Below are 72,089 nucleotides of genomic sequence, written 5' to 3'. Positions count from 1 at the left end.
ACTGAAGCCTTGAACCCACAAGTCGTAATTTATGTGGCAAACAGAGAAGTTCCTTGAAACACTGTGTCATCCAGCAACCTTACAAGTGGTGGAAGAGATTAAGTAGGCTGCTGTAGAAAGGCCAGGAGCCACTGGCACGACCCCTCATGATCACCAAAATACATGCCATCATAGAACACTATTATGACCAATAGAAGCTGCAGATGATTCGCTGTACTTGTCATACACACTGTACCATCAGTTTACAGTGATGCAGAAATAAGCCTATTGGATACCCTTGGAACATCTTTGCACCTTTCCACAAAAAATCCCTAACCGATTAATATAGAGAATAAAAAAGCATAGGGGCTTAAATATATCCCTGCCAAACTCCTTGGCCCAGACTAAAGTGCTCCGTGCATTACCCTAATGGACCATATCTAACTGAGGCCTTCAAAGTTTTGATCTATCCACTGTATCAAATGCTGTGCTGAGGTCCATGAAAGCCAAAAGAACTGAATCTTTCTTAGACACCGTGTGTTTAGAGATTAAGGTTTTACTTAATCGTCCCTGCCCTGGCCTAAGCTATATTGAATGTCTGATAAAATCTTTCCACTCTCCACCCAATCGGTATGGCGCTTCAACACTATCTGTCCAATGATCTTTACCTCAGCTTTCAATAAAGAAATAGGCCAATAGCAGGCAGGACCTGCTAGATTACCCTTCTTGAAAATTGGCACTATAACCACCTTTTGCCAGGACTGAGGTATAACCCCTCTTACAGCCTGTTGGAAAACGGGGCAGAATCTGTGAGTCTGCACAAATAACATGTCACATTTGTACTTCACTGGGAACCAAACACCCTGTTGTAGCGCTTGATTCTCGGGCGGGCAGATGGCCAGAACCACCTTCTAACACTGCTACATTGCATTGCAGTGCTATAACAGGAGCCCAGAGCTCAATACAACTCTTGAAAGCTCCCCAGGTACCGTATCCGTGCCTGGTGCTTAGTCAGAAGACAAAGCCTCAATACCCTATGAATTCCTGAATATCAAAATGAAGAACATCTCTCGAAGGTTCTCCGGAGTCACACAAGCAGATAATATATGATAATTCCTAAAGGTTGATTCACTTTCATGAACATACCATGAGGCATTCCTCTCATTACTATTACACTTGGACTACTGCTTGAAGCTTGAGCATCAAACTCATGGCCCTTGACATCCACCTTTCAAGTTGGTGAGAGAACTGAGACCATTTTTTCTATCAAACTTAATTTCTCCAGTAATGGAGTGTGGTGCAGTGCAATAAGCCTACAACAATTCACTAATAACTTGAGAACAATCTCTTATTGAACTGACAGTACTCTGAACACATTCAGCCAAAATGTGTTGAATCTTTCCTTTGAAATGAGGGTAACAAAGTGAAGTAAGAAAATGTTTGATTCAATGCTTGTCAAGAAAATCTTTCATCTCCACAGAAGTGGACTGAGCTACATTATTAGTCAAAATTACATTTCACCTGGCACACCTTACTTAGCAAATATTTTCTTAAAGGCATTTAAGACACTGCTAGTTGTGGGTTCAGATCCCCCCCTTCACACCTACCTAGCAATAAATATTAGCTATCAAGGCAATAGAAATCTTTTAGATGAAGGGGAACTTATGGAAAGGTTGGGTCGCTAGAGGGCGGACGGCAAGATGGCTGCGCTGTAGAGCAGCTCCGACGGCCGATCCTGTAATCTTTGTAAGATTCTGTCTATCCTGACAAAATCCACTGCTGGCAGAATCGGGGAGAGGCGGTGAACAAAGGACACAGGGTATTGGAGCGAAAATATAAGCCTGGGCTGACCTCTGAGGCGAGTAAACAGCAGGGACCACGCAAGCCTGAGATGACAACATGACGGCCCGATAGACCCGCTGAGTGCCAGCTCGCGGAGAGTAAACCGCTGTGACTTCTATGACCTGCGGCTGAAGACTGGGCCCAGTGCCGCTGCTGACGCGATCCCATTTCCCCAGGACACCTGATTACTGTCCCTCACCCGGGAAAATAATCATTAACTCCACACAGTACTTAGACACTGCTCAGAAGATCCCTTAAATCATAGGGGTATGAATACGATGGACAACTGTGGACGGTCTAAATAAACGCAGGACAGGATAACCAAAAAATATGCAGAGATGCCGCCATTGCAGCGGCCGTGGCTTGAGCTACCAACCCATGGGAAGGCTGAAACAAGCATTGGCATAGACAATAGGTCTCGCCTTTGGGACCTTTATAAGTCTTTAGTAATGCAGTACATTATCCCTAATGGTATTTCCACACATTCTTAACCGTGCTTTCCTTCTGTGGCACAGGGAGGGGGTGTTTGTGTGTGTGTGAGCGTGCATGCGGTAGTAGTAGTACTGCATGCAGACCAGCACAACAACAAAGGCAGCCAAGGTAATCCGCGTGATCCCGGTAAACAGGATTTAAAGTGGACCGAGCCGGGTGCTGAGGCAAGGCGCATCCGGGTCTTCTGGTTAGAGAGGGAGTGTCAGAGAGAAGGCAGACTGCTCCTCCACGCCACATGGAGGGGCACCCCAAGACCAGACAGACTGATCACCTACCTCTGTCACAACCAGCTCAGTTTATGTGCAAGCTCATCATTGTAAGACGTGTCTCCAGCAACATAAAGTGTGAAGCTAGAGGCGGAAAGACGATGGAAAGCAGCGAAGATGAAAGAAAGACGAGAAGAATACAAAGGAGTAAAAGAAAGAAGAGGAGGTGAACAATTAAACTGAAATAGGAAGCTATTTAAAGAAAAACAAAAGAAGTAATGGAGGCAGTGAATAGAGCTAGAAAGACACATCTAAATAAACGAATACGTATTGTACCATTTGGACCCTTATTCAATGTACCCTGTATTATAAACAAAAGCAACCTTTGCTGAAGCCGGTACTCTGGCAGACGGAATAGGTCATGAAAACACTTGTGTTTCTCTATATCAGGAGCAACTAGCGGTTCACACTGAAGTAGCATCGTTAACAAATCATGCACAAAAAACCTTGCCTGTAGGAAAAAAAAATAAATGTGAAGGCATGGAAGCAGAGAACTGTTGTCCCAGGTTTTTTTAATCGATTACTTTGAACATATGGTGGACTGTATATATGCTTTATGCTTAAACTGCTTCATAAATACATACACAGGAGAAGACGGAGATCAACAAGTCACAAACTTGTTTAGGAGGAGACGGTTGACATGGGAGGGCGAGGGTGAGACAGGCAGGGGAGAGAGAGTAGATTAATGCCAACAAGCGCGCGCGGCCACGCTAATTGGAAACAAATGGCCCCTGCGTGCTGCTGCTTGTTGCCGCAAGGTGGATGCTGCCACAAGCACGAGTGTTCGAAAAGTGCAGACCACTTCCAAAAGGTCATCTCCTAGAGCAGCGCATGCGCAATGTGCTAGGCTCAACCTAAAAATTGAACTAATGGTGGAGTAAGATCACAAAAAGACACGATACCAGAGGGTCGCGCATGCGACCACACTGAGACATACACACAACTGATAAAAAGAAGCATTTGCAATGCAATAGGTCTCGTATTTGGGAGAGTTTGAGCTATTGTAAATGACAATGCCTTTGATTCGTGTATTTTGAAAACCTGCAAGCGGTGCGTAAACACACACACTTCGTACTTCTAGTACTTGCTTGCAAGAAGCAAGGCTGGCAGTAAAAGAGGCACAGTTACTGCCAGCCTTGCTTCTCATAAGCAACTACAACTACAATAAGTACAAAGTGCATATTTACGCACTGGTTCAAAACACATTAATAAAAGGCATTGCCATTTACAATGCCAATAGTTTAAACTCTTGCAAATGTTTGTTGGTTTTATTGCTGTGTGAATGTTGCTCTATATATTTTTGCTGCTCGTTGTGTAACTGTTTTTGAATGGGTTGGGTGGAATTTTTTTTTAAAACTCTTACTAGTCTAATCAGAGCTAATAAATTACTGTTGCATTCAAATGACAAGTCTGTAATTAAGGCGGTTTGTGAGTTTTGCAATGGGTTGCAGGAACTCTATATATGATGAAGAGGTGAAAGTAGTGCGTAAAGCAAGAAGATAAGATCAAAGACATTCTGTGTAAATTAATTATGTACGGAGTACGAATCAGTAGTAGTGGTCCCTGTTTGGAAAATTACCTCATCATCAATAAATATAGTGTCAAAAAAGACATCAATGTTGTGCAAATCAATTAGTTGTACACTTTTAGTTAAGTTGGGGTGCTTTCTTAGCGCAATTGCACCTACTACCAAAAATGCTATTAACACAGAAACTAACGAGGTGGGGATAGAACTTTAGCCTTCAGGAAATTAGAAACAGGATGGCTGATAAAAGTCAGATCAGTTGATTTAGGATTGAATACAGATAGAGAACTACATGTTTTTCTACAGGATTAAAAATGTGCATTGTGTTTTGTGATTACACTGGCTTCAACTGTCTGAAAACAGCAGAACTATGAGGTAGTGGAATTGTATCGCTACATGTGTACTATGTACTATTTTGGTGTCTTTACTGTGTCACTCTGTGTTCCGAATTGCTGCATATCAGATGTGTTTAGCAGTAAACATACCAAATGATCAGGTATAGTGTAGTATGTATTAACTTTTACCGTGTTCACATATGCTATGCTTTAGATGTATCTTTAAGGTCGATATACGGGCAGAGTGTGTATTTTGCATTATGTACTAGGTATTGTACATCGTGTCTTTATATGCCACGTTTTCTTAGGATTTTCTCTTAATCCTGGTGATGGGTGCACAGTATGTGATTTATTGACCTCTTATTTAGGTTAGAGGCGTTTGATTAATTCACCAGGAGTATTATTTTTAACCAGAACATATTTGCGTCGCTTGCTCTCCTCGAAGATGGAGGCGCCTCTAGCACCTTTGATTACCTTATGAACTGTGTTTAAAATACGGGTGGGTCAAGCCGATTTTACTGAAATTAACATCTCTCGTAGATGGTTATCTATGGGTTCAGATAGGCACTAGCTTTAATGTACTTTTCTCTGGTTACGCTATAACTGACCCGCAAGTATTTGGGTGATGCTGTTGAACGGTTATCCATTATGCTTCTTAGCTAACATAACCCCTTTCCAAGATGGCTACTCCTTTAGCACGTTTTGAGTACCGTACGATCTGCAGGATTGTTTAGCTGATCACATGCGGGGGATCATGTGACCATAACCTGCTGAGTACTAAAAAGAGCATGGCTATCACGCTTAGATACTCAGTACGGGGAGAAGGAACACTCCTTGGGTTCTGGAAACCTTCTCGGCTATGTGGTGAGTGTTCGGTAAGGGATTAGCCTAACCTGGCTTTGTTTGCGATACGTACTGTATTGCGTTTTACGTGATTGACCAAGGACCGAGTTTTTTATTTTGCAGGATGGGAACTTATCAGAGTGTCCGGTATAGTGGAACGTGTACATTTTAAATTCAAGGAAGAAGTAGGAGTACATGTTCAGGGTAAGATGCTCCCCGGTTCCCTTAGTTTCAATAAGCACTTAATAGAACTATCTTTACTCCGGCTGCTCGCTGGTCGGTGTTCATTTTATTTAATATCTCTCTATACATTATAGGTTCCAATTACCAACGACCGCCACAGACGGGTGTATATTTGACGTGGTTTCCAATTAGCACACAAGTTGTTTAGGACGTATTTCCCTAAGAGGTAACACCACTAGGGTTTACCACGTTTGGAATGTATAGAAGCATGATGTACTGCTTGGTCATTCCCTTCAACAGTTAAAGGAGACAGCTTGTTTTTATTTTCGAGGAGAGGTTTACTTATGGTCGCAAATTTTCATTAGTGTTTTTTATAGATACAACCTTGCCTGACGGAGACAAATTAGTTGAAACAACGGTGGAAGTTATACACATCTGTGGACAAACTCACACTATTACAAGTACGTTCTCTGGATATTTTTCAATATATTTGTCTTGACATGGCAGAACCTTGGGGCCATGTATTTCTGGAGCATCATCCGAAGATAGCTTGGATTACTGACACAATATAAATAGTGGTAAAGGGAACATGCTCTAAACCATTTTTTGATTATTCCAAACAGACTTCTGTGGATGCTTGCATTGCACTGAGTCTTTATGGGACAGCGTTGTATGAAACTGTACTCCAGATATTTTAAAGACAACTCTTTCTAACCGGTGGGTTAATAGGCCATAAATAGATTAGGCATGACGTACAACTTGGATGATGGTTTTTCTATATTCACATCTTGTTCCTATTCTTACTGCACTGGGTGACAATCACAGCTATTCTTCTGCTGAATTTTCTTTTTTATTTCATAATGCTGGAAGGCCTTTTTATTGTTCACTACAACTGACCTATGGTCGTCTCTAGTTCTAACTACCTGGTTTTGGATCTTTTCACCATCTGGGCTATTATCTAGATTGGGTTACAACATTTGGGCCACAGTGTGGCTGCTTTAACTCTCACTAAGTATTGTACAAAATTGGCTATGAGAACTTTTTTGTATAAACAACATGTATGATATTTATTGTTCCAGCCTTGAAAAAGTCTGAGTAGACAAAATACATGTTGGCATATTGGCAGATTCCATGCTGGAAGTACCACAAAAAGAATAAATCTTCAATTTGAAGGGTTGGACTCTTTGAGACTCTGTATACTTTATACAAAGATATTCTTGATCTCCTCAGTGATACTGTTCGTCAAATTGAGTCGGAATATGACATTTTTAATGGTTATACTTATCCAATACACTCTGGATTACTAGAATCACTAAGGGGAGTGCTTAGTAGAGCTCTGTGTTTATATTTAAATTAAGTATGTATATGGAGACTTTCTTGTTTTAATGTGTGTATATGTATGTATATATATATATATCTCAAACTACCATTCCTTTGCGCTGTTTCCACACACAGGATAGATATATATATATATATATATATAGTTAGTAAATTTGTAACCAATATTAAACTATTCATAAAATAAACTAAGTAAGAAGAGGAAAAAACAGGTCAGCTGACAGAGTATTATGTCAGTCAATGTACAAGAAGGTTTATGTAGCACACAGTCTTTAGACATTGGAAGATACAGCCAGGAGAGCCACCCACAATTACCTTCATCTAACCCTATCTTACTTCCATAAGATGGCATATTCCACTTATCTCCTTCACAAGCAGACTCGAGTCCTTTAAAATTCAGACAGCCATGTTCTCTATCTGGAGATAATTTAATATATTATGCTTGTACATACAGAGATTATACAAAATTACAAAAAAAAGAATAGAAATTCTTGCATTACTTTAACCAAAAACAATTGACAAAAATCATCATTAGTCCATTATATACCAATTATACATGTCAAATAAACCTTAAAGTAGGCCCCCCTGGAGTGCGGGCTTGGTAAGTGCTTACAATGAATTATTCTATAAAGGGGATCAAGCCTTCAGATGCAACCCCAGGCAGATGGTTAGTCTTTTCTAAAGACATGAGAGCTTAAATTAAAATTCTTCGACTCACACTGCCACGTGATACTTCCAAAAATTGCTCGAGACTGAAGGGAAGAGCACCAGCCAGAGGGCGGAGGCCTTAAAAAGCGATAGCGACTTTTATAATGGGTGTGACATATTTTGCACAAGGTCTGAAAAAGGTTGCCAAAATGCCGGTCCGGGATAAATGATGGCATCAGCCACAATGGATAAGCCCTGGAGAAAGAGCACCAGCCAAGATGGTAGAGTTATTGATAAATAGGTGCCAGCCGTTATGGCCGGCATAAAAAGGGATGCTGGTCATGATGGTAGAGATTGTGACGTGGAATGGCAGTTACAGTGGCCAAGATATGGATTGGATGACCGTCACAATGGCGGAGTCCTGAATAAGGGCACAATCATAGCTTGGCTGCCTGGAAGCAGCAGGACAGTTTCAGAGCATCTCGCAGTTACTGTTGTTGATCTACAGATTCATCACATAGTGTGTGACATGTGAACCCAATCCTGAAACAGGTCAGGGGTAAAGAGTTCCAAAGCTAACCAAACTGCAGGCCATTCATTGCCAGTGGGTACCAGCTCAATAATCCATAGCATGAACAGAAACTGCTGCATATTTCCTGCCAGCAAGGACAGGGTTCTTGGCATTTCCTGCCAGTGTCTGTAAAGGGATACGGAAGCAGGGGTATGCTTCTGCAAAAGCTTAAATGAAATAAGAGCGGAAGAAAATAAAGGTGTCTCTCCAATTAAACAATTTCACAACCACAGAATCAGCAATCCCAGGCTTTTCCCATGAACTTTGCTACTGAACTTCGCAGGAGGGCATGTTCTGCCAGCAAACATCTTTCTTGAGAAAGCAAGAACCTGTCCTGAGGAACCCCAAAATAGACCAGGAGATTGTGCACCGGTGCCCAGAAATGTCAGTTTAGGACATGTCCCGCCTGACATGCACAATCCCTGAAACTCTAAAACCTTATGTTTTTCACCAGTGGTTTTGCATCCTGGGAAATGTAGAGAGGAGGACCTTAACCAGTGAGCCCCACACGAAGAATCCTGGACCAGGGCCTTCCCCACTATTATGCATCATAGGACACTATGCAAAGGAAAGCAAAATCTCCACCTAGTGGGCACCAGTTTCACAATAAAAATCCCTCCTGCAGAAGTCCAAGCTTCAACACTCTTATGGATTGGTCTTTACAACTTACATTACTCATTCTCTTCCATGATGGAAGCCTTTCATTTCCATCCTCACTTCATCAATCCTCTATCCCCCATGACTTGCTTTTTCCTTGCGTCTGCTTCCATCTTGTTTGTAGCTGTAGCAAGTTGTGTCAAGCCAAGGATAGCCCAATTAAGAGGCTGGTGGCGTTTACAGGAAGCAGTTACCACAACATAACGGAGATACGACTTATCAAGGTCTAAATCGAAAAGGTGACTCTGTAAAACACGCGTTGGATACCAATTCCTCGCGCCTCTAAAGCGGTTCAAGACTGCAAACAATTAAAGTGACAGAACAACCTGTACGTATGTACAGAAAATCTGATCATGAAAGTGAAGCAACTATAATCTGAAGCCTAAAGAATATCCGACATCTATTCTTGTAAAGCCTTGAGAAAGCCCAGAGGGGGCGAAACGTATGTCGGCTGCTGCTGTTCACTATTGATTGTGAAATGGAATAAAGTTATCAAGAAGAATCTGATTCAAGAGTCCTTATACCGAAAGAAAGAGGGAATACACTGAATGATAAATCACAAAAAACTTTTTCTGGTTGTTTATGTTTTGGATAACAGTCACGATAAGGTGTGCTCTGGTGTATTAGCTGAATAAATAGCCCAATTAAGAGGTTGGGCTCAACAAAAACATGGAAAATTAAGCATTAAATATGAAGAAATGGGAAATACAAGGAGCTATCAAATAATGAAATATAAAGTTTTCATTGTGAAAAATGGAAAGGATCCTGGCTCAGTCTAGGACAACAAAAAAATCTAAATTTAATTGTTTTCATTGGAATTCTGAATGCTCTGACTTGCCAGTTCAGACCATTGGTCAACGGCAACTCTGCAGACTCATTTTGAATGATGCTTGTGAATACAAATATCTACATTCAATGAAATCCAAATTCTGTAAATCCCAATTGTGCACATTCAGAATTATTTGAGAAAACTGGATGACTCCTAGAACAAATACTGAAATTGCTGGGTGTGAGTTCAACAGAACGTAAACAACATAGCCAGTGCGAAGGATGGGATTCTGCTTAGAAATGAGAGCCTAAATGTGCTGCCAAAGCCTTAACATGATTAAGGCTTTGGCATTTGTGCATTATAAATTGGTGGCAATCAAAATTAACCTTATTTGTTTGCAATATTGTGTTAATAATGGTCCCCATTGGGTGAACAGGTAGGAATCTCCAAAGGTCGCACGCCGTTCCATATGGCCAGTGGATTTCTAGTGTGGTACACTTCAAAAAGCTTTAACTAAGTGAAATGCCTAAAACGATGTAAGTTTAGCAGTTAAAAATGTATCGAAGGGTCATGAGGAAAAGCCACAACCTGTTCTTAAAACCAATCTCTTACCTTGATGGCAACAAGAGAGGGAAATTTTCAAGAATAACTTGAAATATCTGGAAAAATGCCAATTCTTTAGTAGGCGTCAAGTTGTAGACTAACTGGTCAATATTGCATCCAGGTTCTGAGTGCATGTGGCAGTGGAGACAAGAGGGAACAAAGACAAACAAGCCTTTGAAAATCCCACATAAACCTCCACGTCATTCCATATCGTGACAGTCCACTCCGAGGTCACCATGAGTATTTCTATTGTAGACACAGACAAACAGCTTTCAACTCTGCAAAGGCCATACTTGTTGACCCAAACAATTTCTATTAGAACACTGATTACAAGTTAACATAGGGTGCGGGTGCTCTCAGAGTCCAGAGTGGAATGTGTGTTCTTGGAAACCCCATTTATATATATATATATATATATATATATATATATATATATATTTTAAAAAGTTTTAGAATCTTACCTACTCCACACTTCAAGATATGACAAGTCATCAGTCTAACCAGTGGGCAGGTTCCAAATCTACAAAGCTTAGCAGACTAAAAATTTGGCCCTTCAAATACAACCTAGCACACCAACAGCCAGACAATAATTCTGAAAGTTAAGTAGAATGCCAAGCATATGTCCATTATGAATTTATAGGCAATCAGGACGCTTGTTATGAATCAGAATTTCTTATCGGTCATTGACAGCCTGCCAACACAAAGTAATGATTGGCATTCCACTCAAAATCCTGACATTATTTTTCTAGAAACTAAATTCACAAATACAAATCTGAATGCTTCCAAAGTTTGCCTCTTTGCATTTTAGTGGGTAGTGAAATAAGACCTCGATGCTAGACTTTCAGGTGAGGGACTCTCTAGAACTATCAAATATAATAAATGTATCATCTTAGTGCTTGATGCCATAGTTTGGAAGCGTTTTCAGTACCAAAAACCTATGCCTGCCAAGGCAGAGGATAAGGGATACAAAGCCAGTCTCCCCCAGATCACACTGTGTCCCGAGTGAGGAAAATTAGCTTTGCCACAAGCAGCAAATCCAAGGGAGCAAAAGCAGCCCAAACACAAAGGGCACATGTTGGACATAACTTTCAACCAGAGGAGCTGCACCCTCAAGATATGTCATGAACGACAGAAACATTAATTACCAAGTATCACCCCCATGGACACGCAGCACAGTCAGTTTTAACTAACTGAGATAGCACCTTGTTTGTTGAGGTCGTTCAATAAAAAAACCCAACAGGGTCCAGCAGCTCGAATGGGAGTGGGGCAAGAAGGACAAAGATGTTGAGATGGATATCAGTAAAAAGGGTGTATTACAGTTTATGGGGCTACTGCAATAATGAGGCAGCAGAGGGGAACCAGAGTAACCCAAATATGCTTGAGACTCTTGTAAATGACGGACAATCTAGAAACTGTGTGGGTGCGTATGCGTGAGATCACAGAGCAGTAAGCAACAAGAAAAATAGATTTGTCTACCTGCTCTAGTATTGAGGGGTATTGGAGTGTGCCCCACTCTCTGATGTGACGACCAAATGTTGACATGCACACATGAGAACAGCTGCACGCATGTTTACTGTGCAAATACTTAAGAGGTATATATGCAACTTACAGAAAGCACACAAAGTGTTTTGTTAGTGTCTGTATCACCAAACACTGGCGGGTTCTGCCTCTAAATCACACCCGCCAGGACCCGGAATCTACATTCATCTGGGATTATAAGTAGAAGGTGGATAGGCCTAGACAGGGATAATGGGTACAAGGGGGTGCAGACAATTAACAGTTTTGGCAAATTAACCAAACAAAACTCACACAATCAAACATTAACTGGGAGGTATTTTCCACTCGGAAGGTGAAGATGAAATTGCAAGACTGAATGATTCTCATTCAACTCTCCTTGCTCCTCCCAATAGTGTCTGTGATATTCCCCATGCCACTGAAGTATAGTGCATCTGAACCCCACGGTAAAACATTTGATCACTGTCCTCCAGTGTAGAATGCTTGCCATCTTCTGGTGTAAAGCACTGATTTCGCCACTCTCCACCCAGTGTGGAAAACACCCTCCCTCCAAACCAGAGTGGCCCCTTATTTTTCCTTGTCCCGGCACCCATCATGGCTGGCCTTTAGCAAGTCACTGCGCAGAAGCCGGTAGAACAGCACAATGTTCATCAGTGTCATAATGGCCAAGCCTAAGCTGCCCACAGTATAGGTGAGCAGTGGGATGTTGTCGAGGTTGAGGCCCAGCCAACGTGTCATCCAGGCCAGCGTGTTGCTGTGGAAGACCACATACGTGCCCAGATTGATAATGCTATTCAGCCGGTATATGGTGCTTTGTTGCAAGTTTGCCATTTGCAGAATCTGCCGCACGTGCAGGAAGATGGAGTTGATCTCAACCAGCAGAGCCACTAGTGAGAAACCGACATAGTGGTGCAGGAGCAGGGCGATCCCAAAGCAGGTAATCACCTGAGGAGATGAGACAAAAAATAAGACTTCATATACCACAGAGATAGACAAACTTCAGCAGCCCAATTTGTTGGTGTAAGATACAAAAACACTCTGGCCTCCTAGAGACCTAGGAGTCCTCAGCATATGTGAACTTAGTTACATACCTGTTATGTTATAATGTTATAATAGACTTATAGCGCGCACTAATACTCAAGAGTGTCCTGGCGCGAAAGCTGAAGAAGAACTCGGTGGGAAGGCCATTAGAGCGGATCTGAAAATAGAAAAGTTTTCAATTGTTTTTTGAAAAGCCTAAGATCTTGAATGTCTCGAAGCTTCAGAGGCAAAGCGTTCCAGGTGATGGCTGTTTTAACTGAGAGAGACTGGCCACCTAAACGAGCCCTGCGGAAGCGAGGGATCGACAGCAGACGCAGGGAGGCGGACCGCAGCACTCTATTCGGGACATATAAGGCAAACCGCTTTGGAATATATAGAGGGCCAAAGTTATGCAGTGCTCTATATGCCAAAGTCAAAGCTTTAAATGGCACTCTTTGGAAAACAGGCAGCCAGTGCAGATCGCGAAGTTGTTTTTTAACGCTAAGTCTACCTGAGATGTTAAACAGGAGTCTGGCAGCAGCATTCTGTATAGTCTGCAATTTATTGAGTAAGTATCTTGGAATCCCCAGATACAGAGCATTTGCATAATCAAGGCGGGAAAGGATAAGGGCACGAACCACAGTTTCCTTAGCTGGCTGAGGCAGCAATGACAGGAACCTTCTCAGGGACTTAAGAATGCCGAAACACATTCCAACCAGTTTATTGATTTGATGGGTAAACCGTAGGTCTTCTGCAAACCAAACCCCCAGATTTTTCACAGGGACACCCTCCGAGATCGGACGAGGAAAGTCAGGTGGCCACAGAGATTCTCTGAAATTAGATGGAAATTGACCATACAGAAGAACCTCGGACTTATCTTCATTACATTTCAACTGGGCGGAAGCCAGCCACCTAAAAACTGCCGAAAGACAGTTCTGCGCAGCCACAGTTGACAAATCTGAATCTTTCCATGTAAAGAGAAGTTGTGTGTCATCCGCATATGCAATTATTTTAGCACCCAGCTCCTCTGCCCAAAAAATCTGGGGTGTGAAGTAGATGTTAAAAAGTAGAGGGCTCAAGGTAGAGCCCTGCGGGACACCTGTAGACACCTTCCTCACCGTAGAGGAAAAGGGAGGCATCCATACCTGCTGGGATCGATCCTCAAGAAAAGATTTTATCCGATCCCAAGCAGGGCCGACAATACTGATATTTGACAGGCGAGATAGAAGTAGCCGATGGGGAACCGTATTAAAAGCGGCAGAGAGATCGAGTAAAACCAAAGCTGCTTTGCCGCCCGCATCAAGGCACTCCTGAATAGCTTCGGCCACTTCTACCAACGCGGTCTCGGTACTGTAGGATGACCTAAACCCCGACTGCGCAGGGTGAAGAAGGCCAGTTGATTCCACAAAAGTTTACAGTTGCCTGTACCAATAGTTTTTCTGCTTGAATCTCTTTTGTATTCCCATACTGCTTATTATTCTGCCATTTAGGCTCCTTGTTCCCATATTATTGTAATTAAAAATAATTTTAAAGCTCGATCTTAGGTGAAACTAGTTAGTACTCCTTATGATATCAAGTGTAATCTCACAATGCCCCAGTATCTGAACACTAGCTTTATATTCAAATTTATGACAAGAACCACCAAAACCACACTACATTGGGAGAGGAGAGCAAGGCTAAGTCCAGTAAATATTATAATCAATATTGTGCACATTTGATACATGAAGCAAGAGCAAGATTTTGTCCACCATACAGAATGAGAAGTGCAGCATTAAAAAATGTCTCTAAACTTTACAGGTAGGACGTGGAGAGAAAAGCAGATGCAAGAATATGTGTGAGTGGCAGTAAGGCAGTTGTACGAACATTAAGAATAGTAATCCCAAATAGCCATTTTTTTGCTAATCACTATTTGGTAATCTCTATTCTTAATGTATGAAAGTGTTATTTTTAATTAGAGATTCCTAGTGGGCCAAAAATCGACCTACCTTATGAGTATTAATGAAGCAAGTTGCAATTTGCGACCCATTAGAAATGACAGCAATCACATGGATGGTGGCCTGCTGAAGTCAGCAGACCACTATGTCTATAATTGCTTTTAAATAAAGCAATATTTTTTTATGCAACCCATTTTTCTTAAATGAAAGCAAAATTTGTTTAAAAAAAGAAGAGAAAAAATGAAGTGTAACTTATTTTTTTCAGAGTAGGCAGTGGTCCTGAGGAGCCCTGCCAAACTCTAAAACAATTAATGTTTTTGTCAACATTCACAAAGGGGAAGGGTTCCCTTACTGACCCATTACCATTTGTGAACTGGTTACCACCTCTTTTGAGCTGTAGGTAAAATATTAATGTTTTTCCAACTGCATTTCGGTTGCAAAACATTGATACATACAACACAGATTCAGTATTTGGAAGGAAAGCTCTGAATAGGCCCCATCCTAATACCAAATCGCAAACCCAAATTGCAATTCTGTACTATCAGTTTGGTGTTTGCAACTGCAATTTTTTTTCTTAAAGTACAAACAAACAAATTCTGTAAATCGTGCCATTTGCAACTGCAAAAATGCTTCACACATCTTGCCCTTAATATACAATAAAGCACAGTGTCCACACCATGCTAAAAGATTATAGCCTTTTTCATTTTGTATGCCAGCCACAACGCACAGTATAAAAGTGCATTGTTAATGGGAACAAGAATAGTTTAGCTACTTTTCTGTGATGGCTGAGATTTTTTATTTTGTTTCTAATCCATTATATCTCTCCTTTTAGGTTTACTCTTTGTGGATTTATAATCCATCTATGCACAGCTCGAGCTACTTCCAGTGGCGGCTCCTCCGCTATTGCAGAGGAGCGTCACCTCACTCTTTCACAGCAGTGCGAACTTTAGGAACATAAAATGATAATAAATTAGTTATCATTTTATGATTTGTGTCCGTCTGCGTTGCGTGAGGGCGGGTGGGCGATGCTGCTCTGCTGTAGGAGCAGGGGAGGAGTGGTTTGCCTACTCCTAAGTGCGCAAAGACTGTTTGGTCGGCCCTCTCGGGTCGCCCAAAACAGTCATGCGCACTTCCCTGTTCTCCATGCAGCTGCATGGAGAACATGCCCACCCCTGCAGCCCCTGGCTGTGCGCTGTGTCACGGCGCTCAGACCAATCACAACGCTGCATTGGTCTGCATTGCAGTGTTGTGATTGGTTACCTGCTTCCCTGGCTACTTGTTTTTCCCTTTTTGTTGCACATTATCTTCTTATCAAGCTTCCCACGCCTCTCTCAAATCTTAAGATGCTGATTTTCTCTAGTTGCTCTCCCCCACTCCATTTTTCCCCATTCAGGGTTCTCGTAACCACCTGCAATCTTTTTAGGTCTCGCTGGCGTTGCAGCGCGAAGCGCTGCCGCCAACGAGACTATTGTTGCCGTGTTTACTCCCAAGGGAGACAGACCTGGGCACGAGCCGATTCTGGTCTGGGCACGAGCCGATTCTGGTCTGTGAACGCGCTTCACAGTGGAACAGCTTGTGCGCGTTAATTCCAGTTGAGTGCTCGTCTCCGGAAGACGTGCTGCGCATTAATTATAGTTGAGTACTCCAGCAGCCTGGGGCGCCTGTCGACATGCTGTGCTAATGATTACTGTGGGGTCTCATGCTGTGATAATTCTCACTTTCTGTGTTGTGATCGGGAGCAGGCGTATTACTGGCGCCACCGCCACGCCTTCATTAGTCATAAAAGCTGCATGGCAAGCGATAATTAGGGCGGCATGTTTTAGGACATTTTTAGCAATTACTTTTTGTTTACTTAGTGCTGTTAGTGATATCTTTCGTGCATCCAATGCTCTATTTAAACGTGCAGCACTGAACATTTTCAAAGAAGGCGAATCAGCGACATTCATTGGAGACACGACCTATTTGAAGACGCTTGTTTTACTGGGGTAAGTTCTGTGAACTGTTTAGTTTGTTTACTTTATTATAGTATAACTGGCAGGGTTGGCTAAATTATGCGAGAAAAGGAAAAATATGCAGGAGATAATGGTATGAGGCAAGTGTGGCAAATGTATAATTATGCGTACACCATATAAAAGCAAGTTGCAAAATGTCCGGTGTTGGGCGGATGGGTTCACTGTGCTGTTGCGTCGCCTGTAGGTGTGGTTATGAGTGCATGTGACTAGCTGGCGACATGTCCTTGTACTGTTACTTGCCTTTGCACTTGTTGTTTTTTTGCATATATATATAGCACAAACTCGACCCGAAGTTTATTGGAGCGCTTTACACGAGCACCGTATTTACATTACACATTCAGGCACGGGGAGATTAAGTGATTTGCCCAGAATCACAGGATGTTGATGCGACCTCGGGGCTCAAACTCTGGTTTCCAGCACCAAAGTCGGCAGTTTAGCCGACGGACCACATCCTCGCCCTTGCTCTGCTGGTTTTCAGGGACGGCTGCTCTGTCTTCACAAGGGTCGGGGGAACTATGACTCCGCTGCCTGACCTGGAACAGATCTGTTAGGTGTTTGTATTTATTTTTTATTTAGCGCAAACTCAATCCGTAGGTATTGGAGCACTTTACATGTATACCACATCCATTATAGAAGGACACATTCATGTTTGGTAGGTACGTGCATGTTAAGTTATTCATAACCGGCGGAGCCAAGGCTGGTCTCTCTACCTCTGTGACTCCGGTTCCGGCTCGCGCCGCGTGTATAGCTGGTTTTCCTAGTTATCTGGCGAATACAAAAGCGGGCTTTGCTGTGTTTCTGTTTAAAGGCTACATATAAGGGGCTCAACTGATCGAATTGTAACCAGTTGTCCAACACAATACCGGCAGAAGGGCTCAGTGAGACGTACACTTGTAAGGGGCAGAGGTTACAATCCCGGCAAGTCTGCCTCAGCCTTCATTCTTCCGAGGTGGATCAATTGAATACCATTGATTGGGTAGTAGTTATATCTGTTAACCGAGCGTAGAAATGGAGCAAATTTAATACAGAGGGCTATTTGAAAAGTATAATTTTTTCCAATGTGCCAGATGAATTTGTCTTTATGTTCTTGGGACTTATAAGAATCTTGTAGTGTGTACATCAGGCGGGTCATGTGTCTTTGGAAAACTAGCACCTTTTTGTGATATTGTAGTTGCATGATAGTTTCACATTATAATAGTGGGGGCTCGGATGTCAAACCTCCTTTCCGGGTGTTGGTCCTTGCCAGCAGTCATCACCTACTGCCAAAGACCTGATTTTTAAAATGTATATCACCTGTCCACCTCCTTCCCCTTCCGGTACCCCCCTCACTAGTGCCCTCTCTCCCTTTCGTTTTCACCCTTCCAGCCTCTCTTCCCCCGTTCTCTCTCGGTCCGCTATTTCTCTCCATGCCCCCATTTCTCTCTCCCTGTGCCCCCTTTCTCTCTCTCCCTGTACCCCCCTTACTCTCCATCACATTTTCCCGTGACCCATAGCTTTGGCTGCAGGTGAGTTGGCACAACTCCTGTGAGAGAAGTGTCTCTAGATTAGGAGGCACGTGCCCCTGCTGGGACCATGGTCAGGCGTTTGTCTGTTACACAGAAAACCACGTCTCCGTTAAACTGCAGTTTGAGAGTATTTTTGGTTATTGTGTTTATTTACTGTACCAAACGAATCATGGTGGAACCGGGAATCTTATGCCAGAGCATCCCAGGAATCCAAAAAGTAAAACTGAAAAAACACATTTTGGAGAAAAATCATGTGATGTTGCATAAATCGCTTCATCTCTTAGTGGTGTTTAATGTAGGTTCATTTACAAACCCCAGCCATCATATAAGGTCTCTGGAATGCCTTAGACCTGGCAGAGTCTCTTGAAACCCATGAGCAACAGTAAAGAGCATGTTCACCGCTGAAGAGAGTGACCACTTCACCATTCATCCCTTTGTGCCTGCAAACAGAGCTGAATACTTCACCTTTCACCACTTTGTATCTGCAAACAGAGCTGACCACTTCACCAGCTAAGCAAAATTTGCACAAGCGTCGCTGACACTCCGTACTACCGATTGTTTTATTGCATATGATGCCCCAATCACTTAAAGTACATTTGTTGTGATTGGTAGTCCCTGTCCCCTGCTATACATTCCATCGTAAATTTTTAGATCCTGTTTTTTGTATTTTTATTTATCCATTCACACTCCTTTACGTTAAAATAGCCATAGCTTTACTGTACAGTTGCTAGAATAGCTTATAATATGGTATAGTGTGTAATTTTTAAATAATCACTCCACTGCAAACAAAAACATTGGTAAAAAACACTGCCATTTACAATGCCAGTAGCTCCAACTGCAACAAATGCGAGACCTATTGCATTGCAAATGCTTGTTTCTTCTGCATCCATGTGAAACTATTCTCTTTGCAAGAGCTCTCTAATTGTCCTCACTGTGACACCTGTATCCTGTCCTTACATAATTTCTTCTAATCTGTCTTTCTCTCATGTAAACTCTCCTTCTGTGGTTCTTGAGCTCCCCCACCACCATCCCATCATGGTTTATTCATGCTATTGAAATCTTCTTGGGGCTGAAAGTATCTGGGAAACACATCAAGCATCTTCAAATATTGCACATCCCTCTTCTTTATAAAAATATAACTGTCTTCTAGCTCTGCTTTTTCACTTCTAAAAGAGATCACATTTGAAACTCATTTTCTAACCCTCCTTATTCTAGTTCCACTCCTCCTGTGTTTGCTAATAACCTAATTTCTAATATTCAATTAGTTACCTGCATTCATTGGGCGAACCCTTTCCTTAGCCTCAGGGGCTTCCCTTCAACCATCATCCTTTTTAATGTGTCTCTAATTACTGGCATTTTCCCGTAATCTTTTAAACACACCAATATCCTTCCACTTTCAAGAATCCCACTTACGACCCCTCAGCTGGGACCTTTCTACCTACCTCCCTTCTTCCCTTGCTTTCACAACTTCTAGAAAATGTTGATTACAACAAACTTTCTTTCCACAGTGATTCCCACTCACTTCGCTTCCCTCTTCAGCCTGGATTCTCCCTGGGGCATTCAGTCTGGATTTTCCCTCGGGGCTTCTACAGAATCTGTCCATCAGTCTGTCAGTCAGTCACTCGTTCCCACTTTTGGCCGCCATTCTACTCTTTTTTCACTTTTACAAGTTTTCCCATACTTCCTGCTGCTTTTGTCACTGTAACCACTCCATTCTTCTCTCTAACTTGGTTTCTCCTGTCATCACTAGCTCTGCCTTTCTTTGCTGTTATTGCACGCATGTAGCCCCCTAGTCTGGCACAACCAGAACTGCCCTGCCTCTTCACTTTGGTGACCACATACTTCTCTGTACTTAACAGCCTGCTGTTCTCAACTTACACCGCTTCACCAACTTCTTTGAGGGCAATTTCATTCCGCCTATTCAAAAACATTGTGTCTACCCAAACTTACAACCACTTTCTCTGTGTGCAGCCCGTGTGTGGTTGTGCGAAGACCTACATGTGCACATGCATAACCACACAAGTCACCACGAATGTGTGAGCATAAGTCATGATGGACTTACTGGGTGAGTTTTTTTTTTTATTTCTGTTCAATGTTGACAGACGCTCATCTTAGAGACATAAATGTAAAAAATCCATACAGTGCACAAAGCTTATAGAAAAAGAAGGAAAACAAGCATTGAAAATGCAACAGGTCTCACCTCTGTTTAAGTTAAAGCAATTTGGTTTGTGAATGGTGTTGTTTTCTAGCTTTGCTTTTATTTATTTGTTTGCAAACATGTGTATATATATATATATATGCATTTATGTCTATGTGCAAAACTTCCATTCATATATATATATATATGTATATATGGCTGAAATAATGCATTTACATATAAATGTTTTCATATATATGTATATGCCTATAATTTACTATATTTGTATGTTTCTAATGCTTTTATATGCATGTATGTTATATATGATTATATCCATATATAAATAGATCTGCATATATATTCTTTGTATTTTTTTTAATGCATGCATATAATTTTATGTATATATGGTGATGTATATATGCATATACATGTGTATGCAGTTATGTTATGTATATTTCAAGGATATGTATATATGCTTATTTATATATATATATTTATAGATTTGTATATATATGCATATATATAAGTATGCCTATATGTGTATTAAAATGTATACATTTTATGTATATGTATATCCATGTGAGTATACGTATATATATATATATATATATATCCCAATATCAACAGCTCCTTCTGGACAGCTGGCCCCTTGGAAAGTGGCGTACACGCCAGCGGAGCGGCTGGCAATTCGTAATTCACAAACTCCCAAGTACGTACGCTCTCAGGCTAACAAACGACAAATCCAAAAGTGATCGTGACCAGGTTTATTCACAACGCGTTTCGACTGCGTCCGCAGCCTTGCTCACGTGAGACCGTGCAAATACAAAACACCGTGCATCTATGCAACGGACATGACATCTGACGCAACAGAGTCGAAACAGGACTGTGTACGTAAAACAGCCGCCATCTTGTAAGTACCAGCTCGTAATGATACTAATGGAGATAACATAGTGAGACACAGGAACATTGTAAGTATGCCTGGAAACAGAGTGCTTCTCTGCAAAAACAAATCAAAATAAAAAGTAAATACCTATATACATTGCCAAGCAAGCTGTTGGTTGCAGTGTTTGAAGGCAAGATTCCAACCCACAAAAGAAAGTAGAAAACATATATACGTAGCACAATGGCTAATGATAAAGGTATTATCTGCCTGAAAACATTGCTGGCGCATGGCGTAATTAGATGTGCTTATAAAGGCATCAACATGACAATAGCGCAGAATAATCATCTAATGTCACTATGTATGGGTAGTACAACTGCAACGCGTAAACTGATGACCATGCTCCCACAATATAGAACTGCCGATCTAATACGTCAATCTCGTGAATTAGAAAGACCTAAATATGTATCTGCAGAATGACTCAACATGATAAGCATGAATTGTCAAAGAGAACATGTTGGAAAGGTATAGGCACTCGAACGACAGAAGATAAACTAAGGAAATTGGAAAAAATAAAGAGGGCAGAAATTTCAAAATGGTGGGATGCCATCTCACTACAAAACTATGTCGATCAAGAGATGGCCCCGAGAGGTTTGAGGATTTTCATCACTCCCTCATACGAGAAACCGAACCCCAAAATGTTGGAAGAATGGTCCCAGAACTCGGCACTCAGCTCCAGACGGATGCTGGAAATATTGATAAAATATGCTTGGATTGACCACGATTTGTTATTAAAAGAAATCAAAGACTTACAAGAAGATCTTTAAAAAACTATGGATATTGAGGCATATAACAAAGCGATAGAGAACATGAAAGAAAGACTATTAAAACATGAGGAGGATATCAAAGGGCGCAAACAAAGAAAACTCAACAGGGATTATGCAGATTATGACAGTGGAAGAATACTAACTTTTAATCGCAAATATGACCACCTCTACAAGGATAAAGAGACCTTAACGACCGAAAAAATCAATACTGTCAAAGAAGAACCATCAGATGTATCCACAGCCAGTGAAACAGAGTCTGATGTATCCAAGGGGGAAACTTCAGGAGAAGAACGAGGTACTCGGGCTATTACTTTTTTAGACAAGTACAGGACAATGCGCCAAACGCGACAAACTACGAGGGACACAGTAACATCGAGATCAAGGGGCCAGAGAGGACGGGGTCGAGGGGACGGAGAAACAGACGCCAATGAACCAGACAACAGTGGCAGAAGAGGCAGAGGAAGGGGCCGCATGGGAAGCAACAAGACGCGCTCCAAACGAACATATTGATGGATATGAACGCGGTTAATAAGACTATCATTAATCTTTCTAAAAGAGCACCTGGTGTTGATGTATAGCCGGTAGTTGACACCGGCAAGGACACGCCCTCTCGATCAGGCGCCCTGCGACAGTCAACGATCTCTCTTGGTTTTCGCAATGAAATTGCACACGCAGAGCCCCCCCATGCGGGTTATTGCCACGGAGCATCACTTCACTGCAAGGGGAGAGAGGAGGCGTATCTGTACAGCCTGAGAAGGGGAAACGTATGGCAAGAATCGGACAAAATTTCTGTTCTTACAAAGCTGTGGCGAAATCATGTGGAATCTCGCCAAAGATTGGAGACACCACTGTGTGTTCTTGGATTTTCTAGATCACTGGATCAAGTTTCCACGAGCGACTACATGAACCAGCATGCAGCCTACTTTGAAACGCTGTGAGAGGAGGTACAAACCTGGTTATAGTAGGAGGAGCCAAGAGACTGGAACATTGAGAGTGGTCTCTTAAGGCTTTAAGAACTTCAGGTGAAACAATCATACCTGTGATTCTGGCACTGATGAAAGCCGAGTCCCGGCTAGAAACGCGTCTGCCCCAGCGCTTCATGAACTTTTTTGCACGCTTCGATTGCTCAAATAAATCGTTTTACCCCGGAGCATGTGTCCTGCCTACTTCTTACTGAGTAAGTGAGCACCTGGTGTTGATATATATATATATATATATATATATATATATATATATATATATATATATATATATATATATATATATACATACATATATTTGTTTTTAAATGTATTATGATATTCACAGATGTAGGTACATACACATATATATAGTGACGTATTTCTTGATATATTTATGCATATATGTGTGCATTTATGGCTGTAATAATTTATTTAAGTATTTATATGTATGGATATATATTTGAATAACTGCTTGAATATATGCATATTTTTATTTATATATATATTTATATAGATATATATATATATGTATACATATAGAAATTAGCATGAATTTTTATAGATATATACCCATACATATGCATATATGTATGTATGCATATATATTTATTGTATATATTAATTTGTTAACATTTTTAGATGCATATATAGGTCTTCCTATATTTTTGTGTATATAAAGATTTTTAGATGTTTTTATTTATATGCATATATACGTATACATATATACCTATTTATGTATACATGTATATGTATGCATTTATATGTTTACATGTATAAGTGAATATATGTATTTATGTGTATATATATATATTTATTTGCACATATATGTGTTATTATTTATATATGCATATATATGTGTTAATATATAATTGTATATATATTTTTATATATATATATGTTATATGTATATATTTTTATGTATTGACATATGCATATCTATATGTATGTATATATATATATATATATGTGCATTTATATTTTGACATTAGACGCTTATATATATTTTTATATTTTTGTATGTATATATACATGTTTCTAAGGGAGGACCTAGCCTGGTAGTTCGAGCTGACCTGTTCCCATGGGGAGCAGGGTCAAGACTGATTTTCTTATATCACTGAGTCTAAACTGGAATTACATGGTGTGCAAAAAAACTGTCAGGCTCTCCGATTCCGTGTCCTCGGGGCTGTGTCGATGTTCTATGGGGGCCCACCTCTGAATCGACTCAAGTCTGGCCATGTAAACATACGTAGACTTTTGGGGCAATTGAGCGGGGGAAGGAAAGGGTGGGGACTGCGGGGAGGGAGACCTGTGTGGGAAACAAGGAAACACAATGAGAATCTGCTATAACCCTTTACTCTCTCGCTCAATTCCCTGACCCTCTCAATCCCCCCCCTTCCTACCTGCAAAGAAAAAGAACGATGTTCCATCACATTTCAGAGGAGAGGAGAGGAAGACGCCTACCAAGCGCGGTTCTGATACCCTGGCCTTTTGTGGCTAACCTTCCTGATTCCGTTCTCTTTACTCTCACCTTGTGTGGATACCAAAAGAGAAACACAACACGTACAACAAAAAAGGAATGTGGGGAAGACACTGAAATCCAACACTATAGCAGAGTCACGTGTGAGGTATGATCATATCTGTTGTTGGGACAAAGAAGAGAATCGTTAGGTATCACGTTCCTTCTCTAGGTTTTGCACCTCATATCCCAATGATGCCTTGTGGTCCCCTGTAATCCAGAACCTCTGACGTAAACACGTAATACAAGTTAAGGAAATGTCACACGAACTAAATGCCCAAATCGTCGTTTCCTTGGTCTCACTATTATTACATAACGTATGTACACAGTCTTGTGATGCCTGCTGAGTTATGGCCGCACTCATACATCCATACAGCGTTTGCTCACCATGTAATTCGCGGGCGCGTATTCACCCCGCATGAAACCGTGCACGGTTTCGCCAACGGGTTCAGAAGCTGCCCAAGCACCACTTATTGCGCGTACGCTCCATTGCACGGTGACGCGATCACCACCAACAGGGGAGTCACTGGAGACCGGGATTAATTTCCCGTGATGTCCTCAAACAGCAGTCGAAAGTCGTGTCCCTAGACACTCTTACCGCAACTGGAACAGAAAGAAGCGTCCTGCTTCCTCTAGGGCGAAGGTCAAATAATTGGCAGCGCGGTCCGGATTGCAGGGTCTTTTATTTCCTGCTTCCGGACCCGCCGCTGCCTCACGCGCTACGTGCCGCGCGTTGCCTGATGGGGGTTGTGGTTCCGGTCTCTCCCGCGTCGAGTTGACTACAGGCAGAGCAGCGAGCGCGATTGCCGGATTCAAGTTCCAGACAGAACATCCCCCTTACTGGGAGCGCAAGCTGCAATCAGGTTTTTTAGGGTGCAAGCGATGAAACCTGGCTACCAACCTGGGAGCATGCGCTGCCTCACTTGGTTCCCATGAGTTCTCTTCAGGGCCGTACCCCTTCCAAGCCACCAAATACCACAACTTCCTACCGACTCTCTTCGCATCCAAAATGCTCTGTACCACATATTCGAGATCCCCCTGTACTAACACAGGTGCCGGGCGTTTCTGTGTCTTACCCTGAACCGGTTTCAAAAGAGACACATGAAACACAGGATGTACGCGCAAATGGGAAGGTAGCGTCAGCCTAACCGCCACAGGGTTTATATGTTTCACCACCTGGTATGGGCCTATGTATTTTGGGTTAAACACGCTGTGCCTTTTGAATCTAATGTGTTTTGTGGATAACCAGACCCAATCACCCCTTATATACGTAGGACCGGGTCTACGCCTTTTGTCAGCCTGTGTCTTGTATCTTTCTTTGGCCTTAATCAGGTTGCCGTGTATTGCCAGAAGCGTTTTGCGCATCCGCTGAAGCCGTGTATGTACCTCAGGGATGCGAGTAGAGGAGCTAGGAAGGATCAATTGGTAGAATCTAGGGTGAAACCCATAGGTGCTATAGAACAGAGTGTATAGCGTGGAGGAATGTCTGGCGCTGTTGTATGCAACTTTGGCCGCCCACAACCAATCCACCCACTCGTCAGTATTGGTTTTGACATAGCACCGAAGGAACTGTTTCAGAGTCTGGTTGAGCCTTTCGGTTTGGCCGTCCGTTTGTGGGTGGAAGCTAGTGGAAAGAGAGGTTGCCATTTGCAACTCTGAGCACCACGTTCTCCAGATTCCTGCTGTAAACTGGGCCCCTCGGTCCGAGACGATATCTTTGGGAAGGCCATGGAGTCGAACTATGTGGACTAACAACAGTTTCGCCAGTTGGCTGGCTGTGGGTGCTTGTCTACACGCTATAAAGTGGCCCATTTAGGTCAAATAGTCTACTACCATGATTATAGCGGAGTTTCCTTGATCCCTCGGTAAACCCACTATAAAGTCCACCGAAATTCGCTCCCAGGGAACTGTAGGTGTGGGCATGATTTGCAGTAATCCTTGTGTCTGTTGGTGATCCGTTTTTGATTGAGCACACTTGTTACACTCCCGTACCCACATCAACACGTCAAGACGGACTGTTGGCCACCAGAACTGACGCAACACCTCCAATGTTTTAGCACCCCCTGGATGTCCAGCACATGGCAGATCATGACACCATGAAAACGCAGCTCGACGTAGTTTGCGGTTAGGGAGCAGCAACTGTTGTCCCTTAATGGGGAGCCCTTGTCTGACTCGCCATTCTGGATGTGATTTGAGCCAGCGTCTCCATGTGAATGTCTGTATTCCAAGTTTGGCCTCTCGTAAAAACCCATTGGTTTGTATGGCACATACTACTTTGGCAGGTTCAATGATGGAGTCCTTGGTTGAATTAACCTCAGGGGGAACGACTTCTTGTCTTGTCAGTGCGTCTGCCTTTTTGAATTATTATTATTACTTTATTTCGGCCATTTTGGCCATAAAAGTCACATACATACATTAAAAAAAATCAAACTGTAAACATAGCAGCAATTTAAGAGAATAGTGCACAAAAAATGAATACCTTTTACAATTCATCTCATTTCAAATTTTTAAAAATATATAAAAATATTAAAAATGTAAGAGATTTGTAAACATATACATATTTCCAACTCAAAGTACCTGTCCTTGTTTCTTACGAGTTATGTAGGCAGAGTATAGAAATTTACTTATGCTAAATACAATGTACTGGGTTGAGTTACTTTTCATGATCCTAAAGGCTATAACGCAGGACCTGGTTCCCAAAAGGTTGCACATTGGTTTTAGCCATTTCTTTCTAGCATTCATGTAGGCGCTACAGACAAAAAACATATGAGCTTCATTCTCAGAACAGACATTGGAACACATAGGGCAACACCCCTTTTTAACATTCGCTTCTCCCATTCTTTTTTGTGCCCATCTTTCGATGTTGTAATTAAGCATAAGTATCCCATATCTGAACTTTAAATAAAGGGTTTTTGCAATAGGAGGCTCTATCTCGTCCAGGAATGGTTCAAAACGAAACTCATCCTTAAATGACAAAAAGAACTGGACTGCGGAGCCTACACTAATTCCATCCACTAAATTTCTGTTCGTGTGGGTCCAAAAAGCTCGCTTAACTATTAGTTTAGAAGAGGTGGGCAATTTGTCGGGAGCCTCCCACATGGAATATAAGCCCAGGAGTGTAAACCATTTTTTAATATGCACTAGCCATTGGATGGAATTAAAAGAATCAAGGGTCATCAGTTCATGTAGACCATTTCTATATTCTATCAATTCCGGGGTGGACCAAAGCCTAACCCAGAATATTAATGGTCTTAAGATAGCTAGGTGGTCTGTTCTCTTAAGGTTCAGGTCAAGTTGGAGAGGTAAAAGAGGTGTACTATTAGGGACCCTTACAGAGGCACGCATGAATTTGTTGTCCAGATTTTGAAAGCTATTCTTGGCCCATGCGCCCCATATCTCTGCTCCATAAAGCACAGCAGATTGTATTTTGAATTTAAAAAGTTCTAAAACCGGGGTTACACTTTTACTCGTGCTAGTATTCATTTTACATAAAATTGGCTTAGCATTTTGGGCATATGTTATCTTGCTTTTCTCGATTTGGGCTTTCCAACTAAGTTTGGAATCAAGCACAACACCCAGATAGGAAAAGTTTTCCACAATATCTAGTTTTTGGCTATTCAGGGTTAAAGACCCTCTATCTGGCATACTGGGATTTAATGACATGCATTTTGTTTTGTCAGCATTGATTTCCAGGCCCTTTATCTGACAATAGCGACTGAAGGAATTAAGGAGTGCCTGGAGGCCCTTTTTTGTTTGAGATATAAGTAATGTATCATCTGCGAAGAGCAACGCAGGCACCCTTTCACCATTGAGCCGCGGCGAATCGTTAACACAGACATTCAGATAAGCAGGAGCATCATTAATAAACAGCGAAAACAAGGTAGGGGCCAGGACACATCCCTGGCGAACCCCGCGTTCAATGGGAATATTACGTGTCAACTCGCCATTAGGGCCCCACCTAATGTTTGCAAAGTTATCAGCATGTAGCTCGACTATTTGGGCTAGGAGGCATCCCGGTAGACCCATTTCTCTTAGAGTTTTCCAAAGTAGACTGCGTGGGACAAGATCGAATGCAGCCCTCAGGTCAACGAAGGCAACATACAGGTGACCTTTTTTAATGTGCACATACTTCCAAATCAAACAACAAAATCGAAAAATTTGGTCAATAGTGCTGGTCCTACTCCTAAAACCAGCTTGAAATTTGGAAATTATGTTCGAGTCTTCCAGCCAGTCGTTGATCCTGAATAGCAAGTGTTTAGCATATAATTTTTGGAGCGTGTCCATCAGACTAATGGGTCTGTAGTTAGAGGGTGTCAATCTATCCCCCTTTTTAAATATTAACACAATCTCCGCTGCCTTTTTGTTCTGGGCTCCCGGCCGGTAGGTAACCACAAAATGGTATTCGGGGAAGAAGAGCATCCACCGGAGCTGACGTGGAGTGAGATGATGTGCCGCCTTCATAAACTGGAGGTTACGATGGTCGGAGTACACCGTGATTTGATGGAGTGCTCCCATTAACAAGTGTCTCCATTCCAGAAAGGCGTCTCTGATAGCTAATAGCTCCTTCTCTGCTATTGTATAGTTCTGTTCCGCTGCGTTGAGTTTCCGAGACATAAAGGCTATGGGATGTAGATAGCCCGTAGATTCATGCCGTTGTGAGAGCACCGCTCCTATCGCTGACTCAAAGGCATCGGCTTCTACTATGAATGGTGGAGCTGGATTGGCATGTGTTAGAACTGGGGCTGTTACAAAAGCGTTCTTTAGAAGGTCGAAGGCCTTTTGGGTGTCCTGAGTCCATAAAAACGGGGTCTTTTTTCTGGTTAACTTAGTTAACGGAGTAAATATTTCTGAGAAGTGCCGGATGAACCGAGGATAGAAATTCGCGAAACCCAGTAGGCTAAGGATTTCCTTGACATTGTGTGGACAAGGCCATTCGAGGATGGCCTTCACCTTCCTTTCCACCATGACTTGACCAGAAGGGGTTTGCATCACCCCAAGGAATTCCACGGTTGTGACGTGGAATTCGCTCTTCGTTATCTTGCAAAACAACCGATGTTTCCTTAAGGCTTGTAAGACCAGGCTTACGTGACCAACGTGTTCTTCTTCTGTGGCTGAGTAAATAAGTATGTCGTCTATATAGACCACGACGAAGAGGTCCAGATATTGTCTCAGGACCTCATTGAGAAAAAACTGAAACGCCGCTGGGGCGTTTCATAACCCAAAGGGCATTACCAGGTCTTCGTAGAGCCCGTATCGTGTTTTGAACGCGGTCTTCCATTCGTCCCCTTCTTTTATTCGGACCAAGTGATAGGCACCCCTCAGGTCCAATTTAGTGTAGATGCCTGCTGCTCGCACTTGTTCCAAAAGCACCGGAATCAGGGGGAGTGAATAGCGATTCTTGATGGTAATTTCGTTCAATGCCCTGTAGTCAATGCAACAGCTTAAGTCCCCGTTGGCCTTGGGTATGAAGAAAAGGGGAGTGGCCGCTGGTGATCTTGATGGTCTTATAAAACCCAGCTCTAGGTATTTATCCAAATACTCACGTAGATATGTTGTTTCTGGTACAGTAAGGGCGTATATCCTCCCACAGGGTACTACCGCTCCAGGGACCAGGTCTATGCGATAATCGTAGTCTCTGTGGGGTGGTAACTTTTCTGCCTAGATATCGCTAAACACATCGGCGTGGGGCTCATAACACAATGGCAGCGCCACGTCTTTCTCGGCTGCGGTGGCTATACGTTGACTAGTGGCTAAGAGTCTCGAGGGCCGGGATAACGTTGGGGTGCAATGTTGTCTGCAATACTCTGAATTGAATCTCAACGTCTTTTGAGTCCACCTTATCGTTGGGTCGTGCTTCTGGAGCCAAGGCAGGCCTAGAATAACTCCGTACTGGGGAGCGTGTATTATGCAGAACGATAATTTCTCACTATGACAGTCATTGTAGAGGAGTTCGTATTCCGGAGTGTGGTGTGTGATGGGACCGGTTTCCAACTCTTGACTGTCCACTGCGTACACCTTCTCCGGAATAGATCTGGGAACCATTTGTACTTTCAGGCGATGCGCCTCTTCTTTGTCCATGAAGCAACCGGTGGCTCCTGAGTCTACCATTGCCTGTATGTACTGGTTTTCGTTGTTTATCTTGATCGCCAGCGTTATGAAAAAGTGTTTTGTTGTTTCGAACTCATAAGCATCCTTCTTTCTCAAGCCCTGCCGTTTCCCTCCTCTTTTTCAGTGGTTAGGGCAGCGGTTTGCCCTACTCTTCCCGTACCATACTTGGATTTTACTGGACATTCCCGGAGGAAATGCCCCTTCTTTCCATAGTAGAGACACAATCCTTGCTTGCGGCGATGGTCTCTTTCGCTGAGTGTCAATGATGCTCTTACAGTTCCGATTTCCATCGGTTCAGGTTGGGTAATCGTCTTTTCCGAAACGGAGCCACAATCACCGTACGCGGCGCCTTTCTCTTTTTTTTGTTTTCTCCTTGGCATTCTATAAGTCGGTGGTCCAACCGTAGTGTAAGGTCGATAAGGGCGGTACACGTGCGAGGCTGAGGGTCGAACTGGGGCTACTACGTTCTTTAGCTCCTTTGAGAGCCCCTGATAGAATATCGCCGATTGTTTTAATTCCGGACAGTCCGTTTCTGCGACAAGTCTCCGGAAGCTATTCAAATAACTAACAAACTCAGAGGACCCGTGGCGAAGTTTCAACAGGTCCCTATATGCTGAGAACGTGTCTGCCCTTCCGTCGAACGTCTTTTCGAAGCTTTCCCGAAACTCGTCCCAATCGTACAGCTTCGGATCATCTCTCCGCACTATGGGGACTGCCCATTGTGCGGACTCTCCTCCCAGGTATAAAATCAAAAACGCCACTCGTGCTTGATTTGTACCGAACATCTTTGGCTTGCAATTGAAGTGAAGGAGGACCTTGGTAAGGAACACTTGCACCTTCTTGATGTCCCTGTAAAACCTCTCCGGAGGTGCTAACTGGATTTGTGCTGGCATCTCTACCACTACTGACGGTGAGTGTGGAGGACCCCCAACGTCAAAGGGGTTTTTCTGAAGCCTATCCACTCGGGTATGAAGGGCTGCTGTCTCCTGACATGACGCGGCCAGTTCCGCTTGAACCAGCGTTAAGGCCGCGACTGCGTCCTCTAAGGTGGCCATGCCTAACTCAACACAACCAAGAGGAGACTAATTCGTGGGCCGATTATTCTGTCACGCTCTCCGGTTCCGTGTCCTCAGGGCTGTGTCGATGCTCTATGGGGGCCCACCTCTGAATCGACCCAAGTCTGACCATGTAAACATACGCAGACTTTTGGGGCAATTGAGCGGGGGAAGGAAAGGGTGGGGACTGCGGGGAGGGAGACCTGTGTGGGAAACAAGGAAACATAATGAGAATCTGCTATAACCCTTTACTCTCTCGCTCAATTCCCTGACCCTCTCAATCCCCCCCTTCCTACCTGCAAAGAAAAAGAACGATGTTCCATCACATTTCAGAGGAGAGGAAGACGCCTACCAAGCGCGGTTCTGATACCCTGGCCTTTTGTGGCTAACCTTCCTGATTCCGTTCTCTTTACTCTCACTCCTGTGTGGGTACCAAAAGAGAAACAACACTTACAACAAAAAAGGAATGTGGGGAAGACACTGAAATCCAACACTATAGCAGAGTTACGTATCAGGTATGATCATATCTGTTGTTGGGACAAAGAAGAGAATCGTTAGGTATCACGTTTCTTCTCTAGGTTTTGCACCTCATATCCCAATGATGCCTTGTGGTCCCCTGTAATCCAGAATCTCTGACGTAAACACGTAATACAAGTTAAGGAAATGTCACACAAACTAAATGCCCATTTCGTCGTTTCCTTGGTCTCACTATTATTACATAACGTATGTACACAGTCTTGTGATGCCTGCTGAGTTATGGCCGCACTCATACATCCATCCAGCGTTTGCTCACCATGTAATTCGCGGGCGCGTATTCACCACGCATGAAACCGTGCACGGTTTCACCAACGGGGTCAGAAGCTGCCCAAGTGCCACTAAGTGCCTGTACGCTCCCCTGCACGGTGACGCGATCACCACCAACAGGGGAGTCACTGGAGACCGGGATTAATTTCCCGTGATGTCCTCAAACAGCGGTCGAAAGTTGTGTCCTTAGACACTCTTACCGCAACTGGAACAGAGGAAAGAAGCGTCCTGCTTCCTCTAGGGCGAAGGTCAAATAATCGGCAGCGTGGTCCGGATTGCAGGGTCTTTAATTTCCTGCTTCCGGACCCGCCGCTGCCTTACGCGCTACGTGCCGCGCGTTGCCTGATGGGGGTTGTGGTTTCGGTCTCTCCCGCGTCACGTTGACTACAGGCAGAGCAGCGAGCATGATTGCCGGATTCAAGTTCCTGACAAAACAATGAATTTAGGCCCAGATCTCTGTACTGGGGTGAATTTTCAACATTGTTTCAGCATTCTGTCCATCAATTGTTCTTTTTGCATTTTCCGTCACAAGGCAGCAATGCAAATGCGGAGAGGGGGCTTTCTAATTTACACTTCCAGCACAGCCCAAAAACAAGTGCGGTTTAAAGGGCCATCAACTTTCTTTTTGTTTCTGAATAATACTGGCTGGGATAAATCTGGAGCATAACACCTAGACTCCAAAGAAATGGTAGGAAACATAGGCGCTCTGCATCTTATCACTTCAAAAGCACTTAAGAGAAACTATTATTTGTTCAACTCCCTATGTAAGAGATGTACTTCCACTGTAAGAATGCAAGCTTTATCTGCCTGTATGAATAATTACACAAATATGGATGTAAATGACACCTACTTTTTTATGTAATTCTTTTATAGTGCTATTTATGCCAGTTTAGGGTGTTAGAGTGCTTAACATCACACACAGAGGCATAATGAATCATACAATTGTGTAAATCAATTTACAAGCAATGTTACACAAGACAATAAGGGTTATAAATTATGTGGTGAAGGAATGTATCACATATCAGCGATATTTGTAGACATTCATTATATGATAAGAGTGAATGGCCGGGATAAAAACAAAGTCAGCGCTTGCAGTGGTTTGTACTATAAGACTTTATTATTTCTCAAAGGATCCCTTCTTTGCCATCTTAAAATAACACATTGAGAAAAAACAATAAGGATCTAAACTCATTAACCCCCAATGGTACATTATGAGTAAACACTTTTATTGGGCAAACCACAGAATACTCCCAGAACTGTGTTAACCACTAGAGTTATCTTACTACTATTATAAGCCCTTCTAAATGTACGGACACCCAAAGATCTCTGTATAAGTTGTCCTAACAATGGAAGATATTTTAAAATGCATCCTTTTTATGATCAATAAAGTATCTAGACCAGATTTACTGTCACATATGTCCTTGCGCTAATTTCTTTGCAGCAGATTTATTTTAAAAAGAAGGCATTTTGACTGTCAGACTGCTTTTCAAGCTCCAACGTTGGACCTCGTTACTTCAGCTCCTTTCCTCCTGTATACCTTTGACCCCCAATTTATGAGTTCCAGCAGTATATTATTTCCAATTCCAGCAAGGCCGATATTCATTAATGCACATGTAATATTAATTATTCTAATGGCAGGGTGGAATTGTCTCATAGCTTCAACTCCAGTGGTATCACAAACTGATAAGGACATGTTGTGATAGGTACTGATTGCACTCTAGGATCTACCCTTGAGCCTTGGCTGGTTTCTATCCTAACAACAGAAGCGGTGGCTCAGTTGTTACATACAAAAACTTGGTATCTTTCACGTTATTTAAATAGTCAGTCAATACGCAATCAAAGGGCCACCTACCGCCACGATGGTGAGAAAATATCATCTCATTTAGGTAAGTACAATCACATACGTGAAAGTATCTGCACCTCAAACCTCCCGACTCAAGCGGGAAGCACACGAAAATGGGCCTTACCTTCCGTCTCCAAGCGACAGAAGATTTCAAACATCCGGCTGCCTTTTCTTTCCTATTTACTCCAAACGACTTCGATACGATAAAGCAAGGAAAAGTAATCAGAAAAATGGTTTTAAACAGATTGACAGGCTAAGGGGAGGCACAAGGAGGGTCTTTGAGGCTTTACTTTCCAGCAAGCCGTCCGATTGGTTAGACAAAAAGACACGCCCAGAAAAAGACGGCCCACCCATCCCCATAGAAATCACCACTACTGCTACACAACGGAAAAGGCCTCCCCGCTGTCCCGGAAGAGACAGTCCCTGTTGCTGCATAAGAAAAGGCCTTCCTGTGCCCCCAGAAAGTATTGTACAACTGCTCGATGGCCGGCTCTGCCCCTTGGTTCAGCTCCCCACTCCCCAAGGGGGAGGGGACAGTGGCTGGACCCGGGGGTCTTAGTGGAGGCCACCCCCAAAGCAGAACCCGAACACGACTGGGTGGAGACAAGAGATTGAAGGCAGGGAAGGAGCTGGACCAGCAGCTAACAGCAATGGTTCAGCTCAGTCATAAATTTAAGTTCAGGAATTCGGCAGGGAGGTGGGTGTGTATTTAATCGTAGGCACCTGGCACAGGGCCCCTTTTCTCCTGGGAATTTCTACAAGAGAAGAGGTGCTCTGCTACAGTGTGAAGTGTGGGGTGAGGGGTTAAGGAAGCAGTGGGCCTTGGGAGGGAAGAAGCGCCATGGACCAGTGGAGAGTGCAGGGGAGAGAGTGCATGGGGCAGCAGGCGGAGTATGGGGAACGAGGGGGGGAAGATTATCGGTCCTCTACCCTCGAGGTAATTGCTGGGTTAGCTACAGCCCGCACGTATAGGGAGAGCATTCGGGGAGCTGCTATACACTCTCCACTAGCACCGCAATCCTGTGCATATCGTTCTTCTGAGATCTACCCCTTTCCTTTCTCTGCTACCTTCCAAAGGAACAATTAGATGAACAGGACTGCGTTCTGAGTGAGCAATGCAAGTTCCATAAACACAGCAAATTGTCAAAGCTACATGGTGATGTTTTGCTTCTCGGAATGGTAGGGGTTGGAGAAGGCACTCAAGTAATTTTGCAAAGATACAGTTTAGATCCCAAACCAAGTGGGTATAGCGTCCCTTCGCCTCCAAGGCATTTCATGGATAATGTAAAGACTTGGTAGTTAATGCTTAGCCTCTGCCCTGCATCTGCGCGAGCTTGCACCACAAGCGCTATGTGGCATACCGAGGCCGGGCGAGTGCAGAAGGGGGAGGCAAGTTCTTCTATACCTCACTGACCGCACTCTCAGCTGACCACCAACAGCAAGAGGTGGAGTTCTTGGAGCAGGAAACCGTTTACCCAGGCTTGCACCAAAGGTCGGTCTGAACCCTAAGGGACTGTTGCGGCCGTGGCGAAGGGTGGGGGCAGGGACGCAGTTGAGAAGGAGCGGTGCTCAGGAGCAACGGGAGGGATGATTGGGGGGCTTGCAGGAGGGGACGTATGCATGAGTTATGTGGTCTTCATGCCCTCAGCCTTTCATCCTTCTGAGGCCGGATGGATTGGTTGCAATTCCAGCAGGCGCTCGGGACACATGGGCGGGGGGGGCGGGCGCTGTCTGGGGAAGAGTGATGGGGTGTATTGCGGTAGACAATGCGGGGAGGGCCGAGTGTTGTTGATGCAGGTGGTGCCTTCAGACGTGACGGGGCATGGAGCATAGAAGGGCGAGTTGGGATAGTTTTGGCAGAGATTATGTGCAGATCCACGGAGCGGATGGGTGCGGCTGCACCCGAGGCTGGGCCCAGGTGCCACCTGGTGGATCTTGCAGAAGCGCATGGAGGACGGCACACCCTCTTGTCAATACAATTTGGTCACCATTCAGAGAGGATGGAGGTTATACCGGGCTCGACCCACTAGCAGGGGGCTAGTTGTGAAGAGTTGGGAGGGCGACAAAGGGTTCAGTGAGCGGGGTGTTAGGTGTGAGTTTGGACAGGTGGGGGATGTGGGGAGGGTCACATGGCATGGGAGGAGGCGCAGGAGGGATGGGTACAGGGGTGACGCTTGTAAGGGGAGATTGTTTCCTGGACTGCGGGAGGTTCACTTTGGAGGTGGCAGATTGATGCGGGGGGATCAGAAGCACGAAGTTGAAGCAGGTAATGGTGGGTGGTGTCGGGTTTCAGGGGGGAGGCGACGGGCCTTGTAGGCAAGGCTGGGTAATCCTAAAATAAATGGATACACGCAGATTAGGGTTAGAGTGAGACGAAAAGTGCGCCAGGGATGAAGGGCACTAATTTAGGTAGGTAAGGAAGAGGCGGCGACAGGTCTAGTTACAGGGTAAAGGAGGAAGGGGGATGGGGGATGAGGTCGTCCAAGAGAAGGGATTTCTCAGATGAGGAGAGCAGGATGGGCGTGCTATGATCCATTGGGCGGTCCGTCAAATCGGGTCTGTGTGGGGGCTGCTCCTCCAGGCACTGCAGGGAGCGCTATCCAAAATGAAGGGGTTGGTGCCATGCGGACAATAGCCAGAGTCCTTTAATGTAAAAATGATATAACACAAGTGTAATATGGTTTGGTTATGAACTAGGCCACAGCGTTGAGGCCTTCAGACTTCAGAATTCAGTATTTGAATGTTTTCTAGAGAAACACCAGTATCACAGCGGCCTCTATTTCTAAACTGGCCATAGCGCTTCGATTGTGGTAGAGGGCGAGTCTGCCACCGCGGAAGCCACCCGCTGAATATGTCTCCATCCCAAGCAAGAGGGACCATTCAGGGTTGACCTGCTGAGCACTTCGTAGTTGAAGCCGGAGTAGCTCCCCTTGCCCGTTCCTTTGCGCTGTACCGCAGACTTGGACACCTTTGGGCACTCCTCGTGCAACAGTAGTCGGCATAGCGCTACAAAATTGGGGCGTGAATGAACGAAATGACAAACAGCTTGTCAAAAAAAAAACATCGGAGTGCGTAACACGAAGGGCAGTACCTAGTTCCATTTAATAGATTCACTAGTACTGCAGTAGGGTAGGGACAGTGGGTGGTGCACTTGAAGGCACACGCGGCCGGCGGAGTGACATAGCCGTGTCTGTCAATGCACCTGCAACAGTTTACATCGCATTCCGCCTTTCATCACCCGAGGCCAATTACAATAATTACTATAATTCCTGTAAATAACAGTGTGGCCTCCGGTAGCTCTTAACTGGCCTACAACCCGAGGCCAGGAAGCTTTGGATGCGATTCTTTCTCCTCCTTCGTCCGGTCGTGGGTGGCTTCTGCTGGACCCATCTCAGACTGGTAGAAATGCTAAGGAGCATTTGTGGAGGGGTAACACGCTGCTGCGAGTGCTATGGTTTGAACAAGGTATGTGTGCTTTGCATTTCCTACACGAGGAATGGAGGGGTGTTGATTTCTTGTTTTTGTTGCTTGGACGAAGGCACATGTGAAATGAAGGTGCCGTGATTAGCGTTAGGAGGAAAGCGCGCCAGGTGGAACGGTGGAAGTGGGGGCAGGGGGCACTACTTTAGGCTACTAAGGAAGAGGCTGCTAGGGGTCTAGTTACAGTGTCAGAAGAAGGCGGGGGTAGGGGACGAGGCCGTCCAAGAGAAGGAATTTTCAGAGAAAGAAGACAAGGTGGGGCTGGCCGTGACCCGTTGGGCGGTCACTTAAATCTTTTCTGTGCAAGGATGGGAGCAGGGACGTCGCCCTTTTGGGTGCGCTTCAGATGGAAAAGGGGTGACTGCAACTGCTCGATGGCCGGCTCTGCAGACTACGCTTTAAGTCGTGTGTCTGTCAGTGCATGCAACGCCTGTGACGAAGAAGCTGTGCGGATAGCTCCTCCTGCTGGATAAATACTAGAGCAGACTCGTCCCTTGAGCGAGTCTGCTACCGCAAGCGGGCTTTTTGTCCGGTTTCACCAAGTGGGTAAATGTTCGGGAGTGGGTCTTAAATTAGACTGATAACATACACGTCAAAGGTCGTAAACTAGCTATAAGCTCCTAGCCCCTAAACAGGACTCAGGGCTCAAGGCCTACAAAAACAAGCATCGATCTCTAGTCTTTGTGGGGCCATGTGTTTCTAATTAGAAACACATGGCCCCATAAAGATAAGAAAGTGCTTTGCGACAGCAGCAAAGCAGGCGACCCAGTGTGGGTGGGCCGGCCTAAAAAGCGAAAGCGAGGCAACCCAAACAGCTAATTTAGAATGGCAGCCCACCGTTTACCATAAACGGTGATGTCAGCTAATGGAAATAAGGGGTGCGGCTTCAAGCCCTTCTCTCAAACTCCTTGTTGACAAATCTCACCTAGCGAGCAGCGCATGTGCTGCAACGCTAGGCGGTACCTAAAAACACTATACTCCGCCAGAGCAAATAGGGAAAAATAAAGCACACGCCACACTGCACACTAAACTTGATACCGGATCGTTGTCCCCCCCCCCCCCCCCCTCCTTCCGGGGTAATAATCACTGCCAAACTTAGCTTTAAGATACAGTGCAGTTAGTAGATCCATCAAAACATAGGGGGAAGAACGAGACAGACACCTGCGGATCCACAAAATAAACAGAACAGGTTAAGTACAGAACGGTACCCCCACCCAAGGAGACCACCAAAAACAGTAACACGCCGAGATACTGCCACTGTGCCTAGTGATAAAGGCCAAAATAGATCACATTTGGCACGTAGGGACCCACAGCAGAGCACAGGAAACTGCCCATGTGACTGAATATTTGTGAAGTTACTACTGACACGCTACGTGTGTGCGAATAAAGTGCGGAGGTACTGCAAGATCTGCACTACCCTCCATGTCTAGACAACAGTCTAACATGGGGAGGCTGCAGCCTACTGGTGCCTCCTGGGCAGAGACCACTGTAACACGCTAAACTGAAGGGGACGAAGCTCCAGGTGAAGTGTGGAAGCCCTCCCACTGAAAACACGACGTTCCTCCAACCTGGAAATACGATCTGTGTCCAGAACAGGCAGGCTTAGTGGTGAAAATATGGGAAAGTCGAAACGAAACGAAGCCAATCGCCCCTCACTTTTGAACCGCGGAAAAATGTTAAATCACAACAGGGCGCCATGTCGGACTCGGAGCTTTAGACCCCCAGCGAAAACCTGACAGCCATTGAAAAAACGCTCCTGGTCATGCAGACTAGCTTACCTGAACTTACGGATGGATCATATGTCCACAAAGCTGGACAAGCATGCAGTGCAGTGAGGCGGAGACCAGAATATCAGACGTGGAAGATGGCCTACAGCAAATGTCGTTGAAGACACCTGACGTGGAAAAAGTTCTGGCCATTATACAAGCCAAAAACGAAGACCTAGAGGGCAGATCCAGGCGAAATAACCTAAGGATAACGGGTTTGCAAGAATCCACAAACACTGGTCGCCTGGAGACCTATGTTGAAGAGCTACTGAAGGAGATCTTCGGTGTGGAACATTTATCGCCAGTACTAATCGTGGAAAGGGCGCACCACTCTTTTGCTACTCTTCCCCCTCCTGGGGCCCTTCTGCAACCTATAATCACCCATCTGTTGAATTACAGAGCCCGGGACGCCATTCTTCGCATCGCGAGAGAAAAAGAAACCATAAGCCACAAAGGAAATAATCTGGCCTTCTACCAAGACTTCACTGTAACGGTCCAAGCAGCCAGGAAAGAATCTCAGGCGGTTAAGAAAGTGCTAATGGCCGAAAGGGTGCCCTACGCCATGCTCTATCCTGTGCGGCTGTGCATCGAAGTGGAAGGAAAAGTAAGAATGTTCACCACATAAAAATCTGCATTGGACTATGCCAAGACCCTCAAGCGACGCTACCAAGACTTAACCCACATAGACACAGACAGACGTGAAGAATCTCCACACAATGCGGCAGGCGAATAAAATTACTGTAAGAAAGACTGACCATTGCCCCAGTGTAACTGTTTACTGCCCTACTGCAGAGAAGAATGAAGAAAACGGACTTGAACTATTCAGATAAGATATAACGTTCTTGTTTAACCCAATGTTATCAACTGTACCTATATAATATGCACTGATAAAAGGTTGGGTAAGCCAATTATAGAGGCTCGGTCACCTCCCTTTACAACTGGGAAGTTATTTGTGTTCCAGCTTTCCCCCAACGGGTGTTCCCCATAGTTATTAATGGTTCCTCTTGTTGCATTTGAGTGCTATGTTAAGAGACATGGGATGGCTTTAGCAAGTTGGGGGTTGCTGAAGTGGGTGGAGGTGGAACTGGGAGGGTGGGGAAGTGGGATTGTTTTTCTGTGGCTTCATACAACTCAGAGATCACTAAAGGTACAATTCATGCGCCTCAAACATCAATGGCAACATACAGACGTCAAAATGTGAATATATGTCACAGTTAGATAATGAAGTAATAAACTGCCTGACGTGGAATGTTCGTAGATTGAATTCACCCCCAAAAATATGACAAGTGGTAGCATACTTAGATTGGCACGATATTCTGATAGCCCTGATACAGGGGACGCACTTGACGAAACACTTCGGGACCAAAAATTGGTGCACAATGGGCTGGCTATAGATTAGCATCCTCCTATTCTTCATACGCCAAAGGAGTGCTTATATTAATAAAACAAAATCGCCCCTATACCCTGATTAAAAGTTGCATAGATACGGACAGCGGATATGCAGTCACACACGGTAAACTAGCTGGTAAATTGATCACTATTGTGACTGTATAAGGCCCCAACACAGATGACCCGGATCTATTTGTGAACATAATAACTATACTGCGAGACTGGCCCGAGGCTGAAATAATATGGGGTGGAGACCTCAACACACACCTGGACCCTAGCAGGGACAAATCAAGCGGGAGGGCTGAGCAATCACCCAAAGCGGCTCAGGTTATTAACGAGGGCATGGCCTTGCTGGGACTCATAGACGCGTGGCGTTTACGAAATGCAGAAAGTTTAGAGGGCACACACATCCACGGCACATGGTAGTTGGTCTAGACTAGATTACTGGTTACTTAGTGAGGGAGCGAATGCCTGGGTTTCCACAATCGAGGCACAGCCCAAAACACTATCAGATCATAGCCCCGTTAGGGTCCAAATACGTATTCCACAAACTATACCTAGACAATTTACGTGGCGCCTTCGCTCAGGTGCACTGCTAGGCCCACTTTGTGTCCACGATAAGAGAGGCAATCTTACAATATTTTGACCAAAACAAGGGCTCTGTTGATAGCGCTGCGACCTTGTGGGAGGCCTTCAAAGTCACAATAAGAGGGAAATGCATCAGCACGACAGCAGAAATATTAAAGGACATCAGGGGTCAGCTATCTAAGGTTGAGGACACCTTGACGCGCCTAGGTAGAACATATGAGCAACACCCATGTACGCAGTCACTGGCAGACATTAAAGAATCTATAATTGAATATAACGAGATTGCGAATGGAGAGATCCGATATCTGTCAAAAAGACACATAGCTCGTGCATATGGGGAGGGAGGCAGACCTGGCCACAATCTGGCAACAAAAGTCAAAGCCCGTATAGAAAAACAAATAATTACCAAGATAATGGACAAGACAGGAAGGGATCATTATACGACAAAAGACATCTTTACACAATTTAGATACACATTTGCAGAACTAAACACATCAAAAGGCGGGGCCGGGAACTCAGGAATAGATGACTATTTATCAGACGTGGCTATTGCTTGGCTATCAGACGGGCAAAGAGAGTACCTCAGTCAACCAATCACCGAGACTGATGTTCGCGAAGCGATCCGATTGCCTTCTAACAAGAAAGCCCCGGGCCTGGACGGCCTCACTAGTGAATTCTACAAAGAATTCGCAGATGAACTAATAACCTATTAGAGATGTATGATGAAGCCTACGAGTCAGGCAAACTACTGCCAACGCTCAGAGAAGAGCTAATATTCGCTCTACTTAAGAAAGATAAACTGCCCACCCGCTGCGACTCCTACCGATCCGCTGTCGCTTATCAACATGGACGTGAAAATACTAGCAAAAATTCTGGCCACAAAACTCCAATCCCTGATGCTGAACTTGGTCCTTCCGGACCAATCCGGTTTAATTCCAGACAGATCAACATCATATAACCTAAGAACGATATTCGCAATGTTTCACATACTAGATCCTGACTTACTATCTGCGGCCGTGATGCTAGACGCGGCCAAAGCTTTTGATTCTATAGAATGGAGGTACTTGTTCCACATACTTCAGAGAATGGGATTCCTCCCATATTTATTAATTGGATGCGACTGTTATATATGGACCCCACGGCACGAACTCGGGTGGAGGGGCACACATTGGACCTCATTCAGATAGGCAGAGGAACAAGACAAAGATGCCCCTTGTCACCACTTCTCTTTACCTTGACTCTGGAACCTCTTGCCTGTATTATAAGGCAGCGATATTGAGCAGCGGCATTAAGATTTGCCCGTCGCCCTGTCAGCATTTCGCTCTATGCGGATGATATGCTACTTTTTATCAAAGAATCGCAGACTTACATAGCTTCGATGCTACGGGAGGACATTCGATTTGGATTATTTTCTGAACTAAGCATTAATTGGACAAAGTCTATCATCGTGCCGTTGACGGAGTTGACCTCTCCGCACACTATAGAATTCCCCCTGGTATGGGCAACGGAACCTGTAAAGTACCTAGTGGTATGGGTCCATCCGGACGCCGTTAAAGTCATTCAAGAGAACTATGGCATGGCATGTACGGCCCTAGAACAGCAGGTGGTCATTGATGCCCCTATCGTTGGCAGACCGTATTGCCCTCATTAAAATTGTGGTCCTACCACTTTTCCTGTACCTGTTTAGCAATATATTCGGTAAAATTATCCAAATTATTTTTTAAAACAATCCAAATCCCTGCTAAAATTACTAGTATGGGGGGAAGCAAACCCGAGCGAGTTGGGAGACCCTCACCCTAGACTACAAGAGAGGGGGCTTTAGTGTACCTGATCTGTACTTATATTACCTTTGTAACCACTCGCAGTACGCACATTATTGGTATAACACTCACAACTTTATCCCACACGTTGCGGTCGAAGACGGTGATGCATACCCAGTCCCCCTACGATCAATGCTGATACACATCAAAAGGGGCACTCCCAAAAATGAAATACATTCAATAGACGTAACAATAGTGGCATGGCAGGCACTAGACCATAAAACTTTAAAACTACCATTATACGCTCCCCTGTTACCACTTGCGCGTCACGCGGACCTGTCAGTAACACGGCAACTGGGAGCCATGCGCACACTAACACGAGTTGGGATCGACAAAATGCAAGATTTATACCTCAATAGATATTTTATCACGGAAGAAGACTTAAGTTATGTTCAGAACAGAACACTGCTATTTATTATTAATTTCCATAGACTATAAAAGGCAAAACAGACACACTACAACACATTCCCCATCGAACGGAGACCAGTGCCGCTGCTGATGTGATCCCGTTTCCCCAGCACACCGGATTGCTGTCCCCCCCAAGGGGAAATAATCATTAACCCCACACAGTACTTAGACACTGCACAGAAGATCCCTCAAATCATAGGGGTATGAATACGATGGACAACTGCAGACGGTCTAAATGAACGCAAGACAGGATAACCGCAGCGCAGTGCCTCAGCCCAAAGAGCACACGAAAGCCAAAAAATACGCAGAGATGCCGCCACTGCAGCGGCCGTGGCTTGAGCTACCAACCCATGGGAAGGCTGAAAAAGCGCTATACTCCGCCAGAGCAAATAGGGCAAAATAAAGCACACTGCACACTAAACTTGATACCGGATTGTTGTCCCCCCCCAGTAATAAACACTGCCAAACTTAGCTCTAAGATACAGTGCAGTAGATCCATCAAAACATAGGGGGGAGAACGAGACAGACACCTGCGGATCCACTAACTAAACAGGACAGCTTAAATACAGCAGGGTACCCCCACCCAAAGAGAACACGCAAAAACAGTAACACGCCAAGATACCGCCACTGTGCCTAGCGATAAAGACCAAATTTGGCACGTAGGGACCCACAGCAGAGCACAGGAAACTGCCCAAGTGACTGAATATTTGCAAAGTTACCACTGACAGGCTGCGCGTGTGCGAATAAAGTGCGGCGGTACTGCAAGTTCACCACTACCATCAACGTCTAGACAACAGTCTGACATGGGGAGGATGCGTCCTACTGGAACCTCCTGGGCAGAGACCACTGCAACACGCTACTCTGAAGGGGATGAGGCTCCAGGTGAAGTGTGGAAGTCCTGCCACTGAAAACACGGTGTGCCTCCAGCCTGGAAATATGATCTGTGGCCAAAACAGACGGGCTTAGTGGTGAAAACATGGGAAAGTCGGAATGAAGCCAATCGCCCCTTGCGTTTGAACCGTGGAAAAATGCTAAATCACAACAGGGCGCCGTGTCAGACTTGTAGCTGGAGACCCCCAGCGAAAACCTGATGCCCATTGAAAAAACGCTCCTGGCCATGCAGACTAGCTTACAGTCGATAGGCGGGAAAATAGACAACCTGAACTTACGGATGGATCATATTTCCACAAATCTGAACAAGCATGCAGTGCGACTGAGCGAGGCGGAGACCCAAATAGCAGACGTGGAAGATGGCCTACAGCAAATTTCGTCGAAGACACTTGACGTGGAAAAAGTTCTGGCCGTTATACAAGCCAAAAACGAAGACCTAGAGGCCAGATCCAGGCAAAATAACCTAAGGATAACGGGTCTGCAAAAATCCACAAACACTGGTCGCCTGGATACCTATGTTGAAGAGCTACTAAAGGAGATCTTTGGTGTGGAACATTTATCACCAGTACTAATCGTGGAAAGGGCGCACCACTCTTTTGCCACTCGTCCCCCTCCCGGGGCCCTTCTGCACCCCATAATAGCCCATCTGTTGAATTACAGAGACCGGGACGCCATTCTTCGCATGGCGAGAGAAAAAGAAACTATAAGCCACAAAGGAAATAATCTGGCCTTCTACCCAGACTTTACTGTAACAGTCCAAGCAGCCAGAAAAGAATATCAGGCGGTCAAGAAAGTGCTAATGGCCAAAAGGGTGCCCTACGCCATGCTCTATCCTGCGCGGCTGCGCATCGAAGTGGAAGGAAAGGAAAGAATGTTCAGCACACCAAAATCTGCAATGGACTATGCCAAGGCCCTCAAGCGACGCCGCCAAGACTTAACCCACAAAGACACAGACAGACGTGAAGAATCTCCACACAATGCGGCAAGCGACTAAAATGACTGTAAGAAAGACTGACCATTGCCCCAGTGTAACTGTTTACTGCCCTACTGCAGAGAAGAATGGAGAAAACTGACTTGAACTATTCAGATATGATATACCTTTCTTGTTTAACCCAATGTTATCAACTGTACCTATATAATATGCACTGATAAAAGGTTGGGTAAGCCAATTATAGAGGATCAGCCACCTCCATTTACAACTGGGGAGTTATTTGTGCTCCAGCGTTCCCCCAACGGGTGTTCCCCGTAGTTATTTATGGTTCCTCTTGTTGCATTTGAGTGCTATGTTAAGAGACATGGGATGGCTTTAGCAAGTTGGGGGTTGCTGAAGTGGGTGGGGGGTGGAACTGGGAGGGCGGGGAAGTGGGATTGTTTTTCTGTGGCTACACACAACTCAGAGATTGCTAAAAGTACTGTTCATGCGCCTCAAACATCAATGGCAACATACAGACTACAAAATGTGAATATATGTCACAGTTAGATAATAAAGTAATAAACTGACGTGGAATGTTCATAGATTGAATTCACCCAAAAAACATAAGACAAGTGGTAGGATGCTTAGATTGGCACGATATTAAGATAGCCCTGATACAGGAGACGCAGTTGACGAAACACTCCGAGACCAATAACTGGTGCATAATGGGCTGGCTATAGATTAGCATCCTCCTATTCTTCATACGCCAGAGGAGTGCTTATATTAATAAAAAATGAATCGCCCCTATACCATGATTAAAAGTCGCATAGATGCGGACCGCTGATATGCAATCACACATGGTAAACTAGCTGGTAAATTGATCACTATTGTGACTGTATATGGCCCCAAACCAGATAACCCGGATCTATTTGCGAACATAATAACTATACTACGAGACTGGTCCGAGGCTCAAATAATATGAGGTGGAGACCTCAACACACACCTGGACCCTAGCAGGGATAAATCAAGCTGGAAGGCTGGGCAATCATCCAAAGCAGCTCGGGTTATTAATGAGGGCATGGCCGAGCTGGGCCTCATAGACGCGTGGCGTTTACGCAATGCAGAAAGCTTAGAGGGCACATCCACGACACATGGTAGTTGGTCTAGACTAGATTACTGGTTACTGAGTGAGGGAGCGAATGCCTGGGTTTCCACAATCGAGGCGCAGCCCAAAAGACTATCAGATCATTGCCCCGTTAGGGTCCAATTACATATTCCACAAACTATACTTAGACAATTTATGAGGCACTTTCGCTCAGATGCGCTGCTAGACCCACTTTATGTCTCCACGATAAGAGAGGCAATTATACAATACTTTGACCAAAACAAGGGCTCTGTTGATAGCGCTGTGGCCTTGTGGGAGGCCTTCAAAGTCACAATAAGAGGGAAATGCATCGGCACAACAGCACAAATATTAAAGGACATCAGGGGCCAGCTATCTAAGGTTGAAGACACCTTGACTCGCCTCTATACAACATATGAGCAACAACCATGTACGCAGTCACTGGCAGACATTAAAGAATCTATAATTGAATATAGCGAGATTGCGAATGGAGAGATCCGATATCTGTCAAAAAGAAACAGCTCGTGCATATGAGGAGGGAGGCAGACCTGGCCACAATCTGGCAACTAAAGTCAAAGCCCGTATAGAAAGACAAACAATCACCAAGATAACGGACGAGACAGGAAGGGATCATTATACGACAAAAGACATCCTTACACAATTTAGATACACATATGCGGATCTAAACACATCAAAAGGCGGGGCCGGCAACTCATAAATAGATTACTATTTATCGGACGTGGCTATTGCTTGGCTATCAGACAGACAAAGAGAGTACCTCAGTCAACCAATCACCGAGACTGACATTCCCGAAGCGTTCCGATTCCTTCCTAAAAAGAAAGCGCTGGGCCTGAACGGCCTCACTAGTGAATTCTACAAAGAATTCACAGATGACCTAATACCCTATTAGAGATGTATGATGAAGCCTACGAGTCAGGCAAACTACCTGTAACGCACAGAGAAGCACTAATAATTGCTCTACTGAAGAAAGATAAACTGCCCACACGCTGCGACTCCTACTGACCCGCTGTCGCTTACCAACATGGACGCGAAAATACTAGCAAAAATTCTGGCCACAAGACTCCAATCCCTGATGCTGAACTTGGTCCTTCCGGACCAATCCGGTTTCATTCCAGACAGATCAACATTATATAACCTAAGAACGATATTCGCAATGTTTCACATACTGGATCCTTACTTAAGCTGAGGCCGTGATGCTAGACGCGGCCAAAGCTTTTGATTTTATAGAATGGAGCTACTTACTCCACATACTTGAGAGAATGGGATTCCCTCCCATATTTATTAATTGGGTGCGACTGTTATATACGGACCCCACGGCACGAACTTGGGTGCAGGGGCACACATCGGACCTCATTCAGATAGGCAGAGGAACAAGACAGGGATGCCCCCTGTCACCACTTCTCTTTGCCCTGACTGTGGAACCTCTTGCCTGCATTATAAGGCAGCGATATTGAGCGGTGGCATTAAGATTTGCCCATCACCCTGTCAGCAGTTCGCTCTATGCGGATGATATGCTACTTTTAATCAGAGAACCGCGGACTTACATGGCTCCGATACTACAGGAGGACATTCAATTTGGATTATTTTCTGGCCTAAGCATTAATTGGACAAAGTCTGTCATCCTGCCGCTGACGGAGATGACCTCCCTGCACACTATAGAATTCCCCCTGGTGGGCAACAGAACCTGTAAAGTACCTAGGGGTATGGGTCCATCGGGACCCTGTTAAAGTCATACAAGAGAACTATAGCACGGCATGCACGACCCTAGAACAGCAGGTGGTCATTGATGCCCCTATCGTTGGTGGACCGTATTGCCCTCATTAAAATTGTGGTCCTAACACGCTTCCTGTACCTGTTCAGCAATAAATCGGTAAAATTAACCAAATTCTTTTTTAAAACAACCCAATCCCTGCTAAAATGACTAGTATGGGGGGTGCAAGCCCGAGTGAGTTGGGAGACTCTCACCCTAGACTACAAGAGAGGGGGCTTTAGTGTACCTGATCTGTATTATATTACCTTTGTAACCACGCGCAGTACACACATTATTGGTATAACACAACTTTATCCAACACGTTGCGGTCGAAGACGGTGATGCATACCCAGTCCCCCTACGATTAATACTGATACACATCAAAAAGGGTACGCCCAAAAATGAAATAAATTCAATAGACACAACAATAGTGGCATGGCAGGCGCTAGACCATATAACTTCAAAACTACCATTATATGCTCCCCTGTTACCAATTGCGCATCACGCGGACCTGTCAGTGACAAGGGAACCGGGAGCCATGCGCACACTAACACTAGTTGGGATCAACAAAATGCAAGATTTATATCTCAATGGATATTTTATCACGGAAGACCTAAGCTATGTGCAGAACAGGAACACCGCTATTTATTTTTAATTTCCATAGACTAAAAAATGGCAATACATACACACTACAACACATTCCCCGTCGAACCACCGGTGTCACTGACTCTTCAGACCCCGCTGGTCAGCCCCACAAGACATAAACTAGTCACTAAACTATATCGCTCACCTATAGGGGAGAAAGACTCATTCCGAAATGAGAGCTTAGACCAGTGGAACACGAGACTGGACCCGCAGATAACGCAGAAAGAGTAGGAACATTGTTGTCACCTCACAAGCGCACTCATGTCAAACGGAAATCTACGAATAATCCATTTCAAATACCTTCACCGGGTATATCACACACTACATAAACTGTTCAAATATGGCCTCCAAGATAATGATGCATGTAAAGGTGTGGGATGGTGGGAGCAAATTTCTGGCACCTGGCCTGGGAATGCAGACGGGTAGCAGACTACTGGATTGAGGTTACACGCAGGCTAACCGCTATGACCAACATTACAATAGAGTGCACACCACATATATGTCTGCTTAGTCTCGCACCACTCTTGAAGGGAGGAAAAAGGAAATTTGTATGAATCGCCTTGTTGCTAGCTAAAAGGAGGGCAGCGATAAACTGGGAAAGCACAGCTGCCCCGTCCCCTGAACATGGGTTGACGAATTTAATATATTGCAGGGAAACCCTTGTACTATATGCCGAAGAGCTACCCTCCAAATCAAAGCCTAAAGAAATTTGGGAACCACTATTACAATACTTAAGATCAACCGCACAAAACACGTCACACGATAATGAAGAACAATAGTGATGTATATGTAAACCAGATGTGTGAATTCTGTATCACTGGAAAAGTGACCTTCGAGGACAACTGTACTCATGCAAAATGTAGCCTCGTATTGTTTTTGTTCTGTTTCTTTACTGTCATACTATTTATTGCAATATACGCTATTATTATATCTGTTACACCAATATGCCTAAGATGTAATACAAAAACTTTCTATAAATAAAATAAAAAACGTATGGAAAGGTCTGAAAAATGAACAGACACTTTCTGCCATGTGTTAGTAGGACACAGATAACAAAAGTTCGGGAATAACAGTGACAAGATGCGTGTCACTATCAGAACATTGCACACAACTTCTAACTATATCTTTAACATCCCCGGCCAGGCCACCACAAGTTGTAACGTATTCTGCGCTTGGTTCCACTCCTGCCTAGATAACCAAAATGTGCTGTTTCTCAAATAGGTTTCCTAAAAGATGGTGGAATCAGTTTGTCACCTCTCAGCAAAAGACCATTTTGTAATGAAAGTTCATCAAATAACCTGCAGAACTCTCTTCCTCCAGGAGATCCAGTTTGGACGTATCGCTCCCAGCGATAGGTCCCCAGTATTGGGAGTGTTCCCCGACCCCAGTTCTCAGTTCACCCTCCCCATGTGCCATGACCTCTTGTTACCTCCCATGTAAAGAGCGGGGTCGCGCATCCACAGCTACACACAACTTTTCAGGCGACACCGATGAGCAAGGGATGGGTGGCTCCACATCTCCAGAGACCCAACGCTACCACGGCACAACGTCTTACCTATTAGGGTACACGCGGTTTTCCAGTTTCTAACCCTAAATGTGCGGGGGATGCACACAGCCAGGAAGCGCTATGCGATATATGCGTATATCAAGCGAGAACAAGCGCAGATCATATCCCTACAAGAGACCCACCTCACTCAGGAGGAATTGCGTAAACTCCAGAAGAAATGGTGTGGTACATTCTGCGCCACGACCTACTCCGCCTTCGCAAGTGGAGCGCTGGTCTGGATTCAGGCTGGGGTGCCCTTTTGCGAAACCGGCAGGAAGGTGGACCCCGAGGGACGCTACGCGCTACTAGAAGGATTACTAGATGGGCAGCCCATCCTCATGGGTAGCATCTATGCCCCCAACGTAGACCAGGCCCCATTTTGAGGGACCCTATCAAGCTCCCTGGTGAGGTTCACATCCTCCCCGTGGATACTAGGAGGAGATTACAATTCCTCCCTAGATCTCGCACTAGATATTTCCTACCCCCCCACTACACACTCCCCAGCCCACGCACACACAGCTGCACTCCGTGCCTGGGCTCTCCACTGGTCCTTAAAGGACGCATGGCGGCATACACACCCAACCACCAAAATATATTTGTTTAAATATATTTGTTTCATTCTATACCCCACAACTTGCGAGTTCGCTTAGACCACTTCATGTGCACACAATCTATGCTCCCACAAATTAGGCACTCTGACTACTTGGGCAGGGTCGTATCGGATCACGACGCGCATGTCGTGTCTATTGCATGGCTCCCGGCCATACCACCGATCCCTACCTTTCGCCTCCCCAAAGATTGCCTTATCGACCCGGTGTTTCAACTCGAGCAGTCAGAAACCATTCAACACTACTTTGCTGAAAATACAGACTCTACACCAGCTAGGTCACTAGAATGGGACGCCTTTAAAGTAGGCGTTCGACACCCTGGCATGGCAATATCTATTTGAGGTGCTCCGGGAGGTGGGTATAGGGCCTCAATTCATAGCATACACCCGGCTATTGTACACCGACCTCACCACGCGGGTTAGAATAGGTCGCTACCTTTCCTCCCCCATTTTGATCATGCGCGGCACACGCCAGGATTGCCCCCTATCCCCCATCATATTTGCCATTGACGTGGAGCCACTGGCAGCACGACTACGAGAGGTGGGTGAGCACTGGGGCATCCCGCTGGGGGGCCACACCCATTGCGTCTCGCTCAGTGTGGATGATCTCATTTATGTCAGAGACATCACAGCAGACCTCACCACCCTCTGGACCGCGCTCACAGATTTTGAGAGGGCTGCAGGGTTGCGGGTGAACTGGGAGAAATCCTCCATCCATCCCCTACACCCGAATACTCCACACAAGGAAATTCGGCTGGGAAATGTCTCACTGGCGTGGACGGGGGATGCCCACGCTTCTTAGGGGTCAGACTCTACCATGAGCCCCGGGACCTCCTGGAAGGCAACCACTACCAAGCCCTCTGAGGACTTAAAAGCCAAATCAGTTTCTGGCGGACCTTACTCTTGGCTCCCATTGAGAGGGTAGCCTTATCCAAAATGATCATGGTGCCCCGGCTTCTTTACTACTGTGCTAATATCCCGGTCATTCCATCGTGGCCTTTTTTCTTAGAACTAAATTCATTACCAATCTCCCTGATATGGGGGACGGGCCGATGCAGGGTGGCCTTATGGGACCTGCAGCTGCCATGTGATAAGAGAGGGATGGGCGCCCCGTCATTTGAAGCCTATTTCTTGGCAGCACAGCTGCAGTGGCTATCATGCTGGACCGCTCATCGCAACCTCGGGGAAACGGACACTCAGGACGGACAGATAACAGTCCCGGAACTGACCCGAATACTCCTGCCGGGGACCAAACCCAACCCTGCTCATCCATTATTGGTCAAAGTAGCCAGATCCTGCACCATGAGGATTCACCGTATGCCTTTGTATTCCCCATTATTGCCGATAGTGGGACTCCCCAAAGGGCATGGGTACTACACCTCGGGAGAGCTTAAGATTTGGACCGAACATCAGCTCGCTGAAGCCCTGTTCACCGACGGCCGACTGATTTCGTTTACAGGTTTGGCCGAAGAAAGCGGGCTCCCAACTGGCCAATTCCTGATGCACCGGCAGCTGGTGGCGGACTGCAGACGGACCTGGGACCTTGGGGACGGAGAACCCAACACCCACCCGGTGTTGCACACACTGCTACATATGGGGACTGGTAGGCACCATATCACATGGATCTACAAATCCATTATGGAACTTTCACACGTACCACTGACACGATTACGGCCCCCCTGGGAGGAGGATTTCGGCTGCGTCCTCCATGATAGAGAGTGGCTGACGGCCCTAAAACATCACAAAAAAGTGTCCTGCAACCAAAGATTCAAAAATGTTCAGTTTAACGTGCTACACCGCGCATATCTCTCGCCGTCGCGGCTTAAACGCTTTTACCCGTCATCACGCGTTGAATGTCCACGCTGCCTCACCCCATTTATACACATGTTTTGGACATGCCCCGTGATACAAACCCTCTGGACGACGGTACACACCACACTACAAGCAGTCACAGATCTCTCAGATTTCCACACATGGGAGGCATGCGCCCTGGGTATATTTAAGCGCAACAAGCGAAAGAAAGTAGAGACCAAATTTGCTTTCCCGGCCGTCCTTCTAGCGAAGCGTAGTGTAGCAATGCACTGGCGTGCACCGGATGGCCCCCCAGTGGCAGCATGGTTGGGGGCGGTAAAGAAATGGGCCGCGGCCGAATAAGATCTCATCCAAGCCCGGGGCATACGGCGGCATCCTATTTCATTAGAATGGGCGATGCTCCTACATGACTTCAAGCGAACACACACGGCTGGCGCAGAACCCCCGCCTGACACCCTGCCTGAACCAGGACCAAGAGCATACTGATCCACCCACAATCCCCTCCCCCCATCACACTGGCTCACCCGCTAGGCCACCATCACGGAACCACACCGTCAGTCATGGTAGAAAACAGTGCCCGTAGATAGCGAAACTACTCGGAGCTGCGCTTCACTTGCCCCGCCTCATGCGACCCCCCAGATCCCTCACTTCCCGAGTTACGAATCCCCAAGTTCAGTTTAGAACCTCGATTGCCATTTAGCGATACCCTCTGCAGGGAACAATGGACTAGTGACTGTCATACGGGTATGTGAGACACGGCAACCTTACCAACGGCCGCTTCCGCGGGGTCCCCGGCATCTCCGACGGAGGTAGTAGAGATGCTACCCCCCATTAATTAATTAATTAATTGATTAATTAATTGATTAAGTGAAATGCTGCTCTTTAACACAGTAATGTTGATATCAATTGTATAGCTACAGCAGATGAGTCTGACTATTGTATGTCATGCATGATTATAAAATCCAATAAAAACGTTTTACAAAAAAAGAAAATCGGATAACCTGCAGAAAGACTGCAGATTAGCCTTTAGCATTTTGTTTTTCAGCCACCCACTAATGACAAATGAAACCAACTCCTTCAATTCATGATCCAACCATAGCTCTTTGCAACTTTGCTCCATGTTGGCACAAACAACATGATATTCAATTTTAGCAATAATGCACTCTAACCTCTTCCTTTAAAGATGTATGTTGTTCTCCATCTGATAGCCTTGACAAGCAAATCCACCTGCAATAAGCACTACTTCAAAATTGTACTCCAACAATTTTGTTGAGAACCTAGCCTACCAACCTTAATTTTACCATTAAACAATAAGTCAACAAAGGGATGATGATCAGTAGATGGAATGTTCTACCCCACAGATGTAACTTGAATATCTCCACATCCCATGTGCTAGCAAGCATTTACATTTCAATCACAGAATATCTTGTTTCCACTTTTTCAAACATCTGAAGGCAAAACTGTCACTTCCTTGAAATCATCCCATTGAGACAAAACTGCCCTTATACAATTCGCACTAGCATCCACAGTCAAAAGCGTTTTTAGATTTTCAAAAAAGGGCTTTAAAGCAAGAGCTGAAACAATGGTTCGCTTAATCATTTTTTAAATTTCCTGGCATATCTGTGACGATATACAATCAGTGTTGTGTTTCAATACCTTCCTAGAACATTCTATAAAAATTGTTTATACATTTTGAATAAAATTCTCACATTCCTTAAAAGGAACTATTTTATTCTCTATCACAAGGATGTGTAGCTTTAACAATCCCATCAACAAGACGGCCTCTTGGTTTGACTACACCAGTAGACAAACATGGCCCAAGTACTCTACTTCATTGACTTAAAATATGCACTTGAGAATCTTATTCAAGACTGCATCACGCGTTTCTAACGTTTCAGCAAATACTAAAATGTCTTGTAACACAACATTTGAATGCTTTGTAACATTTTCGGCATAACTTTCGGAAAAGTAGATGCTGCCAAGGTCAATCCAAATGCCATTCTTCAAAACTGAAACAGACTATCAGGTGTTATGAAAGCAGTTAGATTACATGAACCAATATCCAGTTCTACCAGATGGCAGCCAGTACACAAGTAAAGCGTAGAGAATCACTTTGGCTAACCCACTGACAGTATTAAGTCCTCACTACAGTGAAGTGGAACATTTTCAAGCCAAATCATTTTATCGATATCTCTAAGGTTGATATATAAGCATTACACTCTTGTCTTCTTTTTGGCTAGTACCAATGCAGAAAGCCATAGTGTGGCATTAACTGCTTCAATAATACTGTCTTCCTACATTGTAGTAAGAGTATGTGTAAGTTCCTGCCTTATACTAAGCAGAACACTGCTATGTTTAAGATTAACTGGAACACTTCCCTCTTACAGTTTAATCTCAAAAGAAAAATGTTATCAGACCAGCTTTCTCTATGAAGATGTCTCCAAGTTTTGTCACCCACTGATGATTAGTACAAGAAACAAGCTCTCAAGTCTGAACACAATTTGCCGGGGTGCAAGCCCATCCAGGTCTGATCACCATGCCAACATCTGACTGAGCCCATCACCTCAAAACATTAATCTCTTTCTGAGCTACATAAACCATACCTTTATTATTGCTATCCTTAAATTAAATGTTGGCCCAGAATTAACCTAGTGAATACATTCTACTGCCTTTAAAAGCAGTGGTGAAAACATCAGGCGATTAGACTGTGGGCCAATTTCTCCTTCTATTATGGCATGATGGTAATTCTTGCTCCCGAATCAAGTAACAGAGGTATGTCTGAAACATCAATAGAAATACTAACTCATGGATCTATGTACATGTTTTCAATGTTACCAACATTGCCAGTTTTCATCACCTAAATGGACAAAACAAGTCTGTCAACCTTATCACAACAATAACTTCAGCAGATAGAGCTTGATCCTGAACACATATGGCACTATTACGTTTCTCCGTCTACACACTAGTCCAAAATTACCACCCATGTTACATTTCCAATAATCTTGCCAAACAGCAGGACAATTCTTGAAATTAGACAAACAGTAGATGAACCATATCTACAACACAAAGTTTTAGATCCCCAACGATTCATGCACCTCTGTTTGTATTGGGATTGCAATCTAGTGAAACATTTGTGCTTGTGTGCAACTCAATTTTCTTTGCCTTCAAAATGTATTTCTAATTGTGTACTGCAACCTGAAATTCATCTAACACTTCATCATCAAGTGAAAGATCTGCACAATTATCAGAATCTTTTTAACCCCACCTCCAGACCAAGACAATAATACAATAAGCTTCTTTTATGATTGGGTTTAAATTTAATCCCATCAATGGCACCAAGAAAGGCATTGAAAGATTTGAACCAAATATGCCTGTTCAAGGGAGGTTCACCACATTCTTGGAGGAAGGCAGCAGGAGGTGTCACCATTTGCATCATGTTAATCAATATGAAACTAAATGGAATGAAAGAAGAAAAGAAAGCGAAAGTTACAAGTATTTTAAACATAAATATGCAACATTCCAACCACTGTTTTTTAAAAAATGTTCTAGAATATAGACCAAGAATCTAACGTTTGCATATGCGTGCAAATCTCTGTAGACGACACCTATTTTTTCTAATCCCCCCCAAAATATATAAGTACTTTAAACATATCCACCACAAACACAATCTGCACAAACTGCAAACACATTATAAGAATACAAATCATCCTTTGTTTACATTCCTTGCAGCAGCTGTGGTGCAAAAAATGACCAGTAGATGGAATGGTCACACCACCATGAACGCAGAAATTATGTCACTCAGGCTGATAAACAGAAATACTCCGGAGGAGAGATTTGCAGTTGAGCACCAATGGCCTCCAAATATAGAGTGTGTCATAAATTTGCTCGATGTGAACATCACACTTGAGAATTAGTCACAGAAGGAATCAAAATCTAGTGCAAACAAGCTCACAGGGTATGAGTATACGCGATGCAATGTAGATTGTCTCAATGCTTTTAGACATAAATGGAGTCGGGCATAGTGGAGTGTAAGACTGGCCATGAGTAGGGGTAGGCGGAACTTGCGGAGTTTTGCTAACACTCCACAAAATTCCACAGCGTTCCACACACCCCTACTTTATTTGAACTCCTGTGTGAAGTTGGCTTTGGTCTTGGAAATGTGAATGCTCCCCAGGAGGGGTAAAGGCAATGGGAGGGGGCGCATGCCCTACAGTAGCCAATAAGGTAATTGCGCTTGACTTGGTGCAGTGGTGCAGTGGTGGTGGCGGAAGAGGAGCTATTTTGACACCCAATAAAGTAAGGGAGTCCCCATTGTGTTTGTGTCGTTGGTGAGGGCTTCGTATGGACTGGAGCCCGAGTGGGACAGCAGTATCCCCAGAAGCTGTGCTTCCAGAGTCCTGGCCTACCTAATAGCTGGCAGTTCTCAAAAAGACTCACCTGTAATTTTATGGGCTGTAGCTTTCATAGTTGAAGGCAGTTCTGGGTCATGAGCCCAGGGCTTGAAACGAGCAGTGGAGAGGACAGGTTCACCATCTCCGATCCAGAGGCCTCCAGTATTTAAATGTTGTTACCAGACATTTTTGTATTTGCTGAAATGTTAAAAAAGCATGATGCTGTGATGAATAAGGTTCTCAAGTGCATATTTGCAGTCAACGAAGTAGAGTACTTGGGCCATATTTTGTCTGCTGGTGGAGTCAAACCAAGACCCTGTCTTATTCATGGGATAGTTAAAGCTCCACATCCTTGGAAGCCGAAGATCCTGAGACAAGGATGGGGGTAGGTTAACAGATTGCAATCTCCGTATCACAAATACCTGTATGACGTGAGGCACGTCCTTGGTTTCCTAGGGGACCTTAGCAAACCATTGGAGGGTCCCTATTTTAATACGAAGCACACATGCATTGACGTTGGTGCTCACAAGGAAGTTTGATTTGACATTGGTTACCACACTATCCATCGGGGTGAGGAAACCCAGACACACATTGAGGTTCCGCTCGCCATGGGAAGTTTAGGTATGCCAATATAAAGGTCCTGATTAAATGCAACATGATCATTCTTTTGACACATTTGAGGCATGAAACATGTCGACCACAGACTAAGATCTAGACACAGTAACCCCATCTTATATTACAAAGTATTTTTACATTTTAGAGACGATGACCATTGTCTGAATAGTCTCTCACTCTGTTTTTAACCTCAACATAGGCTCGGAACCCTATTAAATAGATAGCCAAACATGGTCTAAAGTCAATTATAGTTCAAATTTTTTCAGTCTTCTCACCCACTGACTGGAATAACACTCGAACCCTCAGTCACCCATTGGTGATTAAAAGATCTCTGACAAAGCACCCACTCGTGGGACCCTTTGGGTATTTGAGCACCAGTCCAACAAGGAACAAGCCCAGTAATTGAGCATGCCACCTTTTGGTGGCTGAGAACACTTGCTCATTAAAAAAAAAAAAACATTTTATTGCGCTTTTATTTGGCAGTACATCGAGGCCTGAAAGCCTTGCTCATACAAATGTATACAGCATACTTCAGTTCTGAATGATACCAATGTTACATAACTTCAAAAACCAGGCACCGACCGAATACTACTCCCCGAACTCCCTACAATGTAAACGTCCATGGCATTCGTATGACTAGAGATAAAAGCTAGTGTTGTGTCATGACCTATATGAATGTACCTTCATCTCTATAACGGTTTCAGGGGGCTGTACAGAAGGCAATTCAATACCCTTGTAGTCCGCCCACCACTTCCAGATTTTGTTATGCTTCTGGGGGCAGCCTCTTGCCTGAAAGACTGCTATTTCCATCCCCATACATCTGTCAAAAGCCACCTTCCAGCCATCCACCAAGGGTGGGGAGTCTGCTTTACAATGTTGGGCGATATCCTGCTTAGCTAGTGTGAGCCCCAAAAACAGAAGGTGTTTGTATCTATTGCCACCTATCTCCTATGTACTATGCAGGAGGATAACTTGGGTTCAAGGGGGATCTGCCATGACAGCACCTGGGCCAGACAAGAAGTCACCCCACATGTCAAAAAGTCTGCAGCGCAGTAGAGCTCCACACCATGTGGAGGAAGGTCCCTTCCTCCACACCACAGAGGAGACACATGGGAAAGGATATCACCCCCATCTGTTAAAGGCAGTACCTAGTGTAGTAGGTGCAATGCAGATATTTAAAATGGATCAGGCGGTGGCACGATGAGACAGCGGTAGATCCCCCATTAACAGCCTTCCTTCCAATGGGTGGAACGCAGGTAAGTCTGTCATGCCATTTATATACAGGGTTAGAGCATGTCTGAATTGTAGATACTTATAGAATTGGCTACAGTGGAGCTGATAGTCATCCTGCAATTGTTGGAAGGATTTGAGCTCTGTCCCCTTCATACTGTCATCCAGTGTGGACAAGGCAATAAGGTCTCATGCTCGAAACCCACCTAGCGCCGCCTGATAATCTGTCACCATAATTGAATGACCATCCTGGCCGCTGGGGGTAAGTCTTCTATGCCCGCATGACTGTAAAGGAAGTCCAGCACCGATCGACTGCACATTGCCCGTCTCTCCACAGTGTTTGCCGGGTCGGTCTATTGACTGTACCACAATTTGTTGATGTTAAGAAGGTGAGAGGCGGCATAGTAAGAATACACATCTGCTGCCACTATCCCCCCCACAGTAAGTAGATTGAACACAAGTGAGGAGGGCTACTGTAACTGCACCCCCCCCCCCACAAAAAGTGATTAAGTATATCGTTTACTTGCCAGAACCATGATTGTGGAATGCCTTATGGGAAGTTTTGTATCCGATACAATAGTCACAGTAGAGATACCATCTTCAAAATGGTAGACCGTCCTAATAATGAAAAAGGCAAGGGAGACCATGCTCTCACCTCCTGCCAGACTCGCATCAATAAATGATTAATGGTATGTGCCCGGCAGAGGGTCAGGTTTGGGGAAACATAAACGCCTAAATGTGGAAAATCGTCAACAACCTGAGTACGGTGAGCTGCCCATGTCCCTCTGCCTTGATCACCGAAAACAGGAAACATTACCGATTTCGATGAATTCTTCCGCAATCCTGACATCTCCCCGAACACTCGTAGTATCTGCAAGATTCGCGGGGCAGAGATCGCTGGATTCGTGAGGAAAAACAGAAAATCGTCTGCATACAGTGTGATCCTATCAGATATCTTGATGGACCAGTCAAACCTGAACACCAGGGGTCCCACCTCACCCACGCTGCCAGTGGCTCAACAGTGAGCGCAAACAGCATGGGGGATAGTGGGCACCCCTGCTTAGTGCCTCTCAGTATGGGCAATGGGTTGGACAGCTCCTCAGCTATACGCATGGATGCAGAGAAGTCTGTATAGTAGGTGGATATAAGCCCGGAACCTTGGGCCAAAATTGAGAGCCTGCAAGAGTATAAATAAATACTCCCAGCTGATTGAATCAAACACTTTGTTTGAATCAGCTAGTAAAATGGCCGCCGGCCGATCTTGTTCTGGTGCCTTCACCAATGCATTATGCACCTGTCTGATGTTGTGGCTAGTGTATCGCTGCTGCATGAAACCAGCCTGGTCGGGATGGACGGGCTCTGAGATATACGGGAGAAGATGATCGGCTAGTACCTTGCCCAATATTTTGGCTTCTATATTTAATAATGATATTGGTCGATATGAGGAGGGTTCTTCAGGGGGGGACACCCCAGGTTGTGGAATACCACTATTTCCGTGTGTTGCCAGTCGGATGGGAGGATCTGCCTCTCGGAGGCCTCCTGCAATGCCCTTAGTAAGTGTGTTACCAACTGGGGCATATGTGCTTTTAGGAACTTGCCCGGGAACCCTTTAGGTTCTGGGGCATGGCCTGGGCACAGACTCGCCAGCGTTCTAACTAGTTCCTCCTCAATGACAGGCTCGTCAAGCTGTGTTCGTGCCAAATCTAAGACTGATTTTGGAGGCATGTTGCTTATAAACTCTACTATCTGGTCACAAGTTAGCACTTCCTGCCTAGCAAATAGGCCTGGGCAACTTCGCAAGAGTTTGAACGCAGTCTGCCACTGACTTCCTATTGTACAGGCACCGGTTCCAACGTCTGCGCTACCTGACACAATCGATGTAGCATCTTGCCCAATCTGTTGCCCTATTGGTATATCCTACACTGCTCCACTTGCCATGCCATCTGGGGGGAAACAACCTTTACAACGCAACTTTTACAATGCACTACACTTACAATGCATTTTTTACAACGCAAAATCCATTACAACGCATTCCATTACATAGCATGACACTACAACGCATTTTTAAAAACTACCTTTACAACGCATTCCATTACAACGCATACTACCTTTACAACGCATACCATTACAACGCATAATATTACACTACACTATCCAACACTTACCCTACTGTTGCACCCCCTGGAGTTAAAATAGTAATTTTTACCCCTATACTATCCAACACTTACCCTACTGTTGCACCCCCTGGAGTTAGAATAGTAATTTTTACCTCTATACTATCCAACAATTACCCTACTGTTGCACCCCCTGGAGTTAGAATAGTAATTTTTACCCCTATACTATCCAACACTTACCCTACTGTTGCACCCCCTGGAGTTAGAATAGTAATTTTTACCCCTATACTATCCAACACTTACCCTACTGTTGCACCCCCTGGAGTTAGAATAGTAATTTTTACCCTTTTCCTATCCAACACTTACCCTACTGTTGCACCCCCTGGAGTTAGAAAAGTAATTTTTACCCCTATACTATCCAACACTTACCCTACTGTTGCACCCCCTGGAGTTAGAATAGTAATTTTTACCCCTATACTATCCAACACTTTCCCTACTGTTGCACCCCCTGGAGTTAGAATAGTAATTTTTACCCCTATACTATCCAACACTTACCCTACTGTTGCACCCCCTGGAGTTAGAATAGTCATTTTTACCCCTATACTATCCAACACTTACCCTACTGTTGCACCCCCTGGAGTTAGAATAGTAATTTTTACCCCTATACTATCCAACACTTTCCCTACTGTTGCACCCCCTGGAGTTAGAATAGTAATTTTTACCCCTATACTATCCAACACTTACCCTACTGTTGCACCCCCTGGAGTTAGAAAAGTAATTTTTACCCCTATACTATCTAATACTTACCTTAAATGCAATTTAATATTATGCGTTGTAATGGTATGCGTTGTAAAGGTAGTATGCGTTGTAATGGAATGCGTTGTAAAGGTAGTTTTTAAAAATGCGTTGTAGTGTCATGCTATGTAATGGAATGCGTTGTAATGGATTTTGCGTTGTAAAAAATGCGTTGTAAGTGCATGCGTTGTAAAAGTGTGCGTTGTAACGACATACATCCCCATCTGGGCCTTGTCTATGAGTAATTGCTGCAGTTGTGAGAAGAGCAATTCGCATCAAGCCTGCGCCCCACCACCGTCTCTAATCTTGGTCTTGAGAGCCCCCTGCTGAGCTGCGGACTCCACCACTTTTTCAGTTCGATGATGCCACTCCCTAGAGACAAGAAGCTGATCTCTACTCCTCGTAGCTTAGGCTTCAGAGCCTCCCACAAAACCACACTGTAGGAGGTCATGTCCATTTTAAATGATAGGTATTCCGTGATTGATTGGCGGAGCATGGATTTGTATGATGGATTTCGCAGGTGCCAGGGCGACAATCACCACCAAAATGGGGATCTATGGGGTCTGATATGCTGCATAAGGGCCACCAGAGAGTGATCTGACAACCCCAGCGGCAGTATCGTTACCGCTGAGAGCCTGTGAATATGGGGACTAGGGGGAAAAAAGTAATCTAGCCGGGAAAAGGACTGTGGACTGTAAAGAAGAAGGTATAACCGGGTTCTGCTGGGTGGTATGCACTTCATGTGTCTGTCCACCCCCAGGAAACACAGCTTTGAGTCACCTGAGCTTCGATTGGGCCCAACTGCACGCCATCTATCTTCCAACACCATTATGTACTACCAGTCCCCCACCACCACTGACAGTCCATCTGGCAATTCTGCCTAGAGGCACATGACCCTATCAACAAAAGTTTGGCTCAGCAGAGGGAGGGCATAGATGCTGCCCATCGTTAGCAATTCTCTATGCAGCTTCCCCGTCACTAGAGTATACCTCCTGCCCAAATCCGTCCATACTTTGGTGGGTCTGAAGGGGACACTGCGGTGGATTAGAATTGCTGTGCCTTGTGAGCCCCGAATAAACCCGGAATTGAAAATCTGATCGAACACATTTCATGCCAGACACAGTGGCCTGGTTCCCATCATGTGGGTTTTCTGTAATAGCAATCTGTCTGCCTCGAGCCTTTTGGCCTGTTTCAGCCTTGGCCCACGTTTAATTTTTATTAAGGATACCCCTTACTTTCCATGTCATGACTCAAATTCCTCTCAGCCGGTCCTAGATGTGTACGCAGTCATCTACATTCAAGGTGGATTCTATGTGTAACCCCAGCGTCCTTATGTCATAGTACATCCGTGTCTGTGCAGTGTGGGTACCCCACAGACCCCCACGGGAGCCTGGGGGAGCCCACACCAATGTATCCCCATCCTCCCAACTCCCTTAATCATGAGTTTCTGGAGCCTTCAAATGCGTACCTAGGGGGCCCATCATGCCCAGGAGCCCCACAAGAGCAGACCAGCAGGACCAATTTCGGGGCTCATAATTCAAGGCTAGGTTAGGGCAGTTGTGTTATGAGTCTTCTTCTTGCATCTGGGAGCGCCATTTGGAGCGAGATCAGTGCAGTTGTTTTGATGTGGACTTCTTTGGGCTGTTCCGTCGGTTACCCTAAGAATTGGACTCCATTAGAGGTGGCGTTTGTGACCGAAGGAGTACTGCCTCATCGGTCCACGCGAAGAATGCTTCGGGCGTATCGAAGAACAGGGACTGCGATGTATATATGACCCTCATATATGCAGGGTATGACAAAATATATTGGACGTTGAGTTTACATAGTCTGCTTTGCCGCCACAAAGGACTGTCGTCGTTGGTTGTTGCACTATTTTAGTAATGTCTGGAAATGTAATGGCCTGAAAATCATGTGATAGCTTGTCTTTGTGTCCCCGGGCAAATTTAAGAATTGCATATCTGTACAGGTAGTTCAGCAGTTGGCAATTATAGTGCGAGGACTGGCACCGAGTGGGGCGGTTCTTTGCGAGGGCCCTGTGTGCTTACACCACAACAAAGCAGGGGGATACCGAGCTATGAGGGATTGCAGCCACTGTGACAGGAACGCTTCCATTGAGGCGCCTTTGCACTTGTCCAGGAAACCCATGAAGCGCAGATTATTTCGCCGGGCATGGCCTTCTACTTCTTTTACCCATGCAGCTAGCTCAGTCACCATGATCAGTTTGTTGACTTTTTGTTGGAGCGATGTCACGTTGTCCTCCACCGTTGACACTAGTCTCCGCTTCCGGTATGCGGTCCAACTCCTTTCTGAGATCCTGTCAGAGTAGTGTGATCTCTGATCCAAAAGCGCCGATCTTGGCATTCATCATGTCGCACAACTGTTGTAATGGCGGCTAGCAGTGCAGCATAGTCTGGGTCAGACCCACACCGTCGGATCTACCCGTGGCCCCTGCGCTTGCAGTAGTATATTGATCTACAGTGCTCTGTTTGGTTTGTGGGACCAAGGATTTGTCCTTCATCATGGCAGTCTTAGGGGACCCGTTAACCCAGGCTGAGCCGCGGTGCAGTATATTTCAATGTGGGTATCCCATTGGCTCCACTCACTCCTCATGCCAGACTGCTCCTGGCCGCACCAAATCCAGGTCTGGGCACTGCCAGCCGGGCATCACGGAATCAGCGAGTTCTGGCCAGCAAGCTGCACCGGGTCTAGCCTGGCCGCCTCTGCCACCTAGAGACTAATCGCAATGTGGACCTCCTAATAGGATCCCACATGCCAGACAACCAGCCCACAGCGCCCCCACCAAGAACCGTAGGCGGCCTCCCCTCTGCTTGAGTCTCTTGGGATAGGCAGTTCACAATGTGGGCCCTGGGTGCAATCTGCAGCTGAGTCATGCAGAGATGGCAGGCCGGGGGGGGGGAGCAGATACAGGCCCAAAGCATTCAGGCTCTGGGTCGTTCAATATGGCTACTGCCGGTCCCACAGCACAGCTGCAGCACGACAGCACGGTCCCGCTGGGCGAGCCTACTGCTACGGGTCCCTTGCTCAGACGCAGTTGGCAGGGACATGCTCAGGCCAGGTAGGTGCGGTCCCAGACCCCCAGTGCAATGTTCAAGGTGTGAAACCAGTGTGCCAGAGTCTCTGCTCATCCATTATCGCGGGCCCCAGCTCCGCCCTGTCAGACCCACGGCTGAGCCCCTCTTCCGATGCTCTGTCAGCGCCGCAAGCCCTTGCAGCCCCCTCCGGACATATACCTCAGCTTGGACCTCAGCACAGCCCCCGGTGAGCTGGATCTGCAAACTGGGGGTATTAACCAGAATGATGTTGGATGATTGTAGGAGAGTAGGATCTGCACTTATGTTGGCCCCACTTTTTTCTGATGTTAACACTGGTTTCTGGCCATAGTCTGGCTGGGTCCCTGCTAATCAGGGCCCCAGTCTCTCTGTTCTCTCTAAACAACTTGGAGTGCATAATATATGCACTAGTGATTGGATACTGTGGTACCTTATAAGCCCCTAGTATATGGTACCTTAGGTACCAAGGGCATAGGCACTTCACAGGCCTACCAGGGGCTGAAGCATGTATGGTGCCACCCCTGGGAAGCAGACTAAATCTGACACCACAGGCCTGCTACTGCAGCCTGGGTGAGGTAGTGTTAGCACTTCTCACTGAGATATAGGTTCCCTATATCTCTACCTGCACACACATATAAACCTATCAGTCACCCCTAAGGCAGGCCCTATCAATACTGAGGGCAGGGTGCTTGGTTTCCATGTGAGGGGGTGCCTCTGCCTGAGCAGGGCCCCTCAGCAGTTCTCAGAGTCTATTCTCTGTGGCTGTTTGTGGATGCAGTTAAACCATATGCTCTTAAGTGCATTATAACCTCGCGGTAAATGCTAACTCTGGGAGGGCTGCATCAAAACATGTTGTGTTTGGTGTCAAACGCTTTGGATTCATACCCCCACACCAGTAACTGGTGTGGGAGTATGATCCCACCCTTCTAGAGGGGTAGACATGTACCTACTCTCGAAACATGGTGGAATCCTGAAAGAGCCCTGGCATCACAAAATGGATGCCACCAGCACAGACACTGGGCTGCGCTCCTGCTGCTGACCGAAACTCGCAGTGGAGGAGGCCCAACAATAGGCATCCTGTCACAGGGAGGTGTAACCACCTCCCAGACAGGATTTAGTGTATTGGGGCTTTGTGGGTGCGCTCCTAGAGTGCTTTGAAGTCTTGCACTGGGGGAGCAGTAGGCTTCTCTGTGCATATGCCAGCTCAAACCGGTTCAGGGGCTACCTGCCCCTGCTCTGGCGTGAAACTGGACAAAGGGAAGTGGGTGTAGCCACCCATTCCCCTGACCCTCCCATGGGTGGAGTCATAGAGCTAGTCCCTGCCTTTCTTTGAGTATAAGTTAGGTGACCCTTGCCAGTGCAAATTAGATATCCCTGGATGATGCTCTGAAGAAGAATCCTGGACCTTCGACGTTCCACTACCTCTGGAAGACTGAAGAATCTCCCTTGGAGTCAAGGAGTGACTCCCCTGATTGGCAGGCACCAAAACTTTGAATCAACGGTCGCAAACTTTCCTGCGCCCGCCGGAGTCCGAAGTCCCTGCAGCCCCAGAAGTGGATTTCTTGACTTCTCCAAGGCCATTGTGAGTCCCCAGTGAAGCTGAGGCAAGTGGACCCCACGAGTGACGAGCAACAGCAATACCCGGGTACCGTGCACTATTGTCGAGTGCAATCCATTCATGAAGTCCTACAAACTTGTGCATTGGACCACATGTGGTCCAAGCCTCCAGCAGGATTTCCACCGAAGATAAGAGGCCTACCTCATCCAGAGTGACCGTGGGCTCCTGTGAAGTGAATCCTCACGAGGCGTCTTTGCGATCCCTTGCTGGTTGGCTTGTGGGTCCCCTGAAGACATTTCTACAGAACCAAAGGGCTCCCCTGGTTGCTCCAGGCCTACCCTGACTTACCCTCACTGGGTGAGTCCCTCAGACCTTGCTGGTCTGCACCACTGACTTTTTACACAATCAATGAGACTTGCTGTTACCAAGGCTTGTTGGCTCCAATCTGGTCGCCGACACCGCAGTAAGCTGCAGACTTTGTGGGACACGCCGAATTCGGGTCCTGGTCATCCTCGACGCCTCCTGGACCTCGTGGCTGAAGAGTCAAGACACCCGTGATCACCTGAAATCACCCGACTACTGTGGGCAGCCAGCTTCCTGGCCCCGGGTCACTGGCAAGTGACTTTGAACACTGTTTCCTCTGCTTTCAGGTCTTCTTTCTTCTGAATCCAGCCTTGGATTCCACCAGACACTTCTTCTGTCTTCCCAAGCAGCAAGTCTTCTTTGGCTCCTATTGAAAACGACACCGCGACCCGACAATAAAAGACACCTATGTACCCGGCTTCCTTGGGTGAGGTAACTCCAGCACTACGGAGCTCTTGTGTGTGTTGGTTCTAGAACTAATTACCCTGTAAGTGACTTGCTTGTAGACTCTCCCGAAGTATCCTAAAACTTTAAAATTCCAACTGCGGCTTGCTCCATTAAAGTCTATTGGGATCCGCGGCTGTGTTCTCACGTGGCATGTGTCTCCCCTGGGTTCTTTACTTACCTGCCTTGGGTGGATTAGTGAGGCACCAGCGCTTCTGAAGGCCCTAGGCCTTGTCCCTTCTCAAGTCGATATTCCTAAACCTCTTTTTTAGTATCTGGTCTGGTACGCCCCTAGGGCCCCAACCATATTTGTGCTTAACTTGTTGTGAAACGTTGATTTGTGCATATGTTCCTGACTTCTAATAATAAAGAGATTAGTAGAGTGTGTTAGAAATAAATACATATATATTTTATATATATACCTGTGTGGTGTCCTTTCATTTAGTGATTCAAGATATTATAAGGTAAAACAAGCTGCTTTACATTCCTCTGAGACTTAGCTTGAAGGCTGCTCTCCACAGCTACAACTAGCATAGCTTTCTTTAAAAGGTTGTCTTAAACCTATCTACCATAAGAGTCGAATTGTACTGGTGCAATGTGGCCACTTTAACTAGTGACCAGCATATACCAGGCCAACTTCTCACATTGGTGGGCAGTGTGTGGGATTCCAGCTTGCCATTGTTTTACCAGAAAATCTCTATTTGAATTACTAACTGAAAACCACTATAGGTACTCAAGGTACATATAAAGTCAAGCTAAGTATCTATAAGTTCTACTGAACTTAGAGCTGTGTGTCAAGGGATAGCACACCCTTTCTACAGCTCAAGCTAGGATCAGTAGGCCACAAACTATTGTAGGTAGCACAACACTGCACAACACTAGAATGTCCTCAAAGCTCAACTCAGCTTCAGTATTTAGGACATGACTTTCTTTGACTTGAAAGCCATGTGTGCTGCAAGGCATCTGAAGCTAGGACAGAGTCCCTCCACACTACACATGATAGATCTGCTGACAGCAGATGATCTTAAATTAGCTCTAGGAGCTAATAGGTCTGAATCAGGGGTGGGTCAATTATAGTCTCTGGGTCAGATGATGAAAATCAAGATGACCTGGACTCTGTGGTTGAAGGGCCAGATCCACAGGGATCTGAAAAGGACAGAGGAATGCTCCCTAAGAGAACTGACAGAGTGGAGGAGAGGCCTAGGTCCCCTTCTAGGGAATCTGACCCCTCCTATCACTCTGGCAGAGAATCTGTCCAGCAGAGGAACTTATACCTTCCTAGAGGTGAAACCTCCTCTGAAAGAATGTACAAACTGCTGCAGTATGAGGAAGTAAGATTTGCCCTCAAAACCAAGCAGTTAGCATTAGATAAAGAAGCCTTTGAGCTCCAGAGAGCTTCTAGAAGAGAGGGTTTAGAAACCCCTGGTGGCAGCAACAGTGTCCCTAGAGTCAGAGAATACATTCCAGACCATAGGAACCTGTCCAAGGTTGGTCCTCCCTACCAGAGTGTAGATGATATCCACAAGTGGATAACTGCTATGGAAAGGGCCTGTAGCATACAACAGGTCCCCCAAAAGCAGTGGGCAGCAATCTTGTGGCTCTCCTTTTCAGATAAAGGTAGACACAAGCTCATCACTGTTAGAGAAGAGGATGCTGATGATTATGAAGTCCTAAAGAGTGCATTAATAGATGGGTTTGGCTTAACCACTGAGCAGTACAGGTTGAAGTTCAGAGACACCCAGAAAGCACAGAATCGGGACTGGACCGACTTTGAAGATTGTGCAACCAAGGCTCTGGAGGGTTGGCTGGTTGGTAGTAGAGTTACTGATTTTAAGGGATTGTATAATCTTATGATGAGAGAACAGATCCTTAATAATTGCCAGAACTAGTTGTTGCATCAGTACCTGGTGGACTCTGATCTGACCTCTCCCCAAGAATTGGGAAAGAAGGCAGACAAATGGGTCAGAACCAGGGTGGGGCAGAAAACCCAGAACCAAGGAGGTGACACCAAGAAGCAAGATCCTAAAGGCTCTGAGAGAGGTGGGGATGAGTCAAAAGACAATATGTCTTCACAAGGGCCCCAAAAATCTGCATCTGGTGGGGAGTCACAATCCAACAAGGGAAAAGGCCAAAAGAAGCCCTGGTGCAAATTCTGTAAACAGAAAGGGCACTGGACTTCTGATTGTAACAAGTCCAAAGACCAAACCACCACCACTCCTGCCCCTAAGGCAACTGTTCCCCCTAGTTCAGCAACTGGTGGAGGTGGTACTCAGAATAAGGGTGTAGTAGGGTTGACCCTGGGTTCTGAAGTGGACTCTGGCCTAGTCAGAGTACCCACTCAGGCATTGCTGATTTGTGATGGAGACATTGATATGTCCTTCCTAATGAGCCCCAGTAATCTGGGCAAATACAAACAGCAGCCTGTAATAAATGGCAAACAGGCTTTGGCATTTAGGGACACATGTGCTAGTGTCACCATGGTGGCAGAGGATCTTGTGGACCCTGGACAAATCATCCTGGGCGAAATGTACCAGGTTACCAATGCAAGCAATGTCAGGACCAACCATAGTCTGGCAGTTGTGAATTTCTCCTGGGGAGGGGTAACTAGCCTCAAGAAGGTAGTAGTCAGTGCAGACCTCCCTGTCGAATGTCTATTGGGCAATGATCTAGAGACTTCAGCCTGGTCTGAAGTAGAGTTATGGACTCATGCTGAGATGTTGGGCATACCTTCAGAGGTATTTGCTGTGACCAGGTCACAGGCCAAAATGCATCAAACTGAACCAGCTCTGGATCCTGAAACTATGGACCAGGTGCTACCCAAGAAGAGGACCAGTAGGGTTAAGGCAGTGCCTTCCCCTCTGTCTCAGATCACAGATTCACCTCTTGAGGGAGGAGAAGCAGATCCTGAAGAAGGAACTGCCCCAGAGGGTCTTGAACCTGATCAGGTTGAGTTCTTGGGGGAAGGGGGACCGTCTAGGGAAGATCTGAGCAAAGCGCAACAGTGCTGCCCCTCTCTTGAACCCCTCAGACAGCAGGCTGCTGCTGCTGCTGAGGCTGCTGGGAGTGCTAGTGGGTCTCATAAAGTTTATTGGGATGAGGGACTCCTATATTCTGAGGCTAGAGATCCAACCCCTGGAGCCACTAGGAGGCTGGTAATATCTCAGAAGTTTACGGGGTTCCTCTTGACCCTAGCACATGTGTGAGAAGTTGGCCTGGCATATGCTGGTCACTAGTTATAGTGGCCACCTTGCACCAGTCCAATTTGACTCTTATGGTAGATAGGTTTAAGACAACCTTTTAAGGAAAGCTATTCTAGTGGTAGCTGTGGAGAGCAGCCTTCAGGCTAAGTCTCAGAGGAATGTAAAGCAGCTTGTTTTACCTTATAATCTCTTGAATTACCAAACGAAAGGACACCACACAGGTATATATATCAAATATATATGTATTTATTACTAGACAGACTCTACTGATCTCTTTATGAGATTAGAAGTCAGGAACATATGCAAATATCAACGTTTTACAATAAGTTAAGCACAAATATGGCTGGGGCCCTAGGGGCGTACCAGACCATATACTAAAAAAGAGGTTTAGGAATGTCGACTTGCAGAGCGACAAGGCCTAGGGCCTGTAGAATCGCTGTGCCTTCACTAATCCACCCAAGGCAGGTAAATAAAAGACCCACGGGAGACGCGTGCAGTGTGGGAACACAGCCGCAGGTTCCCCATTGATTTCAATAGAGCAAGTCGCGGTTGGATTTTTAAAATTTTAGGGTACTTCGAGGAAGTCTACAAGCAAGCCACTTACAAGGTAAATAATTCGAGGGCCAACACACACTAGGGCACCAGAGTGCACAAGTTACTTCACCCAGGGAAGCCGGGTGCATAGGTGTCTTTTGGTGTCGGGTCGCGTCGCGTCGCTGTTTTCTATGGAACCCAAAGAAGATTTGCTGCTTGCGAAGACTGGAGAAGTGTCCGGTGGAATCCAAGGCTGGATTCAAGATGAAAATAACCTGAAAGCAGAACGGACAGTATTCACAGTCACTTGCCAGAGACCCGGGGCCAGGAAGATGGATGCCCACGGAAGTCGGGTGATTTCAGGTGATCAAGGGTGTTTTGACTCTTCGCCCACGAGGTCCAGGAGGCATCGACGATGACCAGCAGCTGGATTCGGAGTGTCCCAGGACGTCTGCAGCATACTGAGGTGTCGGCAACCGGATTGGAGCCAACAAGCCTTGGCAACAGCAAATCTCATGGAAAGTCAGTAAAGTCAGTGGTGCAGACCAGCAAGGTCTGAGGGACTCACCCAGCAAGGGTGAGTGAGGGCAGGCCGGGAGCAATCAGGGGAGCCCTTTGGTTTGATAGGAAAGTCTTCAGGGGACCCACGAGCCAACAGGCAAGGGATTGTGAAGACACCTCGTGAGGAATTGCTTTACAGGAGCCCACGGTCACTCGGGACGGGGTAGGCCTCTGATTTTTGGTGCACAACCTGCTGGGCGCTTGGGCCACAAATGGTCCAATGCACAAGTTCGTAGAACATCGTGAAGGGGTTGCACTCGACAATAGTGCATGGTACCCGGGTAT

At 45.3% G+C, this 72,089-nt stretch overlaps 1 pseudogene; it reads right to left on the bottom strand.

Moving 5' to 3' along the window:
* Positions 1-12,133: 12,133 nt before the first annotated feature.
* Positions 12,134-39,347, bottom strand: LOC146821006 (TLC domain-containing protein 2 pseudogene; annotated as a pseudogene).
* Positions 39,348-72,089: the final 32,742 nt, after the last annotated feature.

This window comes from Triturus cristatus, chromosome 6 (assembly GCF_964204655.1).
Source record: "Triturus cristatus chromosome 6, aTriCri1.1, whole genome shotgun sequence".
Lineage (NCBI taxonomy): Eukaryota > Metazoa > Chordata > Amphibia > Caudata > Salamandridae > Triturus > Triturus cristatus.
This window is presented reverse-complemented; position numbering and strand designations above follow the sequence as displayed.